This window comes from Schistocerca nitens, chromosome 1 (assembly GCF_023898315.1).
Source record: "Schistocerca nitens isolate TAMUIC-IGC-003100 chromosome 1, iqSchNite1.1, whole genome shotgun sequence".
Taxonomy (NCBI): domain Eukaryota; kingdom Metazoa; phylum Arthropoda; class Insecta; order Orthoptera; family Acrididae; genus Schistocerca; species Schistocerca nitens.
The window spans coordinates 986,510,794-986,582,882 of record NC_064614.1 but is presented as its reverse complement, the minus strand read 5'-3'; positions in this window follow the sequence as shown (position 1 = coordinate 986,582,882).

Genomic DNA, 72,089 nt, shown 5'->3' with positions numbered 1-72,089 from the left:
ATCTTTCACTCGGCGAGTGACATGAAATGTTGCCCTATCTTGTGTAAAAACAGTGGTTTCCATGCAGTTAGGCTGTTCCAAAGCGCCGGCTGCTGTGGCCGAGCGGTTCTAGGCGTTTCTGTCCGGAACCACGAGGGTGCTACGGTCGCAGATTCGAATCCTGCCTCGGGCATGGATGTGTGTGATGTCCTTAGGTTAGTTAGGCTTACGTAGTACTAAGTCTAGGGGACTGCTGACATCGGATGTTAAGTCCCATAGTGCTTAGAGTCATTTCAACCGATCTGTTCCAAAGCAGTAATCACATGCTGTACAAGGAGGTCTCGATAACGTGCAGACGGCACTGTACACACACCCTCTGGGTATATTCGTTTCAAAGAGGAACGGACCGATAGTAAAGATGCTTATGAATCCACGGGCAATGGCCTTGCCGCAGTGTAAACACCAGTTCCCGTCAGATCACCAAAGTTAAGTGCTGTCGGGCGTGGCCGGCACTTGGATTGTTGATCGTCCAGGCGGCCATGCGCTGTTGCCACTTTTCGGGGTGCACTCAGACACGTGATGCCAATTGAGGAGCTACTCCACCGAACAGTAGCGGCTCCTGTCACAGAAAACCATCAAAACGACCAGGAGAGCGGTTTGCTGACCACACGCTCCTCCTATCCACATCCTCAACTGAGGATGACACGGCGGTCGGACGGTCCCTATGGGCCACTTGTGGCCTGAAAACGGAGTGCTTATGAATCCACACCACACAGTTACAAACAGGGAGTGCACTGGGTTTTGGTGCACAACACGCAGTTTAACAGTACCCTAAAATCGGCTGTTCTGTGGGTTCACTACACACTGTAGTGTAAAATGTGTCTCGTCACTTCATGTAATATTGCTTGGATATATGTCATCAACTTCGAGCCGTATCAGAAACCGAAGAGCGAATTCAAAATGTTGCTGCAGAGCATGAAGTCTCATTTGCGGCACGGTCTTGGTCTCGTACGGGTACCAGAGTAAAATAAACCGAAAAGCGTTCCGTACTGCTGTCCATGGGATGGACATTCTGGTGACAGTGCACGAGCTATAGCACTATACAGGGCACATGCACCATGGTCAGTTACAGCAACTTCAGTAACTGCCACCAGGATAAGACGGCTTCCACATCCAGGTGCCAAGCCAAGCTCGACAGTGCTTTCTGACTTCATTATCTTCTTCTTTAAACCATTTAATGAGATCGGAGCTCTCCTCAGACGTCTCAGTCGGCGACACTCACTCTATGCAGCACTGTAGTTGCTGCCGTTTATATACAACAGTTTCACTAGCGGAGCACTGTCTCTTATCTCGATATACTGTTCACTCTCGTTATGGTTTGTCAGATGCCAATGTGGATGTTATACCGTCATACGAAGAGCGTACAGCACCAGACTTGCGCCTGGAGGCCAAGGCTGCAATTAATTCTTTTTCAGCGTAAATCGGTTCTGCATTAACATATTACAGCCAACGGTCTTGCGGGAATGGTAAAACCGGTTCCGGTCAGATCACCGAAGGCGCTGTCAGGCTGGAGTAGCACTTGGATGGATGACCATCCTGTCTGCCGAGCGCTGTTGGCAAGCGGGTGCACTCAGCCCTTGTGAGAGAAACTGAAGGGACAGCTGATTGAGAAGTAGCGGCTTCGGCCTAGTAAACTGACGTGCGGCTGCGAGAGCGGTGTGCTGACTGCATGCCCCTCCGTATCCGCATCCAGTGACGCCTGTGGGCTGAGGATGACAAGGCGACCGGTTGGTACCTCTGGGCCTTCCTAGTCTGTTAGGGCGGATTTTTTTTTACACATTACACACATCTATCAACCCACACTCTACCTTTGTGAATAGCCCCGCGTTAATTTTAACCAACCGGTACAAGAAACGATGCGAAGATGGGGGACACTGCCTTGAACAGGTCAGTTTAAAACAATTAAAAAAGATCAACAAATGGGAAGTAAGTCTACTTTGTGCACAGAAGGTTAACAGGGAGCGCCATGTGACAAGTATGTCCCGTTTTATATCCTTACCTTTCAATGTTGACCATATAACTTATTTTAATACTGATGGCAGTGATGCAGGATTGCTTATACAGTGACGGAAAAAAGATCGCAACACCAAAATGTAATTAATATACGGTACTGAAATTTCGTGAATACATTTGTCTACGTAACATATCTCAGTGATTAACATCTCAAGATCGCATGTTAATGTAAGCACGAGATAACCCATTGCAAATTTGAAACGCTGATACGTTAGTGACCGGTGTTATTACAGCGATGTTGAATGCGAGCATGCAAACGTGCTTGCAATGCATTTTACAGGTGCCAGATATCAGTTCGTAGTGTGGAGTTCCGTGCCTGTTGCAATCGGTCGGTCAGTACAAGGGCAGTTAATTCCGTTTGTAGATAACACTAGAGTTGTCGTCCAATGATGTCACATAAGCGCTCGATTGGAGATAGGTTTGGTTTGGTAGCAGCCCACGGCAACATGCTGACACTCTGTAGAGAAATGGTTCAAATGGCTCTGAGCACTATGGGACTCAACTGCTGAGGTCATTAGTCCCCTAGAACTTAGAACTAGTTAAACCTAACTAACCTAAGGACATCACAAACATCCATGCCCGAGGCAGGATTCGAACCTGCGACCGTAGCGGTCTTGCGGTTCCAGACTGCAGCGCCTTTAACCGCACGGCCACTTCGGCCGGCACTCTGTAGAGCATGTTGGGTTAGAACTGCTGTATATGGGTGAGCTTTGTCCAGTTGGAAAATATCAATAGAATGCTGTTCATTGATAGCATCACAACAGGTCGAATGACCAGACTGGTGTACTAATTAGCAGTCACGATGTGTGAGATAACCACGAGAGTGCTCCTACAGTTGTACGAAATCGCTTCTCAGACTATTGCTCGAGGCGTACGTGCAGTGTGCCTAGCACACACACAAGCTGGTTGCATACCCTCAAGTGACCCTTTCATCCATCACTGGCTCCCAGACAGAATCGGCTTTCACCAGAAAATATAACAGACCTCCATCTTGTCCTGCAGCTTGCTCTCGCTTAACACCACTGACGTCGCAAATGGCGATGGGTAGGAGTTAGTGGGATGCACACTGCACAGTGTCTGGCTCCGAGTTTTCCTTAAAGTAACCGATTTGTAACCGTTACTAGTGTCACTGTGGTGCCAACTGCTGCTCAAATTGCTGCTGCAGATGCAGTACGATGCGTCAGACCCATACCTGAACACGACGGTCTTCTCTCTGGGTAGTGCCACGTGGCTGTCCGAACCCGGTCTTCTTGCTATCGCACATTCTCGTGACCACGGCTCACGACAATCATGTACAGTGGCTACATTCCTGCCAAGTCTTTCCACAGTATCGTACAAGGAGCATCCAGCTGGTCGTAGATCTCTTACACGACGTCGCTCGAACTTAGCGAGGTGTTGATAATGGCGTCTTTGTCGCCTCAAAGGCACTCTGAATTAAGGGGCTCCGGAACTCCCTATACTTGCAATGTTAAAATAACGCTTATAAATTACATCTTTCCTCACAAAGTATTTGAGGTAGGAAGTTGAACTTTTTACAGATTATTTATTGGAATATGGGCTACAACTTAACACAGGGATTTTACAAAATTTTAGTTCAGTTATCAAAGATGATTTTTTTTCAATTGTAATGAAAATTCACAACATTTTTTTGCAATTTTTTATTTATATATTCAAAAATATACAGTTTTTTTGGAAAAAGGCTGTGTTAAATTATGCAGAAGGTACTGTGTAACATTTACTGAAAGTTTGAAACAAATATGTTTGGAAGATCCTTAGAAAACATGTAATTAGTATGAGAAAATAAAAGTTTTGGGAATCGAGCGACAAAGATTGGATTAACTTTTTAGTGCATTCCAGGTCCATAGGATGGATTATCTTCATCCTCTGCAAACTCCTCCTCCAGCTTCCTCTTGTTCCTCGTCCTGTTTACTCTTGCTTGTATTTCTAGACTCTTCACAGCCCTGTCTGCAGCCCGAAGGCGTTCCTTGTCTAAAGCAAGCATCGCTCGTACCATGTTAGAACCTATCTTCATTCCCATATTTCTAAATACCTTGCACCTTACAATGTTGCCATCATTGAAAGTCGCAACAGCCTCATACACACCAAAGTGAAGTGTTTCTATTCCAAGAAATACAGTCTTGGGGATTCTCGACCATATAACACTATTTACACTTTCATTGGGGTTTTGAGTTTTTCCGTGAATACACTTTTACAACAGTTCATGTACTGCTAAGTCTCTGAAAATAGGTTTTATCACCTCCATTATTGCATGAGGCAGACTATGCTTATGAGTGTACACTTCACCAGTTAGCAATCCTTTGTTATATTTTCACCAACTGTCTTCTTCTTTGGGACACAAGCTATGTTGGGGATTTTCATCGTCTTTATTGTTTACAGTAATAACACATACCTTTGGCTTTCCAACATTTCTCCTTTTCTTAAAAGCCTTCAGAGGATTTCTAATAACTTTACTTTTATTCATTATTATACTTCAACAAAACAGAGACTCAAGAAACAGAATTAATTACGAATATTTTCTAGATAACGACAGAGTAAATAAACATGAAAAAATCGACAATCACACCAGCGATATATATTGACCCATCACAGGTTAGCCACAACACATACTTTATCTCACGTCACTAAAATGTACCTGATGAACACGGACGTTAATAATAACACCATTTGACAGCAGTTTAACAGCGCCACAGTGGGTCACGCCCATGTAGACCACATTTCAAAAAAAATTTAAAAATAGTTGTAGTCTTCGGAATTGAATACATTATATATCTATTAAAAGGTAATAGTCTGCAGATTCAGAAAACGCAAAAAAGTAAAAATTGAACTTTTCATGATTTTGAGCCTTTCCGGAGCCCCTTAACATCAGCAAAGAAAACCTGATTTGCATCCTCATAGCGGCGTTACTAGCGCCATTCTTATGCGACTGGTGCAGAATTTGAACATATATCTTCTTTCAGTTGCAGAATCACGCCACTCAACCTTCGTTTATGTCGCACAGATCCTGCTTGGCATTGCGATTTTGTTTTCCTACAGTGCGTTTTATTTTGTGCTATTAAATAAACCACTGGAGTTGATCAGTAGTCCGAATCGGTAGTAAACAATTTTTTTCTCAGTATCTCTTGGCGGTTTTGGTGACGATATTCTAATACCTACGAGCTGTAAGGCATCCCAAAATGTGGTGCACTCCTCGATGTCCAGGCAAGCTTAATCAAACAGGTTTACTACTTAAGGATTTTCGGCATTCACAGCTTTATACAACAGATCGCTTAGCTCTAAATTTGACCATGTCAGGTGATATTGCGAGTATTTAACTGAGTTACAAATATGATCCTTTATCTTTTGGGCTCATATTAGCAGTATTTATGAAACGGTGAAGTTCGTTAAATACATACGTGCCTCTATGGAACTACTTCGTCAGTGCCCCAAAGGTGCAGTTGTATCATTTAGAAACTGGTGGTACACAGGTTGCTACCGTTTCCTTGACAGTAAACACCTGTACGTGGTAAAGGACACCAAAGGGATATTTCAAAGCGGAATTTATGTTTCTGGAGGCGAAATAAAAACTTTATAGTTTTCTGATGACACTAAAATAACGTAAAGATGGCAAAGGACATTGAGGATCTTGCAAAGAAATGGATAGTGTCTTATAAATAAATTATAATATGAAAGTTAAAAAAGTGAAACAAATGTAACGAAGTGACTGTTATTTGAATCGTGTGAGGCTGAGGGTATTATATTAGAATATGAAATACTAAAGGCATTAGATGAGATTTACTAACTGGGCAGCAAGATACCTGATGTAAAACGGACTGGGAATAGAAAGAAAAGCATTTCTCTAATTGAGAAATTTGTGCCCTGCGCATGTGATGTCTTTGGGCTTCTAATATTGAGTGTACACTGAAACGCCAAAGAAACTGGTGTAGGAATGCCTTTTCAATTTCAGAGATATGTAAACAGTCAGAATACGGCGCTAAAGTTGGTAACGCCTTTATAACACAATAAGTATCTGGCGGAGTTGTTAGACCGATTACTGCTGCTGCATTGGTAGATTATCGAGATTTATGTGCGTTTGAACGAAGTGATATAGTCGGCGCAGGAGCATTCGGACACATCATCTCAGAGGTAGCGATTAAGTGGGGATTTACCCGCACGACCATTTCACGAATACACAGTGAATATCAGGAATCCGGTAAAACATCAAATCTCCGAATTCGCTGCGGCCGGGAAAAGATACTGCCAGAACGGGACCAACGCCGACTGAAGAGAATGGTTCAATGTGACAGAAGTGCACCCCTTCCCAAATTGCTGCAGATTTCAATGATGGATCATCAGCAAGAGTCAGTGTGCGAACCACTCACCAAAGCATCATCGATATGGCCTTCGGAGCCGAAGACACACTCTGTGCCTTTGATGACCGCACTACACAAAGTTTTACGCCTCGACTAGGCCCGTCAACACAGTCATTGGACTGTTGGTGACTGCAAACTGGTTGCGTGGTCAGACGAGTCTCGCTTGAAACTATCCAGTATGTCCGCGGGGGAGGCACTGTAATAGCGTGGGGCGTCTGCAGTTGGAGTGATACATGATCACTGACACGTCTAGATAGGACTCTGACAGGTGACACGTACGTAGGCATCCTTTCTGATCACCTGCATCCATTCATGTCCATTGTGCATTCCGACGGACTTGGCTATTCCAGCAGGACCATGCGGCACCCCACATGTGCAAAATTGGTACAGAGTGTCTCCAGGAACACTCTTCAGAGTTTAAACATTTTCGCTGGCCAACAAACTCCCCACATATGAACATTATTGTATATATCTTTGATGCCTTGTAACGTGCTGTTCAGAAGAGATCCCCACCCCCATACGGATTTGTGGACAGCCCTGCAGGATTCGTGGTGTCTGTTCCCTTCAGCGCTACTTCAGACATTAGTCGAGTCCATGCCACGTCTGTTGAGACACTTCTGCGTCCTCGCTGGGGCCCTACGCTATGTTAGGTGGGAGCACCATTTCTTTAGGATGTTCTGTGTATCTGCCCTGTGATTGTCTCTATTCAGTTGCTGGGAGAGCAGAAGACGCTTGGCCGGTGGAGGGCTCCCTAGCGGCCGTGCCCGGTGAGACAAGGCCTTGCTCGGCTAGCGATGGTGAAGTCATTTACTGCGAGCAAGGGCAGTTTGAGGTCCATATTTATCGAGGACGTGTGATCGCTCTTTCTGGCCGAACGGAGCTGGAAGGCGGTGGCCCAGCTTGTGGAGTGTTATCACGCCATCAAGCCTGATAGAGTAAGCTGTCAGTTACTCAGCCGTCGAAGGAAATGCGAAAATGCCGCCCACAGATATTGTGGGCTATGGTGAGGCCTTTTAGTAACAGGAATTAACTGTGTTCTAAACCTTTGTTTGGATAATTTCATCCTGTTTCCCTTGCGACCTGCTTCTTAACTGGGTAATTGTTCCGTTCTGCTGTTGTGAGCCAAAGGCGCACATTTGACTTCTGTACGTGTGCTCGCGATTTGTAGCGAACGTGTATTAAATTTCGAAATGTTGTTGTCTACTTGCAACGTTACATAGCAGTGTGGCTGGCTTGCAGTGCGTACAAGAGGTGCTTTCCGTGATTTGGTTTTCGAGTTCAGCTATCCTGTTGCTTTCGTGTCACGTTTTCTCGTTTTATTTAAGGTGTTTTGTATCTTTTTAAAGCAGTGTTTAATTCACTTATTGTTTAGATAAACCGTAATCTACCTGCATTACTTGTTGTCTATTGTTTGGTTTTTAAGAAGTTAGAGTTTATTCAATGTTCATCAGTCTTTTGATGGGTTTGGTATTTCATTAAAATACTGTATGGGACTTCGTACTTGCGAAATTAGCTATATTTTTGTTAGTATACTGTTTCATAACATTGAGTAATTCTGCCTATATATGTATGTGTTGCAGGACAGATTAGCCATTACTCTTATACAATGTGTTTTGCATCATGAATCTCACTGTATGTCTTAGTCAATCTAGGGACACCCACCAAACGAGTTTTGTAATACGTCTATGGGAAAGGTATCCATTTGGGTAAAGCAGCTGGCCAGCTGGTAACATTAAGTCCGTATTTGTTGACATTGGCTCCTTTTGATGCTAGGCGCCTGCGTAATTATTTTTTTGTAATTCGTTTATTTGTCTTGCTGACCATTGGACCTTGTTCATAATTATTTTTTTGTAATTCGTTTATTTGCCTTGCTGACCATCGGACCTTGTTCATTATGTCTGTGTATTTGAATGGTTACTGCCATTGTCTGTTTATCTATTACTCCTGAGGTTAAACGTTTCCCTCAACTTTTTTAGTTATTTATTTATGTGTGGTTTGATATAAATAATTTCTTTTAAATTCACCGCCCCACCCCCCACCCCTCTATTTTACTAAATATAAACAACATTGCGTAGAGGCGACGTTTAGTGTACGTTCTGCCTACTTTTTGCTTGGTATTTGAGTCATAAAGTTCTCTGTACAATAACTTATGGGTTTCTGGTGTTTTAACCAAATTTTAGGTAAATCCTAAGGCACCTTCACCAATTGTAAAGCTTTTTGCACGGCCACTGATCGTTAATTTAGTTACCCCGTACATATTTTCTTTTTTTTTTTTAGGCAGCATTGAAATGTCTTGCTCATTAAATTTTAGTACTGAAAAATTTTGTGTTGAGTTCCTTAAAGTTAACATTTTTTGCGTTAGGCAGTAAGCTGTTTGTTAAATTTCTAAGTGTAATTATTTGTGCTATCAGTTAATGTTGTTGGCCGGTTACTCTTTGTCAACCAGATGGTTTACAACTGCTTAATACATTGAATTATTTTTGCTTTGCCGAGGAAGGCGATTGTCATCGGGTCTTAAGTTGCTTCCACAGTTGCTAAGATAATTATTTGGTTGACACTGACCTGTTACTTTTTGTCAACCTTTCGTATTACAACTGCTTCGTAACTTTGGCTTCATAGTGAAGACGTTTATCGTTGGGCCTTTAGTCGTTAGCGCAACTGCAAAGTATTATCAGCCGCTGTTTCTGAATAACCTGTCAATATATAAACTTCTATATTTTAATTGTAAAATGGCTAATTTTGTGGTGTTAGTAAATCATTATTCTAGTACACCTTATTTTTTATTCCCAAGTACATTTAGAGTCCCAAACCAGCTTCCTAATACGTCAGTAATACAAATTTCAGTATTAGGAAGTATTGTCTGATGGTGTCTGAGGTTTAGCCATGTATGGAAGTGACACATGGACGATAAACAGTTCAGACAAGAAGAGAATGGAAGTTTTTGTAGCCTGGTACCACAGGAGAATATTTTAAATTGCTTGGGTAGATTGGATAACTAATGATAAGGTAATGAATAGAATATGGGAGCAATTAATAGATGGTACATGTTGACTAAATGAAGGGAAAGTTTGTCACGACACATCCTGAGGCACTGATGAGGCAGGATTTGGGGCTAAAATTTTACAGGGAGACTGTAGCATTTGATTACAGCAAGCAGGTTCAAGTGGATGTAGGTTGCGGAAGTTGTGCACCAACTAAGAATTTTTCACTGATAGACTTGTGTGGAGACCTGCGTCAAACGAGCCACTGAACTGAAGGCGACGCCTAAAAGAACCTGTAAGTGATTTCCACCCAGCAAATGAGGAAATCATAAGAACTAACAACAGGTTGACAGAATTAAATTCTAGAATATACAACTTAATAGATAATTCAATTGGGAGAAATGTTTCACAGAAATACTCCAAAACCTACACAATTAATTATTTATTAACAATTAATAACACATATAAATTAATAACACACATCAAAGATTTGGGTACATCCTCAAACCAAGCAAAAATTTATAAGTCTAAAAGTATTTAATAGAAGTTACTTGTGGTACAAAGTAGATAACATCCAAGGAATGTGGTTGGAGGTGTTGGGTCTACTAACTACTGATCCTCAGTATATTTCAGCTTAGTGAAATTTACTCTAAGTAATGTACCCCTTCTGCAAAAACTAAGTCAGTGCACAAATTCAGTAGTAATGATAAGAACATTACACATAAGACTTAAAGCTCCTCGCTTTGGTGCAAGATTTGGTCGCTATTATTCAGGAACGCACGTTCTTAGTAACTTCCCAGGAATTTAAAATGTTAGGCCATAAAACGTCTTCCAGTTATCAAGTTTCTGGTTTTTCAAGATTTTCCTGAGTTGCTCAAGGAAACTTTCGCGATACTTTCCTTGAAATTCTGATGACCTAATGCCTAAATTTCTTTTTCATACTCGCGCAGTATGAGCATGTAGTCTGTTTCAAATGACTGCCTCTGCAACAGGACAGTTAATATGTCTCATTTTCCTTTTACTGACGTAGCAGCCGGTTACAGTTCTACATGTCAATGTTTCGATTTGGTTTTGTTGGTACTGGTGCTGCATAGCCTTTTGTTTACTTGTTTTTAATCGCTATAACTGAACTCTTGCTAAGTGTAGAATGCCTCTGCTAAAGATAGGTTATCGTTTTGTGGTGTCTCTGCAGTCTCGTTCTCTTGATTATTGAACTTCAATCTCTTTTACTATTCTGGATGTTTCAGTTCGTATTTTCCACAATGTTGTCAATCATCCCATCAGTAATAAACAGGTAAAATGCATCAATATCTTTTTCCATAATTTCAGCATTTGCTTTTGGACATGGCAAAACTTTTAAGACGTTATTGGCCTTGGTTTTCTAAGAAAAAGGATGCAGTTCACTTATCCAAATAGTTTCTTTATCCTTCCTTTAGTAAAATAGGTAATCATCGGTTTGTTGTCTCCCTTGGTGGTCATCTGTTTCCTCTATTGAATATTTGGAGTCACTGCTGTGGTTTTCTTCTTTAATAACTTCATCTTCCAACTCAGATTCACATGAATCTAACAATTCATCTATTTCTCCTTCTGAAAATTCTCGGAATAACTTCTCATAGCTGCGACCTAATGAAACACATGTTTTTGTAAAAGTAATATTTTGTAGCAAATCAATATCCAAGATTGTAACAAGTCATGAAAATTACATATGGGAACTCTGATTCGATTCGAATATTCATTATATACTAATATAAAAGAAAGATTGCTTTGAGGTGAAAGAAAAATACAAGTATAGAAAATAATTACATACAAGGTGTGTGGCTGCAAACACACCACAAATGCAGCACTCACGTTTCAAGCAACAGTAGCGACCAAACTGCTGAGAGCATGAATCATGCAGATGTACTAAGCAGTGACATCTGGTGAGATTAACAAATATGTATCAGGACGTGGATGCAACTGTAACGGTATCTGTGATACTAACAGAAAATATCTTGTGGCTAACTGCCACAGGTGCACCCAGTAAGGGTTAAAGAAAACATGTGGATTAAAGTTAGTCTTGACGGTAATTATAAATAAGTTGACCTAGTTTCGACATTAGTTGATGAATGCAGTAACACAAAACAAATAACTATAAAAATGAAGCCAGTAGAAGTTAATGAAAAGAACTATATGATAGGTGTTATTGTGCCTAATGGTAAGGCTGAATTGAAAAAAGGAGATAAAGTGAGAATCAGTAAACTTCAAGGACTTTTGAAAAAGGGTACTCTGCTAATTAGTCAACATAAATTTTTGAAACTGAAGATATTCATTCTAATCCAATCACGTGTCAATTGAAAGATATTGAACGAAATTTTTATGAGCAAGAGCTATAGCAAACAAATTGTCCAGATGGATATTTTGTTGAAAAAGTTTTGAGAAGGACAGAGATAAAGTGTACCTTAAATGGTTGAGATTTGATAATTCAGACACTAGAATGAGATTTTCATTCTGCAGCGGAGTGTGCGCAGATATGAAACTTCCTGGTAGATTAAAACTTTGTGCCAGACCGAGACTCGAACTCGGAACCTTTGCCTTTTGCAGGCAAGTTCTCTACCACCGGAGCTACCCAAGGGCGACTCACGCCCCGTCCTCACAGCTTTACCTCCGCGAGAACTTCGTCTTCTGCCTTCCCAACTTTACAGAAGCTCTCCTGTGAATCTGCCAGGAAGTTTCATTTCACATAGTAGTTAGGCAAATAAAGACAATGTCATACATTAATTCTGTCAGATGATCAGCGACAGCTAAAGCATTCTATGACTGTGTCAGCTTTTTCTTATTTTCTGCAAGCCTAATAAAAATTATTTGTTAAATAGAGCCATGTACTTCAGCTATCGTTTGTTCAAGATCATCTATGTTGAATATTTTCAAGTTATGAAAATTATCAATGAAATAGTTTCTAACAATAAAGAGGTGCTGGTGATAATTGATAAAGAGAATAATCCATAGTTTAAAAAAGAGATTGCAGAAATTTTAGAATATAAAGACACTGTAATTAGAAGTAATGCAAATGCTGATGATAAGAAAAAATATCCAGATATTTTGGGGGGCACCTCCACGGTGGGTCTAATTTACAACAAAAAACAGACAATATTTATCATTGAATCTGGTTTATATTCGTTGAATTTAAAGCCTAAAAAAGAAGAAGCAAACCAATTTAAGAATGGGTTACACATGATGTTTTACCATCAATTAGGAATCATGGTGAATATGAACTACAATCAACAATTGAAAACTTAGAAGATCAAATTGAAGATTTACAAACTGATAAAGAAATGGCTGTCTCTGTTCTGAGGAAAAGAAGAGAGGACATTCAAAACTTAAAAGTACAAATTAATGAGAAATATGAAATATTTAGAGAAATTATTTAGAGAAATATAACTATATGTAATTTCTACAACTGAAGATATTTATTTGAGACATGTTTTTCTTTTAATGTTGCTGTTTGAGGGCGTGGGTTCGAATCCCACTTCTGACACCAGTTGTGCATGTCAGGATGTGGCTGAGGTGGAAGTGGGGTCTAAACCAGAACAAGTGTTAATTTTTCAAATCCGGTTGGCAAACTGTCGCCCGTTTTATTAAGAAAACTTTTACTGATTGACCTAGCCGGGGTACATTATGTGAGTTTAGCCAGGGTACACTATGTGCGTTTAGCGGCCCTAAAGCGCAAACAGATTGAGCCGGGGCTCGAAAAGTGCGTGGAGACAACCGGCCAATGCATCTGATCTCGTCGGGGCCTGTCAGTAAAAGTGTGAATATGATTACTATGTTATTCTAATACAAAGAAGAAATTTACAAAGACAGTTTATATGGAATTATAGATAGGCATCCATAATGTGAAGAACTGATGAGGCTTGAGTACAATCCTGACTCCATAACTCTATATCAACGAATGAAAGAAAATTTGAGAATTGTCTGTCATCTCAACTATTTCAATATTTTAAATAGCTATACACAAGGACTATTAATTAATGATATTAATACGCTTGGTGCACTCTAAGACTGCTGTAGCTGTCGCTGGTTCATTGCATAAAATTAATAAAATATCGCAAGACACGCGAAGGGTTCTCTTGTATGCCCTTGCTTTTGTCTAAGAGCTGCAGAGGGTAAAAAACTACCCTCTGGAATTATATACAAAAAATGATAAAATATCATTTGGTGGTAAAACGATTTTCTATTCAAATAAAGAAACCCAAATGTTTCTAAACCACCTACGCAAATTTAATTCATAATTCCTTTTCATGAATGAATTCAAATACATTCAGCATAGATGATTCGACAACTGAAGATGTGCTTGTGCTAGCTGCCATGGTTCATTGGTAAAAACAGCCGATATTTTGTTAGCTCTTAAAGTGACCAAATTGGTCACCCTTAAACTTTTAGGGTTCTCAAATTGATCACCTTTTCAGAGGTGAATTCTTTCACCCCCGAAAAATTACTGACGTTACTGTGAATGATGTCATATCCTACAGCTAAGGAATCATCATTTTTAATTTCTGTAAATGGAATTTCATTTTCTGTGGGGACTATAACAAATTTTTTTTTGTTTTATATTAATTTTTCAGGCACTAATCATTTACTGCCTGGAAATACATATAAAAACATAAAATGTAGGTGGTAATCAACAACAGTACCATGTACTTTTCTTGTTTTCCTTTCTGGAGGCAGCGATTGACTGACAACTTATTTTCATTGATAAATATAGTTGTCTTTTCATTATATGTTAGACCCAATAATTCGCAAAGTCTCGATACATTCGATTTTTAAAAACCTGTTAAAAATGGTTTCTAATAAATATTGAGCCTAATGAGTCTGAATGTCAGTGAGTTGAAAGTTAGAGCAAAAGAATCAGGACTGGAAAATAGAGAACTTATTAATGTTATCAGAAGTAATAATATTAGCAATGAAGAGATTGTCATAGTTGTTGATTATTAGAAAAAGGAAAATCTATTTAGTGAACCTGATTGGAAACAATCGATTTCACTATATTTTTATTTACGTCAAAAGTTTATGAAAGAATTTCAAGCCCAATTAGATTGGGAATGTATTTCTGAAGATCAAATTCACACATTATCTGAAAATTTAATGAGAGAGCTTCAATACAAATTAAATTACAGAATTTTACCTTATACACAAAAAAGACTGAAAATTTAACAAGAGAATTCCAAGACAAATTAAAATGGGATGCTATATCAGGTGCACAAAGATTGTTTGACAATTTTATAATTGAATTTAAAGAGAAAGTTAATTGGGAAATAGTTTTAGAATGTCAACAATTAGCTCCATAATTCTTAAATAAAATCATTAAGCCTTATGAACTGAATGAGAAGTCTGAAGGTTGTGAATATTCTACATGCTTAGGTGATAAAAAATAATCAATTTATAAAAATAGGCTGTAATCAAATTTTCCATAAGGAGTATATTGATGAATGGATAAAGTAACAAGAAACTTGTCCATATTGTAGAAACCTATTAAAAAGAATGAGAACTAGATATAGATCATTTAAATTTTAAATACATACAAATGAAGATACTTCTACGAACATTGTTTCTGAAAATAGTAGTTGCCAATCAAAAGAAGAAAGAGGCCAAATATTAATTGGTTTTTGGTACTTGCATATTCCCTCAACAACTGAAATAACTCAATTGAATGATGATGCATTCAGAGATCCATTAGTGTTATTTCAAATATCACACAGTGTGGAAATAACTGCTGAGTTAGGTAAAGATGCTTTAAATTTTATGAATCGCCCTAGATGCAGTGTAGAAGATTCTTTTGGTAGTTACAGAACCAGTATTTATAAATGGAACAAACACAGTACAAAATGGTTGTATAAAAGCGCAAGTAATAAAGTATTAGACATAACACAGAAAGCATTTAACTTATGCCAAAAATTTAGCGATATTAAATTTCACCTCAATAACAATACCCTGATATTATAATTTCAAATAAAAGTCGATTACATAAAAATTAAATATATCGTCATTGTTGTCTGAAGGATCTAGATGGGAAAGGAAATATGTTAGGTCATATTTTTTTCCAAATAAGAATAATGATTCAGTGGAAATACATATGGATGATGATGAGTTATGTCACTTAGAAATTGACAAAACTATACCAAAACATCAGACAAATTTATTTGAAGTTTTAGTTCATGAAATTGGTCATCATTAGATTTATATAATTCAGCTGTTTACGAATGAACAATGTATTCATACTATAATGGTTCACATTTAGAATTATTTCAAGATGATACTGATGATTTCAAAGTTTGTATGTAAAAAAATAATAATACAATCAATTATACCAGTTAAGCTGTCATCAATACAACATTCTACACCAAATGAATGAATTAAGTCATTATGTAAAATTCGAAAGTTTGATCACTTCCTTTTTGTAAATGAGGTTTAATATATTTTTCATAAGAACTGGGTTTGAGTAGGTGATAATAAGCCACAATTGATAACCAGTTGGTTAACATTCTTAAATCATAATTTCGAAAATATAGATGGATATATCAAAGCCCAAGTAGCAAAGTTGAGTTATTTGTTGACAGTACGATATATATGACGAATTTACACACACTGTAATTAATTCTAAGTTATCAAAATCAATATCTAGTACAGGATTACGTAAATCCTTTTTATTAAAGGTTGTAGGTAGCACTTATTCAAGTGGAACATTTTCATTCTTTAATGAACTTTTATGTCGAATTACATAACCGTAATTTTACATAAGAATCACGAGGTGTTATAAATAGACAATTTCCTGGATTGTAAACCAAAATGAATCTGCATTTTGGTACATTAATGGACAGTTATACTTTTTTGTGAATAATACTTTCTATGAATATAATGAATTAATAAAAAAAGTTGTAAGGGCTGGCACAAGTGGTATGTATTTATTTGGTATTGATTGTAGGGAATTAGTTCCTCAGGTAATAAATACATTGAAAGACATATTAAAGAAATTAGTAAATTGTACTTCCTCTCAAACCTAATAAACATTTTTATATATAAATGGAACAGGTTCAAGAAGTACAGGGTTAAAAAACAAGTAGTGCAGTCTTCTGTGAAATCCAAATTTCGCAAAATTTTAATGTCAATTGATAATTTTTCATTACAGAAACACACAAAACATGTTTACAGAACAGTGTCTACACCATGTATAAGTAAATATTATGTACACAATTAGAATGAAACTCGAATTCCTTGTGTATGTGGAAAGAGTATTGCTAAGTATTATTACAAAGAACATTTATGGCGGATTCCGAGTGAAGAACATTCGAAAATATTATTATTGATGAATAATAATAAAGAACCAATTCACTCATCAACAGAAAAATCTAAAGGTTGTCAAGAGATTAAATATTTAAGTTGTCTTCATGTAAATCCTTCGCATAAAGATAAACTTAATAATAAATATACGAAGCATACTTTATAATACATGAAGCATAATGAATTAGAAGCATGTTGCACTTATTAATTAAATGTCTATTAAATAAGGATTCTCTCACTGATTAATTTCGAAACATTAATTTTTACAAATTTAATGAATTTTATTTCCTTTAAATAGACAGGCTAAATGGAGAGATTCAACTTAAAAATTATTGGACAGGCCAAAGGGAGAACTTCACAGTTGTTCAAGTTTGCAATTACTGTTAGAGAAGGAATTTGAGAGTGTATAGGAAATCAGGGAAAGCTGCCCTATTAGCACTCATTGTTAGACATTGCACCCTGAAAGTGGGCTCCTCTCAAGAACAAGCTTTCAAAAAAATTACCTTATCGTAACGATTACAATGATATGACATTTTACAAACTAAAGCAGATTAATCTTAGAATGAAATATTTCCATTTTCTACCTATGTGTTCACCAAACAGAAAACTGAAGATAAATCATTGAAATAAATATTTCCATTTTCTAACGATGTGTTTGCGAAACAGAAAACTGAAAATAAATCATTGAAAAATATTTCCATTTTCTATTGATATGTCTGCAAAACATAAAACTAAAAATAATGAAGAAAAACTATTCCCTTTTTACACTAATTTATTTGAGAAACCAAGGGACAGGAAAACAACTAGACATTACGTAGTTGATACTGCATTTGTAAACAGATTGCAAACAATAAATTTTGAAAATAGCAAAGACTCAGCTGAACTTAATCATTTCTTAACTGCAGTAAGACTAAATTTATGAAAATTGTGAAAGGCAATATAAGAATAAATCTCTGATTGAAGAAAAATTTAAGACTTTGTTGTGAGTATCAAATGGAAACAAATGGAAATATTTTAGAACATGGTTTTCAAACACAAAGCTTTACAATCAGAAATAATGGAGAATTGATTAAAAATTTTAAAAATGGTAAAGAATATATTTTATCAAGATTGGTTGATTTTCAATCACATAGGTCTGGATGGTCATTAAAAAGAATTATTCGTTTACAATTAGGAATTAATAGATATGTTCCACTGAAAAGATCATCTTACATGGTATTACCAGATCAAATAAAAAATAAAATATCATGTATTAATGTGAAAAATAATGATCAAAACTGTCTTCTGTTGCCCATAAAATCTGCAGTATATGCAGTATAGAAGAATTCAAAAAGAGCAAGAAAACATAAAAATGTTGGTTTTGATCTTGATGAGAAACTTGAAAATTTTTAATGTCCTGTAGTGGTAGATCATATTCATAAAATTGAGAGTAGAATTAATGTATCTATTAATGTCTATTCATTTGATGGAAAATAGCGAGTGTATCCCTTAAAAATTACTAAACTTAAGAAAGAGACACATTTAAACCTCGTTTATTTCAAGGAAGGAAGTAGTTCACACTATTGTTACATAAAATATTTATGTAAACTTGTTTCCAGTCAAATTAATAAAGACAAGGAGGCAAAATTTATTTGTAATTTATGTTTACTCCCTTTCACTAGCAAAAGAAAAATTACATACTCACACACCAAATTATTTGGATAACAAACCATTAAAAGTAGAAATGCCAGAAATAGATAATTTTAAAAATTATCAACATACACAAAAAATTCCTTTCGTTATTTATGCTGATTTTGAAAGTTTGCTATTGAAGATGGACAACTGTCAACCAAAGCCAGAAAATTCATATTCAATGAAATATCAGAAGCATGTACCAAGTGGGTTCTGTTACTATAACAAGTACATTAATGGGCATTTTAAAGATCCTGTTGTTTAGAGAGGACCAAACTGTCATAAGAAATTTACTGAATACATAGAAAAAGAGGTTGAAAAAGTGGCAGAATTTATTCTAAAAGTGAAGATATTAGTCCATTAACTGTTGGAGATTAATCAAGACATAATAAATGAGAAGTTTGTACACTGTGTGGATGTCATTATACAAGAAATAATAAAAAGGTTCGACATCATGATTATTTAACTGGAAAATATATAAATCCATTATGTAAGAAGTGTATTTTACAGCTAAAATATTTAGTTTTATATAAATTTATTTAGATAATTTATCTGGATATGGTTCTCATTTGTTTGTGAAAGAACTTGGGTATGATAAGAACCACATAGATTTAATATCCAACAATGAAGATAGATTACTAATTTTGGTAAAGTGACAGATTTATTGACACATTAAAATTTATGGCTTTTTCACTTGCCTAACTTTCATCAAATTTGAAGAGAGATCAATGAAAATTATTAATATGTTTTGCAAAGCAGAGTTATTCTATTTAGTGGTCAGTCAAGGTGTACATCCATATGATTACAAGTGTTTTTGGAATAAACTTGAAGATACACAATTTGCAGCAAAAGAAGAATTTAACAATAAACTGAATGACTGGGAAATAAGTGATGAAGATAACAATCACACAAAACTGGTTTGGAAAAAATTCCACATGATAAATCTTGGTGGATATCATGATTTGTATCTGAAAACTGATGTTTTGTTACTGGCTGATGTGTTTGAAACTTTTAGAAAAACTTGTATGCAAGCTTATGATTTAGATCCTGCTTGGTATTTTACAGCTACTGGTTTCTCTTGGGATGTGATACATAAAATGACTCAAAACCACTTGATTTGTTACATGATTATGATATGATTCTGATGACTGGAAAGGGAATAAAAGGAGGAATATCACAATGCTGCAAGACATATGTAAAGGCAAATAACAAATATCTGAGTGATTATGATGTGACTAAGATATCAAATTATTTAGCTTATTTAGATGTAGACAATTTATATGGTTGTGCTATGAGTCAATATTTACCAAATGGAGGATTTGAATTGGGTGACGCAGATTCTTTAGATTGTACAAAAATAAGTGAAATGTCAGATACTGCTAAAAATGGATATATTTTTGAATTAGATATAAAACATCTAATAGAACTTGCACCTGAAAATAAATTGTTTCTAACACTAAAGAAAGCAAGATGATAACTCCTCTGCTTGACAAGTTTAATTATGTAGTTCACTATAGAAACCTCAAACAGTATCTGTTTCTTTGGATGGACCTCACAAAAACTCACAGTCTTAAAATTTCAACAATCTGATTGGTTTCTAGAAATGTACAGACTTGAATACACATATGAGAACTAAAGCCAAAAATTATTTTGAAATATATTTCTACCAGTTGATGGACAATTCTATGTTTGGTAAGACAATAGAAAATGTAAGAATCAGAGGGGATATGAAATTAGTATCAAAGGGAGAAGAATGTGATAAATTAATAGCAAACCCAAGCTTTAAAGGAAGAACTATTTTTAATGAAAATCTTGTAGCTATTCATATCAACAAGACAAAAATCACATTTAATAAGCTCATCTACATCACAATGAGCATACTTGATATATCTTAAGAATTAATATATGATTTTCACTGTAGAATAATGAAACTGAAATATGGAGAAAATAGTGGTGTTATCAAGATACATATAGTTATATCTACAATGTACATACTGAAGATTTTTATGAAGACATGAAATCGATTACTTTGATTCAAGTAATTTTCCAGCAGATAATATTTGCGGAATTCCACAAGTAAACCAGAATGTTTAATGAAAAATGAAAGATGAATGTAACGGAAAAGTAGTGGAAGAATTTTATGGTTTGAGAGCAATAATATATGCTTATAAAGTTGGCGATAAAAGAGAGAAAAACCTAAAAAAAGTTAAGAAATGTGTCATTAAAAACTGAATAAGCTTGGTAGATTACAAAGATTTAATTACGTAGGCTTTCGCTGCCAGAGTCAGTCAACATAAAAGTTTTCTGTGTATGGCACCAGGTCATAATGCATCAAACTACTGCTGCTGGAGAAAAAACAAAGTTTTGGCCACGGCTGCAGCGGCCTTCTTCCGGGTCTAATGGTGCGTTCTAGCTATGCAGCATCCTTTATATTTTGTTGTTACTGTTCACTGCACATGCCGTTACGCAATAATTTTAAAAACTTAGTAGGTTTCATTGGTCATTTACGAAAGAAGGAGAGGGAACATTATTTTAATAGGTTATTGCGGTGGAGGGAGAACGTAACCTCTGTTGTCTGTTGGATCTTGAGTTACGTGCCATGATTGGTGGTCACCGTCGAATGAGAAGTTAGCTGCTGTTTACTAACTGCTGGACGTCGGCCGCGCGGCGGCAGTTACTCGCCAGAGTGCTGGTGCTTCGTGTTTACAGTGCGGTCTGTTGGGCTCTGATTGCTGGCAGACAAGATGGGGAAAGCCTGAGTCCATCCTACCTGTTCATGTTATTAAGGTGTTTAAGTATTTCGATGGCCTTTCTGACTTTGCGTTTCGTCATAACCGGCTGCTTGGCTGACACAAAGGCTTCGCTGAATTTTATTTTCTTATGTTCTGCCACTGCAAATTTGTTGTGTTGCTCTCGACGAATATAGCACTCGTGTTCCCGAATGCGCGCTGCTTTTGGCCTACCAGTCTCACCGATGTATGCCTCTCCACACTCGCATTCCACCATGTAAACGCCTACAGTGTGTAATGCACCCACCTTGTCCTTAGTGGAGCCTAGCGCGTCCTGGATCCTACGACCACTATAGAAGACAGGCTGCACCCCAACACGGACAAGGTTCAAATGGCTCTGAGCACTATGGGACTCAACTGCTGAGGTCATTAGTCCCCTAGAACTTAGAACTAGTTAAACCTAACTAACCTAAGGACATCACACACATCCATGCCCGAGGCAGGATTCGAACCTGCGACCGTAGCGGTCTCGCGGTTCCAGACTGCAGCGCCAGAACCGCGCGGCCACTTCGGCCGGCACGGACAAGGTGTTTGCCTGTTCGGTCAGTAACATTTTTTACATAAGGTGTGTGGACTCATGGTGGAGTGGAGCTACACAAGTTTCACGAATATTTGAACTATATGCACGGAAAAATACAGTTCACGCTCGAAGCAGGAAAGAATGGTGCTATTCCATTTCTAGACGTCAAAGTATAAAGGAGAACGGAGAGCACACTGGGGTACAGAGGATATCGCAAGCCTACACATACAGACACGTATCTCGATGCCCAATCCTACCACCAGCCAGCGCAGAAGAACTCTGTCATACGTTCTTCGGCAATCTGTGCGCTACTCCTAAGTGATGCTCAAAACATTGCACATGAGCTTAAAAGGTTACGCACAATGTTTCTACCTAATGGCTACAGCCGTAAGTCGATCCATACAGCCTTGTCGACGAACACAAGAAAGGTAAGCAAGAAATAGACAAACTGCAGCCAACAGTGCGCTTACCTTATGTGACAAATATTACTGATTGGATAGGCAAACACCTTCGCCACGTTGGCGTGCAGCATGTCTTCTATAGTGGTCGTAGGATCCAGGACGTGCTAGGCTTCATTAAGGACAAGGTGGATGCATTACACACTGCAGGCGTTTACATGGTGGAATGCGAGTGTGGAAAGGCATACATTGGTGAGACTGGTAGACCAATAGCAATGCGCATTCGAGGACACGAGCGCTATACTCGTCTAGGGCAACTCAATAAATCTGCAGTGGCAGAACATAAGAAAATAAAATTCAGCGAAGCCTTTGTGTCGGCCAAGCAGCCGGTTATGACGAAACGCAAAATCAGAGAGGCCATCGAAATATTTAAACACTCTAATAACATGAGCAGGAAGCATGGACTCAGGCTTGGCCCATCTTGTCTGCCAGCAGTCAGAGCCCAACAGACCGTACTCTAAATAAAAGGCACCAGCACTGACGGCGAGTAAAAAAATGGTTCAAATGGCTCTGAGCACTATGGGACTTAGCATCAGTCCCCTAGAACTTAGAACTACTTAAAGTTAACTAACTTAAGGACATGACAAACATCCATGCCCAAGGCAGGATTCGAACCTGCGACCGTAGCGGTCGCGCGGTTCCAGACTGTAGCGCCTAGAACCGCTCTGCCACTCCGGCCGGCTACCGGCTAGTAACTGCCGCTGCGCGGCCGACGTTCAGCAGTTGGCAAACATCGGCCAACTTCTCATTCGACGGTGACCACCAATCATAGCACATAATTCAAGACCCAATAGACAACAGAGGTTACGTTCTCCCTCCACTGCAATAACCTGTTAAAACGAAGTCCCCTCTCCTTCATCCTTAAGTGACCAATGAAACTAGCTTCCTTTTTAAAATTATGATTTAATGGCATGCGCATTGAACAGTAACAACAAAATGAGGGACACTGCATAGCTAGAATGCACCATTAGGCCCAGAAGAAGGCAGCTGCAACTATGGCCGAAACGTTGGTTTTCCTCCAGCAGCAGTTGTTTTATGCATTATTACGCAGTACCATACCCAGAAAACTTTTATGTCGATTACAAAGATTGTTTGTTTAACATTAGAGAACAGTATAGAAGAATTAATGTGATTCAAAGTGAAAAACATTAAATATACACAGTTGAAATAAACGAGAAAGCATTGAGCCTACACGATAAGAAAACATATGTTTTGAAAAATAAAGTATATACACTACCATATGGACATTAAAAATTATAAAAAAATTTTAATAAAATTTTATGTATGTAAATGGAGACTAATGAAGTATCTCAACAATGCAAGTGTCCCAAAAGAGATTAAATATCAAAATGAGCTAAAGTTAAACGTTTTATATAATGTGACGATGATGATGAAGTCCCATACTCCTTGACAGAGCGTAGGGGAATGATGCGGGAGATACGCACCGCTTACTAGGCAAGGTCCTAGTGGAGGTGGTTTGCCATTGCCTTCCTCCGACCGTAACGGGGATGAATGATGATGTAGAAGGCGACACAACAACACCCAGTCATCTCGAGGCAGGTGAAAATTCCTGACACAACCGGGAATAGAACCGGGACCCCGTGCTCGGGACACGAGAACGCTACTGTGAGACCACGAGCTGCGGACTTATATAATGTACTGGTTGTAAATGTTTAAATACTAGATATGGAGGGAAAAAAAACTTGTATAGAGCTTAATAATTGTTTTAATGTTTTTACCAGATAGATATTCTAAATTAATTACTGACTGGGATGTACAATTTTTTGGAAGTCGACAGATGAAATTGAGATATAAGGAGATGATGAAACTTAAAACAAAAAATATAATTAGTTTCATTATGTGGAATTCATTATGTGAAATTTTTTCTCTCAGAGCTACCAAAATTTCCATATAATCTACATTATCTTAGTTTAACATGGTCTTGAACCTTAATTCATTTATTCGTTTTCTTATGTGGACCAATTATTTTCTTATGTGCACCAATCGTTTCCTTAAATGCACGAATCATTTTTTTACTTGCATATTTTGTAAATAAAGATTAAAATTAATTTTTCTTTCATGCAGCTCTGTAAGTAATATATTTTTAAGTGAAAATGGGGTGAGTTTGACCTGAACTGTTGGAGTACAGTAGAAGGAAAAGGCGGGTTCTGGATAACGGGCTTAATTTCTGATGAACCCGGGGTGTGAGGTAGAAATTGAGCTAGTGAGCCTGAATCCGCCTTCTACTGCTTTCATTATCACATCGTTTGCACACTGACGTATGATGCAATTTATGATGGTCATAACTGGAGCATGTTTTGATAGCTTGTGGATTTCTCTGTTTTGTCCTCTAACCCAGTTGTGATACTTATTATCATTCATTCTTCTAGTATGAAGCAAGATTTTGCTATAATTTCTGTTCCCAAAAACTTGTAACGTTTCCTTCTGTATGATTTAAACTCCATAATTCGGCTCAGTACGTTAGCGTATGTCTGCTGCAGGTGTTGCACACCGACACATAGTCTGGTGGTTGCGTCTTTGACTAGTAATCAACAATCTTCCAGGCTTCCTGGTTCGAACCTAGCCACTGCTTAAATTATGAATAATAACCATCAGCAGTGCGACCGAATACTTCTGGCATTCGATGCCACCCTCATTCTGCAAATAGCCTTGTCAAAGAGGACAGTGGAGCGAACAGAGGTTCAGGGCACCCTCTTGACTTTTGGGTGGGAAACTGTTACCGACAAGCGGAAGAATCAGCACTGATCAATGGTATGAGAATTTAGAAGACAATGGAAACTTCTGCATTAAACACGTAAGGTCTATGTATAGGACATGTGGCCTGTAATTGCGAAAGTGCCACGACGATTTCTCTACTAGCAAAATATTCCGGGTTAGTTCCCCATTCGGATCTCCAGAGGAGACTGTCTAGGATTAGGTCATGAATGCTGAAAGTAATCCGTTAAACTTCGATTACACGATAAGACAGTCAAATCTAAAGGTAATAAAATCAACTAAATACCTAGCGGTTACGATTACAGACACATAGAAAATGTTGAGTTTTATTGGCAGGAGAGTTAGAAAATGTAACAGAACTACAAAGGACTCTGCCTACACTACGCTTATCCGTCCTCTTTTAGAATACTGCTGCACGGTGTAGGATCCGTACAAGATGGGATTGACGGAGTACATCGAAGAAGTTCAATGAATGGCAGCAGGATTTATATTAACGCGAAATAGGGAAGAGAGTTTCACTAAAATGATACAGGACTTGGAGTGGACGTCATTAAAACAAAGGCGTTTCTCGTTGCGGCGGAATCTTCTCACGAAATTTTAATCACCAACTTTCTCCTCCGAGTGCGAAAATATTTGGTTGACGCCGATCTACTTAGGGAGAAACGACCACCATAATAAAATAAGGTAAATCAGAGCTCGCACGGAAAGATGTAGGTGTTCATTTTTTGTGCGGGATATACGAGATTGTAGTAATAGAGAATTGTGAAGGTGGTTCGATGAACCCAGGCATTGAAATGTGATATGCAGAGTATCCATGCAGATATAGATGTATGAAAGACGGCGGAAGCGACCATTCTATGAGTCGAAGCGTGGAGTGTCAGAAGTCTGAATGTGGCAAGGAAGCTAGAATTTGAAAATTGAAACGCTAAGGCTCGATCTAAATCTAGTGGATGCAAGTGAGGTGAAATGGAAAGAAGACAAGGATTTCTGGTCAGACAAAGGGTAATGCCAACAGCAGCAGAAAAGGGTATGATATGAGGGGGATTCGTTATGACGGGGCAAGAAGGGCAGAGAGTGCCTGACTGTGAACAGTTCAGTGATAGGTTTCTGCTCAACGGTATCGACAGCAAACCAGCGCCGACTACAATAGTTCTACTAATTGCTATACGCACTGTATAAAACTCTCGCAGTGTGGTGTCCCTGGGCCACCTCTGACTTTGGCGTCCAAGCGTCCGCCACTTACTCTGACTGTCGACGATGAGTAGATAAAGCATTTGAGAATACTGGACAGGTAATTCAGCACGTAAAGGAAGATGTAAATCTAATAACAATGAGGGACTGGAATGCGGTTGTTACAGAAGGAGTAAAAGGTTTAAGGCCGTATGTGTGTTTTATTTTATGTACACTCCTGGAAATTGAAATAAGAACACCGTGAATTCATTGTCCCAGGAAGGGGAAACTTTATTGACACATTCCTGGGGTCAGATACATCACATGATCACACTGACAGAACCACAGGCACATAGACACAGGCAACAGAGCATGCACAATGTCGGCACTAGTACAGTGTATATCCACCTTTCGCAGCAATGCAGGCTGCTATTCTCCCATGGAGACGATCGTAGAGATGCTGGATGTAGTCCTGTGGAACGGCTTGCCATGCCATTTCCACCTGGCGCCTCAGTTGGACCAGCGTTCGTGCTGGACGTGCAGACCGCGTGAGACGACGCTTCATCCAGTCCCAAACATGCACAATGGGGGACAGATCCGGAGATCTTGCTGGCCAGGGTAGTTGACTTACACCTTCTAGAGCACGTTGGGTGGCACGGGATACATGCGGACGTGCATTGTCCTGTTGGAACAGCAAGTTCCCTTGCCGGTCTAGGAATGGTAGAACGATGGGTTCGATGACGGTTTGGATGTACCGTGCACTATTCAGTGTCCCCTCGACGATCACCAGTGGTGTACGGCCAGTGTAGGACATCGCTCCCCACACCATGATGCCGGGTGTTGGCCCTGTGTGCCTCGGTCGTATGCAGTCCTGATTGTGGTGCTCACCTGCACGGCGCCAAACACGCATACGACCATCATTGGCACCAAGGCAGAAACGACTCTCATCGCTGAAGACGACACGTCTCCATTCGTCCCTCCATTCACGCCTGTCGCGACACCACTGGAGGCGGGCTGCACGATGTTGGGGCGTGAGCGGAAGACGGCCTAACGGTGTGCGGGACCGTAGCCCAGCTTCATGGAGACGGTTGCGAATGGTCCTCGCCGATACCCCAGGAGCAACAGTGTCCCTAATTTGCTGGGGAGTGGCGGTGCGGTCCCCTACGGCACTGCGTAGGATCCTACGGTCTTGGCGTGCATCCGTGCGTCGCTGCGGTCCGGTCCCAGGTCGACGGGCACGTGCACCTTCCGCCGACCACTGGCGACAACATCGATGTACTGTGGAGACCTCACGCCCCACGTGTTGAGCAATTCGGCGGTACGTCCACCCGGCCTCCCGCATGCCCACTATACGCCCTTGCTCAAAGTCCGTCAGCTGCACATACGGTTCACGTCCACGCTGTCGCGGCATGCTACCAGTGTTAAAGACTGCGATGGAGCTCCGTATGCCACGGCAAACTGGCTGACACTGACGGCGGCGGTGCACAAATGCTGCGCAGCTAGCGCCATTCGACGGCCAACACCGCGGTTCCTGGTGTGTCCGCTGTGCCGTGCGTGTGATAATTGTTTGTACAGCCCTCTCGCAGTGTCCGGAGCAAGTATGGTGGGTCTGACACACCGGTGTCAACGTGTTCTTTTTTTCCATTTCCAGGAGTGTATTTATTTAACCCGATCTGACTAGTACCATCAGACCCTATCTCACATCAGTCCTGGATTGAACACATAGAGTACCAATTTTACTTCATAATTAACTTGATAAGACAGTAGAGAACACGTAGGGCATGGAAATCTCTGTCTTTGTCTGTACGCAGCCAGGAAAACTGCGTATGAGTTGGTGAAATACGGTCAAACAATCGAATATTACAGATATAAAAACTCAGGCAGTCATAACGAGTACCAGGGCCATGAGCTTTCCTGAGAAAAACTTTGCAGATTAACATCGCTGCAATCAAGAATTATTGCAAGTATAAATGTTTGTTTATTTTTCAGGTCAAGAGAGAAGTATTGGTAGATGGAATGAGAGAGGAAGAAGACTGAGTTTTGCAATAAATTTCGGCTATTAATAACAAATAATTATTAATGAATCACAAAAGAAATTATACGCTGAAAACAGGGAAGATATTAGTTGGAATAGATCGTGATCATACAGAAATTACGGAATCGGATATTAGATAGTAAGATGTACCCAGTAGCCGATACATCCACAACTTAGTAATGACCGAACTGTCCTTTTCAGAAAATCGTACGAAAGAATCAGTGTGGAAGGTAGTGGGCTGCTGGAGTATGGATGAGACAGTTTTGATGCTCGCTAAAAATGTGGTTCTGTGATAAGGATTACCACTGTAGGCAGCTCATTTGAAGAGGGGTGGACATCTCTAACTGGAATAACCATAGATATTGGAAAGACAAAGGTATTACGAAAGTATCTGTGAAGGAACTGTGGATAACAAAAGAAATACTTCAGTAGATGACGAAAGAAGGAAGCATAAAAATCTTCAGGAAAAGTAACCAGTAACACAGTATATAAATGCCTTAGGAATTAAATAAATACAAAGTCCATAGAAGCTAAGTCCAAATGGCACAACGAAAAACGCGAGGGAATTGAAAAAAGAAATGATAGCAGGAAGCACTGTCTCAGCTTACGGGAGAGTCAAAATAACATTCGGTGAAATTCCAAGCAAGGGAGGCTACATGAAGTGCGTTATGGGAATTCCAGTGTTAAACAGGGATGTAATGTAGTCTCTCGCACCCACTGTTACATCTGTACATCGAAGAAACAAGGACGTAAATAAAAGAGAGATCCAAAAGTGGATTTAAATTTCACAGGGGTAAGAAATCAATTATAATATCTGCTGATAGGATCGCTGTCCTCGGTGAATACGAAGAATGCACGGGATCTGTTGAATCTAATGAACAGTATAATGAGTACAGGTTATGGACAGAGAGTAAATCGAAGAAAGGCATACATAACTAGAAGTATCAGAAAAGAGAATAGCGAAAGACTATCACTAAGTTGAGCAATTCTGCTCCATTTATATACATACTCCGCAAGCCATCGTACGGTGCGTGGCGGAGGGCACCCTTTACCACAACAAGTCTTTTCCTTTCAAGTTACACTCGCAGATAGAGCGAGGGAAAAACGACTGTCTATATGCCTTCATATGAGCTCTAATTTTTCGTATCTTATCTTCGTGGTCACTACGCAAAATGTGTATGGGCAGGAGCATCATCTTTCTGCGGTCAGCTTCAAATGACGCTTCTCTAAACTGTCTCAGTAGTATTTTCGAAATGAATGTCTTCTTCCCTCCAGGGATTCCCACTTGAGCTCCCGAAGCATATCCGTAACAATGTATGCTGATCGAACCTACTGGTAACAAATCTAGCAGCTGGCCTCTGCATTGCTTCGATGCATTCTTTCAGCCTGACCTGTAACAGATCCCAAGAACTCGAGCAGTAGTCAAGAACAGATCGCAGTAGCGTCCTATATGCGGTCACCTTTAAGATGAACCACACTTTCCCAAAGTACTTCCAATAAACCGAAGGCGACCGTTCACTTTCCCTACCGCAATTCTCACATGCTCGGTCCATTTGATATCGCTTCGGAACGTTACGCGCAGATATGTAAATGTCGTGGCTGTGTCAAACAGACGCTACTAATCCTGTATCGCCGGCCGCGGTGGTCTCGCGGTGCTAGGCGCGCAGTCCGGAATCGTGCGACTGCTACGGTCGCAGGTTCGAATCCTGCCTCGGGCATGGATGTGTGTGATGTCCTTAGGTTAGTTAGGTTTAAGTAGTTCTAAGTTCTAGGGGACTAATGACCACAGCAGTTGAGTCCCATAGTGCTCAGAGCCATTTTTTTAATCCTGTATCTGAACATTACAAGTTTGTTTTTCCTCCTCATCCGCATTAACTTACAGGGTGACAATTATTGAATTATGTAAAGAAAACGTAAATTAGTTACAAACTACGGCGTGCACATACTTTATTCAACATGTCAGCTCACTACAGATATTCTGATTTAGGTTATAATACAGGGTGATTCAAAAAGAATACCACAACTTTAGGAATTTAAAACTCTGCAACGACAAAAGGCAGAGCTAAGCACTATCTGTCGGCGAATTAAGGGAGCTATAAAGTTTCATTTAGTTGTACATTTGTTCGCTTGAGGCGCTGTTGACTAGGCGTCAGCGTCAGTTGATGCTAAGATGGCGACCGCTCAACAGAAAGCTTTTTGTGTTATTGAGTACGGCAGAAGTGAATTTACGACAGTTGTTCAGCGTGCATTTCGAACGAAGTATGGTGTTAAACCTCCTGATAGGTGGTGTATTAAACGTTGGTATAAACAGTTTACAGAGGATGGGTGTTTGTGCAAAGGGAAAAGTTCTGGACGGCCGAGAACGAGTGATGAAAATGTAGCACGCATCCAGCAAGCATTTGTTCGCAGCCCAGGAAAATCGACTCGCAGAGCTAGCAGAGAGCTGAAAATTCCACAATGAACTGTATGGAGAGTCCTACGAAAAAGGTTAGTTATGAAACCTTATCATCTGAAATTGGTTCAAGCACTGTTTGCAGCTGATAAGATTAAAAGAATCGATTTCTGTGATTTTATCCTTGCTCAAATGGAAACAGATGAATCTTTCGTTTCAAAGATTGTGTTTAGTGATGAAGCAACTTTCCACACTAACGGGAAAGTCAACCGTCACAATGTCTGTATATGGGGCACTGAGAATCCGCGGGAAACAACTCAGTATGAACGTGACTCGCCTAAGGTGAACGTTTTCTGTGCCATTTCAGCCAATAAAGTTTTTGGTCCCTTTTTCTTCGAAGGTGCTACTGTAACTGGACTACAGTATCTGGAGATGTTATAGAATTGGCTTTTCCCTCAGCTCGAACAAGAAGCACAACAATTCATATTTCAACAAGATGGAGCGCCACCACATTGGCACTTATCTGTCCGTGACTACCTGAACGTCAACTACCCGAGGCGATGGATCGGCCGCCAGGCAGCCCGTGACAGAGCACTTCATCACTGGCCTCCAAGAAGCCCTGATCTTATGGGGGTATGTTAAGGATATGGTGTTTCGACTACCTCTCCCAGCCACCATTGATGATTTGAAACGAGAAATAACAGCAGCTATCCAAACTGTTACGCCTGATATGCTACAGAGAGTGTGGAACGAGTTGGAGTATGGGGTTGATATTGCTCGAGTGTCTGGAGGGGGCCATATTGAACATCTCTGAACTTTTTAAATACTCTTTGTAATGATGTATAACAGAAGGTTATATTATGTTTCTTTCATTAAATACACATTTTTAAAGTTGTGGTATTCTTTTTGAATCACCCTGTACTTTCGGTATGCCTGCCGTCATTGACGATAATGTGACGCAGACAAATAGCGAAATTCTACGTGACCCGCTGATGTGTCGGAACATGGATGCTGTCGAACACCTCCTGAATGGCTGATTTCAGTTCAGCAATGGTTTTTGGGTTATTGCTGTACACTTTCTCTTTAATATAGCCCCACAAAAAGGAGTCGCATGTGTTCAGATCCGGTGAATATGGTGGCCAATAGAGGTCCATGTCAGTGGCCTCTTAGTACTCCAGACCCAAAATGCGGTCCTGAAAGTGCGCCTCCAGGACATGAAACACTCTCCCGGTTAGATGTGGTAGAGCTCCGTCTTTGCATAAAACATGTCTTGACGAAATCAGGGTCACTTTCGATAATGGGGATAAAACCATTGCATGGGGGCTTAATTAATATATAATGAAAATAATTTTTAATTTTTTGATTTAGTAGCTGTCTGTCCGATTACGAAGTCTCGTAAACGGTTGGCCCTGACTAGTATTATTACGCAATCTGACTGCATGAAACAACAACAAAGGATGAAATGGAAATTTTCATTAACACAATTAATTAATTAAGTCCCCAGAAACTATAAAACCTACGAAACCAAAGCACAAGTATAACTGTTCTGTGTGTGGAAGTATGATTCAACGTACGCATCTGGCACGGTTCTTCTTCAAAAACACAAGAAATTTTAAATATCATTTATACTGAATTAATTAAAGAAAATAGAAATACCATAATTACTCAAAAAAAAAACAGAATTACACTCTAATCCAAGAACACAAGCCAGATGCTTTGTTGACTGAACCTGTAATGACACATTATTTAAGACACTGAAATAATGAAAAGAAACACAGAATATTTTACCTTCATATATATTGACGAAAAGCACTCTGATCATTACAGTATTTCCATTCGAACCATCGGCTGTCTATCCCATCAAACAACTGCATAAAACATGGAACAAGCACTCCTTACTACAACATCTCGACAAGCACACTCCACCACGACCTCTCGACAGGAACTGACTACTACGAGTCCTCGACAAGCACTGACTACTAAGACATCTCAATAATCACTGCCAGTGGAGGCGGCGGAACAATACTCTCTAGCGCGATCTCTGGCGCTGTGGCTCAGTGTAGCCACCTTTCACCATCTTCGAAATCTTCAGGTACCGCTCGATAGCCACCACACCATCAAGGAATATTGCACCGATTATTCCGTGACTGGATGATGCACATCCCAAATTACCCATTGAAGGTGAAGAGACTTCCTGATCGCGAAATAAGGATTCTCAGTCCCCTAAATGCCCCAATTTTGCTTGCTGACGAAACCATCCAAACGAAAGTGGGCTTCGTGGCTAAACTAAACAATGCATGCGCATACTAATTCCCAGCATGCCCCATGGCCGACCATGCAGTTTGAATGACCTAACGCAAACCGTTCAGAGTTATGATGATTTTTATTTCATATGGTTCAATAATTGTAACCCTGTAAATTTTTCTACCTTGGAATCAAAATGACCCATGACGGACGATTATATTTTCTGCGTAAGGTTTCAAGCGTCGAAGCAATAAACAAGATAAAATATTTTAGGTTGTAACTAATGGTATGTTCTTATAATTTCTGAACTCTTCCCTGTTTCTTTGTTATGTTTTGTGGTCTATTAATGATTCTTTCCATTCCCTTTCTCTGTTACAGTTTTTCAGATTATCTTTAGCAGATGAAACCAATATCTAAGGAGTGATCCTGCTCCATATCTAAGAATCACACGTGGAATGCTGTTACTCACAAATTTTTCTTGGCGTTTCTTATGAGTCTGATATTTCAATAACCTTCTCTTCTCTAGCTTTTGGAATTATGTGATTATTGCGCGTACAGCTGGAAATTGCCATTGATGATCCTGCATCATATGAATTCAGTAGCCTGTCAAAATATTCTTTACCTGTTGATAAAATTTTGCTCTGTTCGAGAATCATATTGCCTTCCTTGTCTTTCGTTATTTTACATACATAACTGAATCCTCTTTAATTTTGTTAACTCTGTCATCCTTTTTCGGAATGTTATTATCTTGATGACAATCGTGAATAGATTGAACATTTCGTTTTACTTATCATTTCTTTTCCTTGCGGATTATTCCTGCTGTTCAACAAGTTCGATTTTGTAATTATTATTGGCTTATAACCATTTCCTGCGCGACTTCATAACTTTGATGAAGAATGTTATGAAGCTTAAAGCAAACTACTCGTCCCTGCTTTTATTTACGCTCAGAAGGTTATAACTTGGGTTTTGAGGATTACTGCTTTTATTCTATTCCAACAGTCATTACTGGTTGTTTCATAATTACCTCTCATCATGCGTTAAACTGCAAATAGATTGTAAACTTTAACTTTGTAAATTTTGTATTTTAGCATTTCTTACGCTCAGATCAAATTTTTCAGGTCAAATGTGGTCATGTTTGCAGGTCTGATTCTTGTAACAGTTGCTGCCTTCTACTTGATTTTCATTGTACTTATTACTAGATTGTGGTCTGATTCCATTTGCAGTCCTCGGATCGATCGTACATTATCAATTGCCTACCTGTGTCTGTTATGTATGAAAACATGGTGAATGTGATTTACGGCTTGTTACTTGAATTCGTGGTTTACTCCTGTCATATTTATGTTTGAAGCTATTGTTACTAACAGTCACGTTCATGTGTCGAAATTTATGAGTCTACTGGCATTGTCATTAGATTTCACCTATAAACTTTCATTCCAAGTACCATGTTGGAAAACATTCCCTTTTCGTATTTTTGCATTAAAATCCCCCATTACTAGTTCGCCAACATGTTTTTGTATTTTGTTACATAGGACTGAGGACTTTTCGCAGAAGTTATCCTTTACTAGAGTATCGTCGGCATTAATTGATGCATAACCGTTTATTAGTAACAAACTATTTGTGTATCACTATAAGACAGAACAATGTTTCAGTTGCTCAAAGGATATTTCTTTGAACAGAAAAAAGTCTGGTATGCAGAAAGCTGCCCCCAAAATTCATGGAAATGGCATTCCTTACCACAATGCTGCTGTATATTTATCTCTATCTTCCACATTGATGCCCAACGGTGTTGTATTCTGCTGTTCTTACATGGTAAATGTCTACTAGGTTACTGAGATTTCTGTGGGGTTCTGTCTTACTCAGGTTCCACACATTCAATGTTCCGATTCTGATGTCCACTTTACAGCTCAACGACATCTTTTGTGGTCCGTATTTTATCCGAGGCAAATGTGCCATAATCTTAAGCCTGAAATTTCCCGTAACCCGGCGACGCGTCCCTTGTACAACACCGAACCTGGAGGACTGGGTCTACTTCTGTTGAGGCCTCCCTCCCTCAGCTATTGTAGATTCCTCTCCTCGCCACAGATGCAGCAGTGTGGGTTTTGATCTAATACGAGTACTTTATTTCCTCCGAACCTATCATATGATGGACATTCCCCTGCATTGCTATTGCAGCTTTGTATTTTGTATATGCTCACCATCGACCATCGTCACTAATTTTACTGCCCAAATATTAAAATTCAACCATTACTTTTCATGTGTCATTCTGTAATGGAATCTAAGTATAGCCTGATTTATTTCGATTGTAAGTTTCCTTTCATTTTACGTCTATGGTCACAAACGTTTTGTTAACATATTACCGGTTTCGGTCTTTAATGGCCATCAACAGATCTATTTCATAAGAACAAAGTCCTAATATACTGCAGCGATAGTGGCATCGTCAAATGTGATGGCCATTAAAGACCGAGACCGGCAATCTGTTAACAAAACGTTTGTGACCACAGACGTAAAGTTAAAGTAAACTTATTACATTTACGGGTCACTGTTTTCTCACGACGATGTCACAGCTTGTAATTCGATTATATTCTACGATCTTTGTTTTAAATTTGTTAATATTCATCTTCTAATCTTAACAGTGGTGATATGCTACAACGGAATCTCAATTACTCCCTGAATTACTCCCTTTCAATTATTTCTTCCCTTTCGTATGTTTCTGTACCTATAGCTGCCCTCTGCTGTTTCTAAATATCGGAGACAACCCTACGCTCCTTGTATTTTATACCTGTACATTCAGTATTTAGAGAGACTTTATCCCAGTCAAAACTGTGAAAGGCTGATTCCATATATGCAAAAGAGAATAAGTGTTAGTATCACTATTGCCTCGAGAATTTCTACGTTTCTCCAGAACCATAACTGATCGTCCTCGAGGTCGACCTCTTCCATTTTCCATTCTCCCTTCTGGTGATATTGTAACCTCCTACGTTAGACGTAGCCACGATTCTTTTGCTCTGTATTCGTTTCCTTCGATTTTTCATTGCAGAGTCCAGTCTCGAACCAGTATCCGCAGACGAGGAGTCGTAACAAGTAGAGTAGTTCCTCGTGCAGTGCGGCGCCTGCGTGGGCAGCTTCGCTAAGACGGCTGCCGGAAGAGGGCAGGCATATCCGGCCGCTGCGACAAAGGCCACGAGTCCGTCGCAAGAAGCCACGCGGGGCCGGCGCGCACAATGGACAAGTTCTGACAGCGGCGCCGGGCCGCAAAAACAGCCGCCGGCGCACAATGGACGGCGAGCGGCGCCCGCTGTACGTTCCGCCACGGCCGCGGCCGCCTCTCCCCACGTCAGCCGGCGGACAGTGCCCGCCGCACCACGCAGGGGCCGACGGCGGCGGCGGCGGCGGCGGCGGCAGCGACCGAGGCGACGCGGCGACTTTTTGCCGCCCCCGCGTCTCTGCTGGCACTGAGCGGAAAAGCCAGCCGCATTACTCCTGCCCACATCCCGTGCTGTTGTCTCACGCCTCGGCAGACTGTGTGGCTGACGGGGTACCACATAAGCTCCGGCGAGCCTGCCACTGCCGCAGATCGGTATCCGCACGCAAACACTAGCGCCTCCCATGACAATATCTACACACCACGACAGCCGGGCGAAGGATATCGATCCCTTCTGAACACATCTGCAGTGTTATTCGTAGGATTGAAATCACTCGAATGGGAGACAGAACTATGTGTCTCGTCCAGGGACTTTCAGGCACTGCGTGACCTAGTTATAGGGCAGTGGAGCCATCCCAGTACTCACTTAAAACAGGATGTCAGAACGAGGAGACACTTTTGTATCCCGCCTGGAAGGCGACGCGTGGGTCTGCTCCTGAAAACTGAAAAGTTGGCCGAATGATGAAAGTAAGTAGGAGCAGGAAAAGGTGAAAATCTCTCGGTACAGGTGAATTATAGATGTTTACTATAGGCAAAAACAAGTTACTAATGGTTACATAACTCTGCAATGATGAGCAAAGCCTTGGACCCGTCGTAAGTTGTACATAGTCTCAATAGCAAGCCAACACCCTCTGAGGTTGAAGCGATGTTTCCAGGCCGTCTGCTTGTTAGGGTACTGGTGTGTAATATCTGTGTTGTTCTGTGAAGGGCGACAATGCCCAGTGGCGCAGAGAGTCGCAAGCAGAGGCAGTTGTTGAGAGGCTGCGGAAGGTGTAGGCTGCGTGAGCCAAAGGCGGTTGCGTAGCGAAGGATTTATCTCTATGTTTAATAGTATTGGCACACAGTTTGAATAATAGTGTGTTTATGTTTGTGCAGGGTGATAAAGCAAATAAATTAAATTTTACCAGTTCTTAATGCGTCTCCATCAGTTAGTACCACACCATTGCATTTAACAATGAACGAAGTCTCGATATATACGGTCAACTACAACAAGAGGATTGTAACATTCTAGTGATTAATTAAACATATAATCTCTAACCAGACGGGAGCTTATATGTTCTTAATGAAATGGGGTGAATCTGGAGCGACGCTCGTAGAGCTCCACAGCGCTGGCTAGAGGGCACTGTCGACGGTGTCTCGTAGTGCCAACTTGTGAATATGCACCTATGCCGTGGCATCGTAACTATCGATACCACACACACCTCGACGCTGAAGGTCCCCTGTCATAGCCTTTGCTTCATTTTGCTCAGTAGAGTTTGCGAGAGAAAGCTTTCCTTAAATAAAATTAACCGCATATCCAGATAGGAGTAATGTTTGCTCTAGGAAGTGCGCACACAGTCACGTCCCAGAAGAAATTTGTCGCTCAGTAATCACATTCAGCCTCTACGTTCTTTTCCTTCTTGTTGTTGTTGTTGTTCTTCTTCTTCTTCTGGATTATCCATCGATGGCGCCGCTTCTCCGCCCTCAGTCGTAACCTTCATCTGTCTTAGCTTTCCTCAACATTCAGATTCCTTCCATCGATTGCCTCCTCCACATCTTTCTGCCATTAGCGTGGTGGGAGACCCCTCTTCTTACACTAGTACGCTGAGATGATATCCGTCGTAGTATCCTATTTAACATCCTATCTTCATTCATCCTATTGACATGGCCGAACCACATTAACTGTTTTGTAGGATGGCGTCGCAGATAACCCAGCCCATTTTCATTCTTTGTCCATTAACGTCCTTTCTTATCCTACCCGTCCTTTCACAGCATGAGATTAGGCACAGGTAAATCATTTCAGTGGCAGTCAGTTTATTGTTATTTCTTTTGCTGAAGTCCCTGGTTACTGCTCAGTACAAAACTTCACTTTGGACTATACACTTAGACATTCTCTTCTCTGTTATTCTTATTGTTTTGTTCCAGAGAACAGAATTCATTGCCATTGTTGCAGATCGTCCTTTGGTTGATTTGTCGATTTGATGGGAGGGGATCAAACAGCGAAATGATCGGTTCCATCGGATTAGGGAAGGATGGGGAAGGAAGTCGTCCGTGTTCTTTCAAAGGAACCACCCCGGCATTCGCCTGAAGCGATTTAGGGAAATCAGGAAAAACCAAAATCAGGATGCCGGACGCGGGTTTGAATCGTTGTCCTCCCGACTGCGAGTCCTGTGCGCTAACCACTGCGCCACCTCGCTCTGTAATTCGTCCGTTATTAATTCCAATTTCTTGTGATTTGTTTTTTAAATAATACCCCAATATATCTTGCCATTTCCTCACCTACAATTACTTCTCCATTTACCTCCAAATTGCTTACTTCTGTCGTTCTAACAACAAGTACTCACACTTCTTCGCGTTCATCTTCAGGTCAGATTTATAACATTTATTTTTAAGCTTTCTTATCATATAGCTCAGATTATCTTCACCTGCCAGTACTGACTGGTCATATGCAAAATGCAGGCTAAATATCTTGCTGTCCTCTACCGCCATCCACATAACCTGACAGCTTTTACGCCAAGCCTGCAACGTTGCTCCTAAATACAATTTAAAGAGGGTCGGTGGCAACACACGTCCCTGCGGCTTATTCCTCTCTATCCTTTGTAAGTAGGCTGTTTAGGTTTTTATATTGGTAACGCCACGTAGCGCTCTGTATGAAAATCACTGGCTGTGCTGTATGCAGTCTGTGGCTGGGTGGCATTGTTGTAATATTCGCTATTGTGGTGTTGGGCTGTTGGCTGTTAACAGCGTGTAGCGTTGCGCAGTTGGAGGTGAGCTGCCAGCAGTGGTGGATGTGGGGAAGTGAGATGGCGGATTTTTGAGAGCGGATGATCTGGACGTGTGTCCATCAGAAACAGTACATTTGTAAGAATGGATATAATGAACTGCTATATATATTATGACTTTTGAGCACTATTAAGGTAAATACATTGTTCTCTATCAAAATCTTTCATTTGCTAACTATGCATATCAGTAGTTAGTGCCTTCAGTAGTTTGAATCTTTTATTTAGCTGGCAGTAGAGGCGCTCGCTGTATTGCAGTAGTTCGAGTAACGAAGATTTTTGTTAGGTAAGTGATTTGTGAAAGGTATAGGTTAATGTGAGTCAGGGCCATTCTTTTGTAGGGATTATTGAAAGTCAGATTGCGTTGCGCTAAAAAAATATTGTGTCTCAGTTTAGTGTTGATCAGAATAGGTAAAAAGAGTAATGTCTGATTACGTTCAGTTTTGCTCAGCTGTTTGAAAAATCAAATAACGTAAGGGATTTACCTGCACAGTAATTCACTAATTTTTCTAAGGGGACGTTACATAATGTCGACCCTTAGCCGAGGATGCCTTACTGGAATCTTCTGATTTTATCTTGTAGTTTGTGTAATTAGTGTAGCTTTTGTTTATTGCTAGCGCTTAATTGTAGAGAGAATCTCCTTTGTAGTTGCAGTCTTTCATTGTTGTACAGTAAAACAGTTGTGGCATGAATGTAGATTTGCACCAAGTATTTCGCAGCTGCGCTTGCAATTAACTAGGTATTATTTTCCGTGCTATGTTAATGTGTTCTCTTATTTTTGCTCTTCAAATTGTGCTTTTCTGTGTTATCGTGTGAAATATTGTGACAATAATGGCGTGTGAAAAACCTAACACTAGGCTCCAAAGTAAACTGAGAAATAATAGTGACGACGAACCCACTGCAGTCCTTGTAGAGATAATGGTATTGGTGGGTCATCAAAGGTGCAGACCCACTGCAGACCTTGTAGAAATAATGGTATTGGTGGGTCATCAAAGGTGGAGACCCACTGTAGTCCTTGTAGAGACGGCCAGCAGCCATCTGTTGCGACTGTGCAGGTGTACACCGAAAGTCTTGCAGACAATACAGCAAATCCATAAACCACCACTTGTGCACTCACAAAGTTTTTGGAATTGTCCTTAGAACCAGCAATTCTGTTAACCAGTCCCTTGCTGAATTATCAACACACGTGTGAGCACTAACAGTCCTCTTTCTTTTTCACATATTGTGCATATACTATGACCAACAGAAATGTGTGCAGTGAAATGAATGCTTACAAGTTACTTAATTTGATGAACTGGTGTCAATTACAATTTTATAACATAAGAATACAATAACAAAGGTACAAAATACATCATTAAAGAACATAACAATACAGACAACATTTGTAGTAATACGGGCTTTACAAAAGAATAGAAATAAACATATACATCAGTGTTACAGGAATTATGACATAAGTAAATATATAAAATAATGAGAAAGGTTTTCGAAACATTAATTTCACACATAAGCATTGAAACAGAACAGAATTAATAATGTCTATAAACATCTTTACAAAGAAAATAACATATTATTAATGCAAAGTATATTTGAGAATAACAGTATTCCTCATCATAGTGAGTGTAGCTTAGTACTAGAAAAATTCTACAACATAAATCTTATTAGCTAAAGACATAAAGACAGGAAAAACACAAATACACAAGGGTACAATAATGTAGTAGGGACGTGTTTCAATTTTGATTCATATGCGCCTTTCTTCCTACTAAAGTGGAATATTCTCTGTGACGTCACCAGATCTCCCCACCTCATTTCTCTCTCTACGAATCATGCACGACACGCAGTATAGTTATACACAGTTACACTCTTAGAGACGCGCCATCACTACCTGCGCACAACTTCAACAAGCGTAACTGTCTCGGACGCTAACCGCTCATTTCCTGTTTGGCAGGAACTTCAGAGAACGCTTTCGGAGATGTGCTGTAACGTTCACCGTAAACCTCGGGCTGTCATTACACTTTGCTGTTGTCAGAAACATACTCCTATATGTAGGTCTTGAATGAAGCTTTCTTTTCTTAGTTTTTAGAAATAAGACTGTCGAGAACGCCTTATGACGTGACAAAGTTTCATCGCACAGTGCATCGAGTGGCACGGGGGGGGGGGGGGGGGGGGGATGGTTGGAAGGGGTGCTGGCACGGCAGCTAGAAGCTGTTACAATAAGACCGAGGCGTCCTAGGCCAGCCGAGAGGCACCAGACGGAAATGTTAAATGTTGGTCCGATTGTTGTCAGATTAAAGAGTATGGCAAGAGGCTTGTCCTCATGTGGCTACTTCTGTCAGTGGAAAAACAAATGAATATATTTAAATTTAAAAATCTAGTTAATTTATCAAAGAAAGACAGCTACACCTAACATCAATGTGGTGTCTGCTAGGACACTGTAATGCACACCACAAATTGTTGGTAGAATATATGTTACATAATTTATTACGCTATTTTGAGCCAAATCATGTTTCAGTAATTAAAATCTCCTTTAGTTCAAATTTATTGTACTAGAAAAAAGTGGAAGTAAATTGCATTAGAAAGAAGTGCCACTTCGTGAAAAAAAATTTTTGGCATACATAAAAATTTAATCAAATTGTGCAATAGTGCTGCTTATAATTTATTGTGTGCAAACTTCCATCACACAGCTTTCTGCAACATTCTGAACTAATCATGACAAAACATCTGTAATTATACTTAGCTGGCCTAAAGGAGACAGACATTTTGATTTTGTACTGGGGAAAATTCTCGGTCGGGTAACAAAAACGTTATGTGATTGCGCATAAGCCGGCTTGACGTTGGAGAAGGCGTAGCCAATAGATTTTCGGTGTGTAACTGTGCACAGCGTCGACCGCGCAGGTCGTCCTGGCCATGCTGTGCTGGGTCTCGTGCAACGGAGCATGTGCTGCCAAGCGATCCATATGACAAATCTGGTTACTGTCGAGGCTGCCGGAATAGAATTCAATTTGGAGAAAGTGTCTCAACATTAATTTCCTAGCATCACTCAACCCTATTATTTACCAGTACCTTCAGGCACTTCCGGACATTAGAGAAATTGTAATAATGTCATGGGACTTCAACTACGGTAGGTAATACCAACAACGACAGGGAAGGACTTGAAGCTCTCCCGAGGACGCGACTTACATCCCCTTCTACGCTCAGAACAGGCCAGATGTAGTCTGTCCAAGGGCCTTAAGTGGCGGGCAGCCACCACATTCTGACAGGACATGAATTCAAACTATGACCTTGTTGTCCTGGAAAAAAGTGGGAGCATGTCGAAAACGATATTTGAGTTGCGAACAACACCTGTAAGAAATTCCGCCTTTTCGAAATATAAGACAGATGGACACGGCGACCTTGTATTTGGCACACATTATCTCGACGTGCTCGAGAAACAAGCACCAGCCCGAACGCGGAAGCCGGTGTTAGAAAATTTGGAGCCCGACTATCGCAAAGCGGGGCGTGAGGTAGGAATGGCATTCATGTTGCGATACGAGGGTCCATCGTTTTCTCAGGCGAAATAAAGACCAGATGAAACAGAATAGCAGAAGCCTACTGCCAGGTAGGCAAGCCACTACGAGGAGAAAACTGGCTCTTTTGACGAAGTCAAAATTGATGCACTGGCTACATCGTTAGTCTCAGTTCCGAACTCACGTCATCAATGACGATGTGAGAGAAAGGTAAGCGGTAACGGTTACTAAAGAGTTGCCCAGGGTGGCGCAGGTGCGAGAAAACAGGTGATAACGGTTACCGGACGAGTGGCTCAGGTGTGAGAAAACAGGCCAGAAACAGAGTTTACTCCAGTTTCCGAGTATGCCTACATCAGACATTAATGGAACAGTAAATCTCCAAATCCTGCCAACATTCGTGTGTCATACGAACAGCCCGAAGCTGTACCAAAGCCAGTGCCAGATAAGTCCCTGTCAAAAGTGCAGACACAGAGGATGCACGAAAACACACTCTAAAAAGATTAAAGAATTAACTGGGAAATGTACATGTGTTCTCCTACGCTCATGCTCTTGTCTTCTCTCTGCGAGAAGAAGCCTTTCCCATGGCCCGAGACTGTAAACGCACGCTGTGGTCACTGTGACATTTTGTCCAAGTAGCATAATAAAGAAGTGACTGTCACCGAACAAGCGTCCCATGGATGTGTCAACATTGTGCTTGATCCACACAGCTGCCACCTATACAGTTAGCCCATGCTCAAAAATGAAATTTTTTCTGCAACTACCCTAGGGTGTTATAGGAGCGGGTGCTGCAGCAGATATAGTTGAGCCGTGGAAAAAATTGCTGTTTCGAAGCGCGTACCGCAGCGCGTTGTGTGAAGCAGTCGCCCTCCGTTTTTGGCGGTGGCGCCGCTGTGGCAATCGCAGCATTGGTGTCTCCCTCTCGTGGAAAAAGGGAAAGGTTGCCTGTTCACGTGCATTTAAGAGGCGCTATGAGCTCACCAGAGGCGGTCGGTCAGCCGTAGTGAGTCTGGGTTAGTCGCGCGTCACCAGTTGCTGGTCTGTCTCTCGCTCGCATTTGTGCGGCAGCTAGTGTCTGTCTGTCGTCGGAGTGCTGGTATGTCTGTCGTTTGGATCAAACTTTAAAAACCGGCAAATGAGAGTCTTGCCACTCCGCTAGTAACAGAACTCAGCTAGCGGTCGCCTGGTCGGGGCTGAGTTCCTGCATCTCAGTCTGCGCGTTAGGCCGCCAAGTCTGCTCGAGTTGCTCGGGCAACGGTCATTGGCGGTTGGATCGATGTGTTGATCGGTCGCGCACTGAGACACAACATGACTTGTCCGCCTTGAGCGTCGGCGCATGTGAGGTCGCCACGTGAGTCCAGGTGGCCGCGCCGTATAGCGAGGGGTAGTGGCTTCGCGGTCGACACGAGAGCAGCAGGAGTCAACCCAGGACATCGGGCTGGCCGGTGCGAGCTGCGACGCCGTGAGACGGGAGGTCGGCGCGCCTTCCTGCGTCCGTTGAAGCGGCTTGCAGCGGACGGTTCGGGAGAGCGTTGGGGGTGCTGCGCCAGGTCTTCATCAGAAATCGCAGTTTATTAGAAAAAATGGCTCTGAGCACTATGGGACTTAACATTTGAGGTCATCAGTCCCCTAGAACTTAGAACTACTTAACCTAACTAACCTACGGACATCACACACATCCACGCCCGAGGCATGATTCGAACCTGCGACCGTAGAAGTCGCGCGGTTCCGGACTGAGGCGCCTAGAACCGGTCGGCCACCGCGGCCGGCAGTTTATTAGAAGTTAAGTGATTGGAGATACGTTGTTTCATTTACTTGTTAAATTCTACTTGTTTTCTTGGTGAGGTCACCAACCGCTTTGTTTTGAGGTCGTCCCACCATTCTTCTCCGTTAGCCCACCCGCGGAAAGGTGGGTATTTATGATTTGGGTGGTCCGCTTTTCCCTTGTGGAGTAGGGTTAGAGCAACCTTCGGTTCGGGTTGTTCAGTAATCGCCTTGTGAATCTGCTATACGTTAATAGCTGCCTCTGTCATGTTTGTCGGATTCGGTGTTAACGAATTTATTGTTTGAAGTCTAACGGCCGAATTCCTGAAATATCTTTTTATCTTGCCCATCATCTTGAGAGGCGGTATATGTGTAATGTGGAGCATGTTTGTACATTTTATGTAAGACTGCATTTCATGGGTTTTTATTTAAAATGGTCGTTTCAGTATATAAAGTTGCCACCCTTCCACCGTAAGAGTTTTTTCTTTTTTTAAATCAAATTGCACCTTCGGTGGCAAGTTTACTTTTTAAATGTTAGTAAACTGTACCATTTCCATCCCTCCTACGGGGTACATAATTTATGTGCTTGTGTGAGTTCTTAGTTTAAAGTTATCTGGTGTGTTGCAGGTTTGCATCAGTGTAGTCTTTCAGAGATTGTTGTGAGCGGTCGTGACTACGGCCGTGTCAAAAGGCAGCGGCAAGGTTCTCAGCCCGAAAGCTCATACTGTCAATATTTGTTCTTTCTGCCTCTGAATAAAATTGTAACTTGATATTTTGAGGGTGCTTTCTTATTATAATTTTAAATCTGTTTTAAAAAAGCTATTTTAGAAACAAAATTTCCATTTGTTGAAAGAAATTTAATTTGCTTTCATCAGTTACCCACTGGCAACTACTCCCACGCTAACATAGTGTGATTAAATGTGTTAATGTCCTTGATGAATCGGTAGGAAATAATGTAAATTCTTAAGAAAAGGTTTTGAAAGTAAATTCATGGTTTAATAGTGTTTGGCTGAAGGTTTGCGATTTGTGCCAGTTGCTGCCAACTGAGGACTGGAATGAAACTGTTCAAAGTATTTGATACAATAGTCAGTGAACTCTGAAACAGATCTCACGTGTAACAACTCATTTCATTTCACTTTAATTTACCGCTGGGACGCCTTGAAAAAGAGACCTACATTTGATTTTAAAAAATGTTCGCCAGATTTTGGTGCCGAGTATAGGGTGCATAAAAAAGGAATTTACAACTTCGAAAACTCATACTTATTCATTCACTTAACCTATAGACAAAATTTTGGTGTCAGTCTATAAAAAAAACACATCAAGTTTTTTAGGATATACCTAAACAGCTTGAAGGTGACTTCCATTGGTTATGTGGCACACATCCCATCTGATTTCTTCCCAAACTCAGTGCAGAATGTTAGGATGTCAGGCGTGAATTGTTGTTTCAGGTATAATCCAGCTCTGAGCTCTGGTAGAGAAGTCGGTAAGGTTTGCCGTAGCAAGGTACCAAACACAGAGTCATGTATCAGGTCCAGCGAATGTGGGAGCCATGCAATTGGCGCACGTCGGCCTTTTGACTCACGTGGAGAGAGAACTTTAAGAAAATTGAAGATACTAAGTACGTAAGTCGTATGAACAAGTTTCTTCCAATTTTCAGAATTGTTAAGTTATTTTTGATACAACCTGTACAGCAGAAATGTCGATACTGCTGAGATAGTTAACGGAATAGTGTCTTCCAATTTTGAGCATAAAGACCTGAAGAAAAGCATTGGCACAGCTTCGCATTTGAATACTTTGAAGTTTTTTTTTGTTTTCTTCTAAGTATGTGTTACGATATGCTTGTCAAAACATCGAAGTAACTAAGAGGATTTTTTATGACAATAACAGTGACTGCAGCAAATTAAAGACGATAAAAACTGCTTAAGCTCGAGTTTAGTTGAAGCACACTGTCAAACTCATATGTCTTGTCAATATAATACGATGTAGGTTCTGAATTTGACTTTAATGGCGTAATCAATGATCCTACTTCGGTTAAGCGTAGTGGAAAGTATTATATCCTAACTCAGTTCTTGAGTAGGAATTTGTTCTCGACACTTAATTATAGCTCTTTCCGTTTTATTTCGAATTAATAATGTATGTACATTAATAATGTATGAGAAGGAAATAAAAACTGATCTTTATTGTACGTTGTAAATGTAGTAGCTGTCATAAACAATAAGGTATACATTTGGTTTTAGTTTCAGTTTTTTTTTTAATGTATACAATACGCAATTTGTTTACTATAACGCTGCATCTCATTTTTTGTGCAGTATTATTGATTTACGTCGTTCGCGTAGGTAGTATTATTCAACGAGGCCACATTTTTATTAAGCCTACCTTACAAATTGCAAACGTTCCTAAAATGCGCAAGGAGGAGCTGGGTGGCGGGAGGGGGGTCGGGGGCAAGGCTATGATTTCCAAGTTCAGCCAAGGGTGCAAGGCCATCTCGGTACGGCTCTGCCTACAGCACCCTCTGCCGTCTTATACCTCACCAACATCAGCAATCGGTATCTCTCCTCAACCTACAGGTACTTCCTTGGAGATTAGAAAATTGCTTATTTTATAAATCTATCGAAATCCATCATTTCCCAGAGCTACAGACACATCCACTACTGTGCTTTCTTGGGAAAGTGATAGAGTTTTACGGCCTTACCGAATTCTTTCAAGACGACGCTATTGTCACTCCTGGGCATTTAGGATTCCGTTCAGATCACAGCACAATGCCCTGAACACCTGTGCAGAAGGAGGGATAGGAAACGCAGTAGAGGAGCAGTCTTTATTGTCATCGAGAAAATATTCGACATAGTCTAGAACGATAGCGTGATTTGCAACGTGTGCCAGTAACATTTCCACGATATATGATACATATTCCTGGATAGTGCCAAGCAGAGAGGCAATACTCTCTGAAATGCGGTGAACATGTTTGCGATCAAAAGAGCCGAGGGTGGCGTTCGTCAGGGCTCTGTGTGACAGTGCTCACCGCACGTCTCTACACCAACGACAACCCGAAGTTGGCGGACGGAGAAATTTCACTGCCTGCCGTGCCGACGATACAGTGTTCAGAAGCAGCAGTAGCCTCAGTTTCATCTCCAAAGCGCTTCAGGAACACGTGGACGCTATTGTCAATTGGTGTCATTACTAAGTGGTGAAATGTGCCGGAAGTAAAAATAATGTCAGTGAAGTTGACATATAACATCAGATTCTTTGACCAGCAATTCTAAGTTGCCGGCAGACATTTAGAGCGACCCTATGATGTACACGGGCCATCACATTAATATGACCAGCTGCTAAAAACCTGCATAATCACCTTTTGCAGTGCAGAAGTGCAGGAAGACAATAAGTGATGTTCTGGAGGATACCGATAGGGATGTGGAGCCATGTCGACTCCATTGGCGTTGCCAACTGCGCTGGAATCCACGGTTGAGGAACTATGTCACCAACAGCACGATAAAGGTGGTCCCGCAGATTCTCGATTGAGTTTAAATCCGGGTGGTTTGATGGCCACGGGGGTACGGTAAACTTACCCTGGTGTTCTTTGAACCACGCATGTTCTGTGCGACTGTGTGGCACGTTGCTTTGTTCTGCTGGTAGATGCCAGAGTGCTGAGGAAACGCAAACTGCATGTAGGGGTGGTCATGGTCCCCAAGGATAGAAGCATACTTGTGTTGATCCACTGTGGCTTCCAGTATTACGAGATCACCCACGGAACGCCACGAAAACATCTCACAGGTCGTAACGCTTCCGATGATTGTTGTAGTGCCGTACACGCCAACGACCTTCTGTCCGATGAAACATAAAATGTGATTCATCTGAAAAGACCATCTGTCACCACTCCATTTGCGATATTGGCGTGCAAATTCGAGCCTTCTTTGCGAAAAACAGTAGTCAGCATGTGTGCGTCAACCAGGAGCCTGCTGCGGAGGCCCATACGCACCAACGTTTGCTGAGAAGACATTATTGATATCCCCTCAGTTCATCTGGTCCGTCACTTGTTGAACAGCTGTAGGTCTATTCGCCGGTACACATCTCCGCAGCCGTCGTTCACCGCCGTAACCTACGACCCCTGGTGCACCACTGTTGCGTCGCCCCAGTTTTGGATAGCGCCTTGTGCCATGCACGGTATATTTTAGTCACGGCAGCAAGCGAACAGTTTTCAAATTTAAGCGTTTCGGAAATGCTTCATGCCCTTTTGGACGTCAGATAAGTCGCCCAGTTTCCGCATTACGACCGAGACTGTACTGTCTTCCGCTTTATATAGTCTCCACTGCTAGTGCTGCCACAAGCCATCTGTGAGTGGGCATTGCGCACTGACGTAGACCGTGGGTTGTTGTCACATTAATGTGTCTGTATAGTGTACGAGTATTTACATCTCCAGCACGATAGCCACCTTACGTTTTGATAGGAAATATCAAGAGCCCGAAGTTAATAATGCATTGTCTTCTGTCATATGTATCAGTTTCTAAAGGGTACTGGACTTCCAATACAAACTAAACTGAAGTTTAACAGTCAGGTCATATTCTCCATGATGAGGGGGAGATGTGGTCCATGGCGACAAACGCACATCTGAAGATTATTTGCATTACAGCAGACGCTAACCAGTGCACAAAAGACACACAAATTAGTGATCTGTTAAACGAACCTTACATCTACACTTATATTAAAAGAGGTTAGATCCTGTGTACAATAGGGCTTCCCCTTCGCTCCACGAATTAATTCCTTTGTTATATACATAATACTCCGACGCTATTAACAAAAGATGAATTTCCACTCTCAATAAATAATGTAGGATTAAACAGTTTATACAATATTTACACAATACAATCATACATAGACTCTAACATATACACTATGTGATCAAAAGTATGCGGACACCACAAAAAAATACGTATTTCATACTAGGTGCATTGTGCTGGCATCTACTGCCATGTACTCCATGTCAGCAACCTCAGTAGTCATTAGACATCGTGAGAAAGCAGAATGGGGCGTTCCGCGGAACTCACTGACTTCGAGCGTGGTCAAGTCATTGCAATTCATTGGGTGTCGCTTCTATCATACGTACGTACGCGGGATTTCCTCGCTCCTAAACATCCCTAGGTTCACTGTTTCCGATATGATAGTAAAGTGGAAACGTGAAAAAAAAGGTACAGTACAAAAGCGTACAGACCGACCTCGTCTGTTGATTGACACAAACCGCCGACAGTCGAAGAGGGTTATATGTGATCTCTATCCAGACCGTCACACAGGAATTCCAAACTGCATCAGGATCCACTGCAACTACTATGACATTTAGGTGGGAGGTGAGAAAAATTGGATTTCATGCTCGAGCGGCTGCTCATTAGCCACACATCACGCCGGTAAATGCCAAACGACGCCTCGTTTGGTGGAAGGAGCATAAACATTGAACGATTGTGTGGAGTGACGAATCACGATACACAGTGTGGCGATCCGATGGCAGAGTGTGGGTATGGCGAATGCCCGATGAACGTCATCTGCCAGCGTGTGTACTGCCAACAGTAAAATTCGAAGGCGGTGTTGTTATGGTGTGGTCGTGTTTTTCATGGATAGGGCTTAACGCCCCTTGTTGTTTTGCGTGGCGCTATCACAGCACAGGCCTACACTGATGTTTTAAACACCTTCTTGCTCCCCACCGTTGAAGAGCAATTCGAGGATGGCGATTGCATCTTTCAATACGATCGAGAAACTATTCATAATACACGGCCGGTGGCGGAGTGGTTACACGACAGTAACATCCCTGTAATGGACTGGCCTGCACAGAGTACTGACCAGAATCACATAGAACACCTTTGGGATGTTTTGGAACGCCGACTTCATGCCAGGCCCCACCGACCGACTCGATACCTCTCCTCAGTGCAGCACTCCGTGAAGAATGGGCTGCCATTCCCCAAGAAACCTTCCAGCTCCTGATTGAACGTATGCCAGCTGGGGTGGAAGCTGTCATCAATGCTAACGGTAGGCCAACACCATACTGAATTCCAGTATTACCGATGGAGGGCGCCACGGACTTGTAAGTCATTTTCAGCCAGGTGTCCGGATACTTTGATGACATAGTGTTGATCACATAAAACTTCCACCTTCCAAATTCATTAAGTCAAGCTAGAAGTCTGACGATCATTAGCTTGGCGCTTTCTGGCAAAAAAAGACAAGCGATTGTGAGAAAAGAAGAGATAGTTTTCCACTACGCCAGAAGCTGGTACTGCGTTATTATGCGCGGCGGATAGGTCGCACCCTTCTGTTGAGACTAATTATTCGCAAGCGCTCCCTCGTCATCAATGAAAGTTTCGCTGTTGAGTCACAGTTTGGACTTCGTTCGATGGTTCTTTTGACTTTACAGATTTCTCGAAAGTGTCTCTGAGAACTTACATTATTGGAGTGTTAGAGCCACATTAGGTACTTGGGTCTGTTTGGGGATTGACTGACAGTCGGCACTTACCTTTAATTGCGGGTGGTGGTTCCGTCTGCACTTGTAATTTTTTATCCTTTTTTTTATTTTTTGAGTAGCCACAGCTGCGACTTAATAACTTAGTAATGTAACGGAGAATTGTATTTTTTCTTCATTTGTCGCATGCTGATTTAATTGAAGCATCAAAGAGCAATGAAGTTGCACGTCAACGCAAACAATGAAGTGGTCACATGTCAACATGTCAATTGAATGAAGGATGATAAGAATATTCTACTCCGTGGCGAAATGTATATTATGTTACAGAGTTTAGCAATATGAAGATTTATACTGGCAGGAAGAAGCTTGAAGTTGGACAATTAACGGTACTAAGATGCTTCAGTTACTGAGAGCCCTATCCATGAAAAAACGCTTCGGATCTGAGTCCCACTTCTGTAGAGAGTGTTACTTTTTGTGGTGAACGCCTAATTGTTGAACGTCAGGTGTCACTTGGTACCTTCGTAACAGTAGGCCTACCTATGACGCGGAAGTGTTTATATTACTTTTCATGGGAAGATGTTAGTATCTCTGGCATATCGTGCTCGCCTTCCAACAGAGCAAACATTCAAAGGAAACTGCGATCAATGAGGCCTTTTGAGATTCGCGGGAAGTATTACCTACCAGCATTTTGTAGACGTGCTTTATCGCCCGTTCATCAAAAATGGCTCTGAGCACTATGGGACTCAACTGCTGTGGTCATAAGTCCCCTAGAACTTAGAACTACTTAAACCTAACTAACCTAAGGACATCACACACATCCATGCCCGAGGCACGATTCGAACCTGCGACCGTAGCGGTCGTGCGGTTCCAGACTGTAGCGCCTTTAACCACTCGGCCACTTCGGCCGGCGCCCGTTCATCACCCCGGCTTAGGAGGAGAGACGGATTTCACATTTCAGCGTAAATAAAGAGGTTTACCCAATTCTATGTTTTAAATTCGTGTCTGGAACCGCAAGACCGCTACGGTCGCAGGTTCGAATCCTGCCTAGGGCATGGATGTTTGTGATGTCCTTAGGTTAGTTAGGTTTAACTAGTTCTAAGTTCTAGGGGACTAATGACCTCAGCAGTTGAGTCCCATAGTGCTCAGAGCCATTTGAACCATTTTTTTAAATTCGTGATTTACAGTATTTTACTCAAGCTCTGCAAATATGCTACAGCTTAAACTGATGGGTCTAAGTAAGGGAATTCCATCGGCTGCACTATGTTATTCCCTGAATATTCCCTCGCTATTCGTGTACCTACGCAATCAGTGTATGACGCAGAATCACATGCGGTCTTTAGGGCAGTGAAGCAGATGAGGTATATTAAGGTCACCTACATCCTCACCTGCTACGGTCGCAGGTTCGAATCCTGCCTCGGGCATGGATGTGTGTGCTGTCCTTAGGTTAGTTAGGTTTAAGTAGTTCTACGTTCTAGGGGACTGATGACCACAGATGTTAAGTCCCATAGTGCTCAGAGCCATTTTGAACATCCTCACCTGTACTGTCTCGCGTCCGTCGGCCGTCTTAATTTAATATATTGTTATTGTTATTATTATTTTTTTGATTGTTGCCGACTTACGTGGTGGACCTTAATAAAAATGATATTTCATTTAATTTTGATTTTACGATTAAATGCTTTCCTGAAGTTCTCCTTTTTAACAATATTCATCTTAAATTATTTGTTACGTTAATGAATGTTAGACTTGCTGAATCTTAAAACATGAGCATATAAGTTGTACAATGTAATAAATTTTTCATATTAATTTCCTCGGCTAGTCAGTTCACCTTAAAGCAAGAAATCTTTAGTTATTAATTAAAATTGCGACCCACACACGCGCGAGAGTATTTTTCTTACCCCCGTTAACCATTGTATTGTAGTCAGAGTCCTGGCTCTGGGTCTCGGCTATGGTACTGAAAATAAGAATCTTAAAGCTACGTATTTTCTGCAACGTCGGGCGGCTGTGGAGAAAAATTAATATCATGTTAATAGCGGGCGAGTTTTCCGCTTCCGTTAATTTTTCATAAGTTAATATCGCCACGTAATGGCGTCGTTGGCTGCATCGGCCGCTGCGATTGTTGAACTGTAAATTACTTGAATGCAGGTTAATTCAAGGAAGGCGGACATGAAATCGGGATCACCTCTTACAAATTAAAAGTGCACAATAATATTAAATCGGTATATTATATGCTTAACTCATACAAATATGCTTACATTTGCCAGCACTCGCAAGATGTCCGTCTGTACACACTCAAGACAAGAGAGGAAGTGAAGTCGACTAAAAAAATTAACAAAAGAGCGTATCTTGTCTCTTTAGATCATTTTGTCATAAATTATTTCTTTGCATTGCATTTCTTTGCATTTCTCGACAGAGAAATTATTGTTTTACGGCCACATGATAAAAATATATTATTCAATTTTTGAATGTCTGTTCTTTATAAATATTGTTTTTTAAGTCTTCGTAATATAGCACTGGGGACACTATATTGCCCCCCGAAATGTTTAGGTCATAAAAAATTTACGTGTTTTTTGACATAAATATTTCCTCTTTCATGTCCACAGTGTCCACACGCAGATTTTTCTTTCACAGTTTACATATGTCACCTCGTATGTTGTAATTACTGAGGTGTGTTGCACACAAAGTGTAATACAGATGAAGTTATCTACATAACAATATAATATACAATTGGTCACGTATACAGTCATGTACAAAAGGACATAGAATACAATTAATTTCATTTTGGCTGCTTCTTTTTAGGTTTGCAACTTTTGCGGTGTTCTGAGGTATACAAGCACGAGTTAGTCCGGAATATTTGAAGTCCCAGGGGTGTCAACTGTTCGCTCCCCATTTGGCGTGGCCGTAGGGAAACCTGGGGAAAACCTCGGCGGAGCGACAGACTAACTGCTTGGGTCACTTCCACTTATATGTTTCTGGGATGTCATTGGAGTACAAGATGTACATACATTACAAATTTTTTTTTGTTGCACTATGCAAAGAAATTAGGTCATTATAACAATTGATTGCGGTGTCGTTGATGATCTACGCCGCGACGTTTAGCTCGCGACGGCGTCGGTTGGTGTGTTCGGTGCTCGGCGTTCGTGGCGGCTGGGGAGAGGTCAACGCCCGCTCGACGCCAGCGTGTCTCTCGCCGTCGCGGAACGTCAGAATCAGCTGATCGGCTGCACGGTTGGCGATGCGCTTCTGTCTCGCCCGGGCGTGGCGGAGTGGAATGATATTCGCCCCCCGCGCTTGTTGGCAGTAGTCAGCTCTGTTACGCATCTCCGACGTAGTACATGAAACATACACACAACCAACGTAATATTTGTTTCCCGCTGCAGATGGTTACGCTGGCGGGAAAGAAGCATTTATTAGTGCGGCAGTTGTTGTTAAGTTTTCGCCAGTTTCCGAGTGTCAAGCTAGCACTGTCTTGCAGAATACATGACATGGATCTTCTCCCGTGAATGAAGTTTTGATGCACCACTGTTTCCATTACACGTCAGTTTTTGTCTTGATAAAATTATTTATGTTTTCGCCGCACTCGCAGGCACTGGTGAGTGTCCCAGTACGAGCTTAGCACAAACATTCGCCGTTTCTACGGTCGCTGTTTTGCAACAGTCCACGCATCGCATTCCAATCTCGCATTATTGTGCTCACTGAAACTACAGTCTGTCCCAAAAATATTGACTGTGGGTTCACTTCACGTTAACAGTTCACTTTTATAAGCAAATTCACAGTTTTTCGTGCGTAATATTGGCGTTTGGCGTCTTCACCGCTGTTGAACGTTCAATACTAGCACTTCACTGTCCGTATCACACTTTCACCTTCACAGTTTTTCACACTGCTTAAAGTAACTGTTTCGATTAGTTGGTGGTGGTGGTGGTGGTTAGTGTTTAACGTTCCGTCGACAACGAGGTCATTAGAGACGGAGCGCAAGCTCGGGTTAGGGAAGGATTGGGAAGGAAATCGGCCGTGCCCTTTCAAAGGAACCATCCCGGCATTTGCCTGAAACGATTTAGGGAAGTCACGGAAAACCTAAATCAGGATGGCTGGAGACGGGATTGAACCGTCGTCCTCCCGAATGCGAGTCCAGTGTGCTAACCACTGCGCCACTTCGCTCGGTTTCGATTAGTTCACAAACACTAATGTATTTCATTCGGTCTGAACTGGATTTTGGCTCGTGCTGGATTTTACCAGTCTCTCGCACTAATTATCTCTTTTCATTTTCCACTTAGAGTCGTACTTGCCTTCAGATTTTTTGACTATACAATTGTATTTCCGTCTCATCTGAGGTAAGTCCCCATGTCATGTCTGCCCACTCATTGCGTACTTGCCCTCCAGAGCCAGGCTCGACTTTACAAAACTTTGCCTCTCGCATTATTGTACACATTTTATAATCTAGGCCTAGCGTGCAAGTTCCTAGATTAGTGTTAGATTTGTGACTTTTGTTTACACGATAAATTCGTGCAAATCTCTGCCTTAGCAGATGGCAATATATTTCAACAGCGCTTAGCGGTAGTCGCGTTTACTGATTTGCTTTGTACCTTATCCACGACACATGAGGTACCTTGGGTGATGTACACCCTGCACTCATGTTGTTTAGTAAATTATGATTGAGCATATTTCATGATCGGTATAGACATAAATACATGGAACAACATATACACTATAATATTGAATTTCATAAGTTGCATTACTACTACGGTTCAAAAATATTCATGACACACTAATGAAAAATTCTTTCATTACATGCTGTTGAATTTTTTTATATATCTTTAAAGCATTTTTAAAAATGAAATTTGTAAATTATTCTTAAACCTACGTTCATTTTTTCATTCAAAATGCAATTGCTTAAAAATACTGTTATTCCTTAACATCTACAAAATTGAATCGCACTAATCTTGTGCGCCTCATTGTCTTTAAATGCTACACTAAAATCTGAACATTTACACACAGAGAAAAATACAAACTTAACCTACTACACACAAATGTAAACGTTGCTCTACTGAGCGAACTTCTTTAAGTCTTTGTAAGTATTTTCTTGTTTCTTTCGTAAATGCCTCCTTCTTTGACCACGGGATGGTGTAGTTTGCGTGAGAGAAAGTATCGTGAGGTACCACTTTGATGTTATAGGTGTAGCCCTCGATAACACCGGGTTTTTCCGAAAACACATTCTCATAATCTGTAAGTAGTTGTGTCAGTTCGTTTTGTTGTGCTTCAGTCAAATGTTCCGACTCCCTGACTTTCATGGCTATCAGTTTCCTTTTTTCCTCTTTGTCTTCAGTAATAAATTCTTTATAACATGCTTGTCTTGTATTTAAGTCAGAATATAAATTCATTACCTGTATTCCTTCGAATCTCGACTGAAAGTTCCAGCAATATTTACCGTGCACTTCCCGTGTCCTCAACAATGGCAAAATTACCCGTCTACCCTCATTCATAAGGCTTACTTCCCCGCACCAGAGGTCGATTTTTGCGTCCCTCTGGCGTAAAAATTCCATCCCCAGGATGCAAGCAACACCTAATCCTTTAACTACTAGGAACGAGCTTTTCATTGCTTCATTTCCTACCGTAAACTCAACTTGCTCCTGGTGCTTTATGATATGAGATTGTGCACCTATTGCACCTGTCACCCGACAATTCTTCACTGGCAATACTGGTATTCTATTATTTTGACTCAAGTACTTGTAAAAATCTGCTTGCAATATAGCCTGCACAACACTTTTGTAGGTTCGGTTACATTTATTCGGTATGTCTACAAGTTCCTTTTCTATTTTTGTTCCTTCATTGTATCTCAGCATACAAAGTTTATGGCTGTCATCCGCGAATGTGCCCTCACTACACCATCCTGCAGCCAACAACGGAGAGCGTATTGTGGCTGTCTGTAGTTTAACGGATGAGCATTAGTGGGTTGACAGTTGTCTGTCACTTCCACTAACCTCACACTGTGGTTCTGGTTGTTGTTGTTGTTGCTACTGTTGGGTTGGCCGCCCTGCCTCGCCGATGGCGGATTTTGATATTGTATATGGCTCTGGTTTTGCGGTGGTCGGTTGTAACTTCCTGACATGCTCTGTGATGGACCTGGGTTGGCGTTCCATTGTAGCGCTGTGTTTTGTTGCCACTGTGGTGTCGGTTCATTACAACGACGCCACTGGTTTCGGTTGTTCCGCCATTGTTGATTGCCGTTACCATTATATCCATTACTCATGCGTCCATCATGATGTCTCTTTCGATTTTGACGATTATAACCGTTGCTGTTATAACCATTGCCATTGTTTGTGCCTCGATTCTGTTGCCGGTGCTCTTGCCTATTCCCGTTACCATTTGGTACTAACAAGGGAACCTCCCCATCGCACCCCCCTCAGATTTAGTTATAAGTTGGCACAGGGATAGGCCTTGAAAAACTGAACACAGATCAATAGAGAAAACAGGAAGAAGTTGTGTGGAACTATGAAAAAAATAAGCAAAATATACAAACCGAGTAGTCCATGGGCAAGGTAGGCAACATCAAGGACAGTGTCAGCTTACGAGCGCCGTGGTCCCGTGGTTAGCGTGAGCAGCTGCGGAACAAGAGATCCTTGGTTCAAATCTTCTCTCGAGTGAAAAGTTTAAGTTTTTATTTTCAGATAATTATCTAAGTTCAGGCACTCACACACAATCAACTTCGCTCTCCAAAATTCCAGGACATGTTCAGATTTGCTTGGACATATACAGGATTTGACGGTCTACGCGTGGAAACATTTGAAAACGTAAAAAACAAATGTTTTGACAGAGCACAGGGAAAACTGTGCGATTGTGAAACTGTTGCATTCATTTGTTGCAGTTTATGTGACAAACTCTTATGTTTTCATCACCTTTTTGGGAGTGATTATCACATCCACAAGAAAACCTAAATCGGGCAAGGTAGAAGAATCTTTTTACCCATTCGCCAAGTGTGCAAGTTAGGTGGGTCGACAACATATTCCTGTCATGTGACGCACATGCCGTCACCAGTGTCGTAAAGAATATATCAGACGTGTTTTCCTGTGGAGGAATCGGTTGACCTGTGACCTTGCGATCAAATGTTTTCGGTTCCCATTGAAGAGGCACATCCTTTCGTCTACTAATCGCACGGTTTTGCGGTGCGGTCGCAAAGCACAGACACTAAACTTATTACAGTGAACAGAGACGTCAATGAATGAACGGACAGATCGTAACTTTGCGAAAATAAAGAAAGTAAAATCTTCAGTTGAGGGAGGACTCGAACCAAGGACCTCTCGTTCTGCAGTTGCCAACTCTAACCACGGGACCACTGTGCTCATTAGCTAACATTGTTCTTGATGTTGCATATCTGGCACATGGACTACTCAGTTTGTATATTTTGCTTATTTTTTCATAGTTCCACCCAACTTCTTCCTGTTTTCTCGATTGATCTGTGTTCAGTTTTTCAAGGCCTATCCACTGCGTCAATTTATAACTAAATCTGAGGGGGGTGCGATGGGGAGGTTCCCTTGTAAGTTACTACCGTTACTGTGGCTGCTATTGTAATCGGCTTTTTGTTGATTACAGCCTGCATGGTTCCACTTGTTTTCGGTTTTCATATCTTCGATCAATAAGTCAACAGAATCCACTATTTCCATGAATTATTCTATATCGTATTCCGGCACATTGATGAAATATTTTTTAATTTCACTGGGCAACTTCATTTTTATCAATCTGATTATGTCACGATCGGACATGGGCTCATCCCAGTACCCGGTTTTGTTTATATACTTTTCGAAATATTTGCGTAACGTTCCCATCTTAGGATTGTACATTTCTGGACTGTACAACTCCTTTCGTAGTCTTTCTTGGACGCTATCGGACCAGAATTTTTGCAAGAATGCACCTTCAAACTGTTGCATCGTTAGACATTTTTCGGACACGTCGGTGGCCCACAGTGCCGCGTCACCTTGAATAAAGGAAACCACGAACTGTATTCTTTGTCTTTCCGTACATGTCCTGGGAAACAGGTTCCTGAAGCTCTTAATAAATACAACAGGGTGGACATGTCGTTTTTCGCTATTGAAGGGTTGGAATGTCCTGTGTTTTATTACATTGTCCTCTTTTTTGCACATCTGATTGCTACATTCTGTGACATTCATTACTTGGTGATGTGCGCTGCACAGTATCGCATGTTGTTCGTGCTCATTATTCGCATTAGGTTGCGGTTGCGCACTCGCACCCTGCCTACCGTCAGCTTTATTATAGTAATCAGTACGCGGAGTCGGATTTATGATCTGTCCTTCACTGTTTACATTGCTTTCCAACGCAGACAGTCTCCGCGCGACGTCCTGTTGCCAATTTGGCAACTCCGCAGTCACGCGGGATTTGATCTGTGTTATTTCGGCATGTAGTGCAGCAGCGCTAGCGTCAATATTTACACTCTCGGCCGCAGTCGCTTGTTCTACAGCTGTTTTTACGTCGCTTTCAATCTTTGCAGATATCTCGCGATCCTTTACTTCTAGCCATTCATTTAATTCTTTTTCTACTTTTTGAGCTTGCACTTCCAAATATGCGTCAATACTTTTCCACATTATCTACGCGGTTGGTTAAAGTCTGGACATTATCTTCAAGCCTAGCCTGCGATATCTGTAATTTTTGCATTTCGCCGGCTAAGCTTTGCACAAGATCGGGTATTTCTTTGCACGCGTCCCGCATCTCGGCAAGTTCGCTTTGGATACTGTCTAGTTTTGCTTCACTGCGCTGCTCTTGCTCAATGAGCTTTTGCGTTAATTTTTTCTCCTGCTCATGCAGCATCTGAGCCAGTTTTTCGTCTCTTTGTTTTTCCCTCTGTTCTAACATTCTTTCTTTTTCCCTATCTCTTTCTTCTAACCTGCGCAGAAATTCTGCAAATGGGTCTGCAATCGGTGAGTATACTGGTGCCTCGCTTAATCTAGCACTCGATTGGCCCCCCTGCCCAGGCACTGGAGTTGTTACTCTATTCCCATTCTGCTGTGGAGCGTCATTCACCGTCCACAGATCCTCGCCCCCCGCTCCGGAAATTGTTATCCGAAGCGTTGGCTTGGGATTCGTTTGCGTATTGCAAATGACCCTCACTTACCATATTAACAAAATTTTGTTCGTCTGGTACGGATGCTTTAGCTTGTCCTACCTTACCCATAATAAATTCACTTTAAGCCACTGACGAATCTTTAACACTGATACACACACGAATAATTATCCCCTACAAAAATAAACACATAAATACACAAAACACCGAAGGTATCTCATATGCACATGGGTTCGATATTCCGCACAGAGCTACTCAGGATGCTTGCACAATAGTTCTTACCTTACTTATTTTTCTTTCTCGCAATCCTTTTTCTTTTCTACACTTTTTCCTCTCCAGATCTCCTCAGGGTGTGGTTTTGTTGTCGTACATGTAAAAGAATTCATATAAGCATTAATATTTTACAACAATTAGACACATACATAATTACATTCATTACAATAGAATCAGATTTAGTAAATTTCACATTTTCTTTAATCGGGCCCCAAAGTTGCGGCGCCAATCTCACGTCCGTCGGCCGTCGTAATTTAATATATTGTTATTATTATTATTTTTTGATTGTTGCCGACTTACGTGGTGGGCTTTAATAAAAATGATATTTCATTTAATTTTGATTTTACGATTAAATGCTTTCCTGAAGTTCTCCTTTTTAACAATATTCATCTTAAATTATTTGTTACGTTAATGAATGTTAGACTCGCTGAATCTTAAAACATGAGCATATAAGTTGTACAATGTAATAAATTTTTCATATTAATTTCCTCGGCTAGTCAGTTCACCTTAAAGCAAGAAATCTTTAGTTATTAATTAAAATTGCGGCCCACACACGCGCGAGAGTATTTTTCTTACCTCCGTTAACCATTGTATTGTAGTCAGAGTCCTGGCTCTGGGTCTCGGCTATGGTACTGAAAATAAGAATCTTAAAGCTACGTATTTTCTGCAACGTCGGGCGGCTGTGGAGAAAAATTAATATTATGTTAATAGCGGGCGAGTTTTCCGCTTCCGCTAATTTTTCATAAGTTAATATCGCCACGTAATGGCGTCGTTGGCTGCATCGGCCGCTGCGATTGTTGAACTGTAAATTACTTGAATGCAGGTTAATTCAAGGAAGGCTGACATGAAATCGGGATCACCTCTTACAAATTAAAAGTGCACAATAATATTAAATCGGTGTATTATATGCTTAACTCCTACAAATATGCTTACATTTGCCAGCACTCGCAAGATGTCCGTCTGTACACACTCAAGACAAGAGAGGAAGTGAAGTCGACTAAAAAAATTAACAAAAGAGCGTATCTTGTCTCTTTAGATCATTTTGTCATAAATTATTTCTTTGCATTGCATTTCTTTGCATTTCTCGACAGAGAAATTATTGTTTTACGGCCACATGATAAAAATATATTATTCAATTTTTGAATGTCTGTTCTTTATAAATATTGTTTTTTAAGTCTTCGTAATATAGCACTGGGGACGCTATAACTGACTCCCTAATTGCCCTTAGGCTATCCAGGTGAAACCTATAGGGATGCATAACACTCATCCATGTTTCATTGTAATCGGATTTACGGTATACGAATACACAGAAGACTAACACACAAACATTCATTTTCATATATTAAATTTTATTCCAGGCACATAATATTGATGATTTTAGCGTAGTAAGGATACAGATAGGCGGCCTTTACGTATAGTGCTTTCAAGGGAGGTAGTATAACGTCCTGTCGTGAGCGTGATCGTTAGAGAAGGGGTACAGGACTGGATTACGAAAGGATGTGGATGGAAATCGGCAGTACACTTTTCGAAGGAGCTATTCCAACATTTGCATACAGCAGTTTAGGAAAATCACGGAAAACCGTAAATCATCTTCCGAATGCGAGTCCAGTTTGCTGATCACTACGGAACCTCGCTCGGTCGTGTTTTGGGTACTTAATGTGTAGCTATGTAACTCACTTGCGTATGTTGTAACCATAGGCACAGGAAGGTTCACGAGAGCAAAGACAGAAATGGTGTCAAAGAGGCGTGTAGGTTTTTCCTTCAGTTTCAGGGGATATAAATGGGCCGATCCACCTCAAAGCCAATTCGACCTCTCCATATGAAGGACCAACCACGACGAGGCACCGAAGTTTTCTGGCGGCTGTCACCCCAGCCGAGGAAGATATTACGGACGACACTTCCCCGGGGCAACCGCCAAGAGAAATTCCGGAAATGTTATTCGGGGCGTCCTGTTTATATCGGAGCCCGCGGAGCGGAAGTAATCCGCAGATCGCCTGCTGGCGCCAGAAGTTGGCGCAGGCGTACGTCAGCACGGCACAGCCAGGACAACCCTGGCGCTCTATTAGCGATATGAGCTGCGCGGCGCAGGTCTCCAAAGGTCGCGTCACGCGGCGGGCGGTCTGTGTTTCCAAGTTGGTCAGTCTGTGTGTGCGCGCTGTCTCCGTCCTGAATAAAAGGGAGATGTGTAGCGCAGAGAACTCACGCTCTTCCCGAAAAAAAATTTCTTACATGAAAGGTTGCCACTCTAATTTATAAGCCTTTGGATTGTACGATGCCACTGTCATGAAACTACCCGAAAAATAAAATAAGAGTGCGATGAACTTTTGCAGGCGAGTTCTAGCATTACTTAAATAGGACAGAACTTCAAAAAGTAAGTTACATATTAGCACAGGTGAAGTATCTCTGAATGCTGCACTACAGTTCAAAGTGACACGGGGACATGACACTATTCTCAGCACAGCAAGACAACAGTGGCAAAGTTTTACCTGAAGTTCAATTATAGGGCGACAGAAATCCGCTATATCGTCACGGAGCCAGCCGAGAACCGTTAGCTTAACTTCCTGATCGTTGGGAAATCTGTTTTCCACCGCATGTTCTTTCAGCTTGCCGAAAAGATGGAAATCGCAGGTCCAAGATTTGGACTTTCCGACCAGCATCTCTCAGGCCTGTGAGGGTCTGAACAAATTGTTGGCACCGTTTCTCTACGGCTGGACGTGGTATTTCATTTGGTCTGCCGCCAGAATTTTGCGGTGAATCTGTCCGTAATTTAGCTCTGTTTCCACAAGAACCGCACTGCCCCACGCAGTTCAACTTTGGGGTACGTTCCCAGTTGGCGGACATCGTCATTTCCATTCTGTGATGGAACTCTTATCCTAACCGAAGTAGGACTGTCTCTGCAAGAAACCCAGAACATGTACTCTCTTCTGATAATCACGCAGTATGGTTGCGCAATCGCCTTAGCGTAGGCGACAAGTGTAACTTACTTTCTGAAGCTCCTCCGTATAAATAGGTATATTGCACAACGTGTCGTTTTTCATTTGCCTCCATATTATCTGGTACAGGTAGAGCGAAAAAATTAACTGGCATTGTTTGCTGCTAGTCTTCTGCTTAACGTAACTGAAATGTTACACAGCATATATGACAAATTAAGGGCGACGAAAAGTTTAAAGTACTGGTGCTTGACTAAGGAAAATCTCCTCTTCACTGACGAGTGCAGCATTTTTCTGAGGTTTGTTGATCGTCGTAGAAGAGTGTGGAGGTGACCGGCTACCAATGCACGTCTCATATACAAACTTTCACGGGTTTATTAGCGAGGTGGGTCAGTTATGTAAGGATTAAATTTTGTAACTTTTCATATTTAACTGAAATCAATGGATAAATTTAAAATAGTCTACTGGCAGCATTAAACGCTGTGTAAAATATGGAGGTAGTATAAGTCAAAATAATGGTGTAGGATAGCCGTATGGTGCGCTGCTTAAATAAAGTGAAAGAGAGGTTAATGGCCGGCCGAAGTGGCCGTGCGGTTAAAGGCGCTGCAGTCTGGAACCGCAAGACCGCTACGGTCGCAGGTTCGAATCCTGCCTCGGGCATGGATGTTTGTGATGTCTTTAGGTTGGTTAGGTTTAACTAGTTCTAAGTTCTAGGGGACTAATGACCTCAGCAGTTGAGTCCCATAGTGCTCAGAGCCATTTGAACCATTTTTTAGAGGTTAATGTTTTGATATTAGTGGAAATAATGAGATAGGGATTAACATTAGTTGCCCCATGCGTTATTGCAAATTTTATTATTATTTACAATAATATGCAACAATTCCAGCATGTGTCATGTTCACATTAGTAAATTTGTTTTCCAGTGTTTGAAAGTCGTAGAAGAGAGTGAGAAGTTTAGTGGCACAGCGGTCCGTCACGTCACCCACTTTACAAGCTGCTTAAAGAATGCACCATCCTGGCCGAAATTTTTTTCGTAAGAAACCAGTTATTCAATACTCTTTTTATGAAAGTAAAAGGCTACGTGTAGCCATTCGAGTAGTGGAAGTGAAAATAAACCGGTATCCTCTCATTAGTTCAGTTGAACATCCTATGTCTTCAATCGTGAATAGGACAATACGAACTGTGTGCATTGTTCCGTTCGCGAACATGCATCGAGGAATCATTTGAAGCTTAGAATATGGAGGCGTTGTCTACATAAAGTAGGGTTATCAGCGCGATAAGTTGCCCGCTGAATCGGCGAGCAGTCCTGACACCTCATTTAGGTTTTAAATCGTTGTCGCGAGACAAGAAACGTTGAACAACTGCATTGTATTGTGGGCCGAGCCTAATACACAGGTTAGGGCTTCCTACGGACTGTGGTTCGCAGGTAAGGAGACGAGAATACAACGGAATTAGATGATGCCTTAATGGAGGTAGCCAGGACAACTGTAGCAAGTACTAAACTTTACCCACATGATCAGTTTCGAATGTAGGGCTCCAAAACAACACTAACTACGCCCATCCCGTCACCCCATCCCGGCGCCGTTGTCTGTGAACACCGTGTTTAAAGAATACATGAAACGGTAAGGGATAAATGATGATAGCTCCTATTCACCGACGAGTGCAGCATTTTTCTGAGGTATGTTGATCGTCGTAGAAGAGTGTGGAGGTGACCGGCTACCTATGCACGTCTCATATATAAACTTTCACGGATTTATTAGTGAGGTGGGTCAGTTATGTTTTTCATGGTATCAAGAACAAATATCAGACACCTCGCACAGCTGTCTAGGGTAGTTAGTGCCTTGTACAGCATCAAGTCAAAATGCTACAATCTGTTATTGAGGTCTAAAGTAAAAGTTTCGCCAATGGGTTTGTGTTTCACGACGATAGAGCACAAGCTCAGCGCGCCCACCTGGTGAACACCTTCTTCCAGGATTCCCGCTTCCAGCAATCGGGAGTCAACGGACTGTGATAGTGTGCCTTATCGGCCATTCTTAGAACCAGCTGAAATTTGCAGTGCGTCGTCAAAGCAAGTCTCCTCATAGACTGGATGATCCTCAGATACTTGATAATCTCAGAATGTTCACCTTAATGTAAAGAGACAAGCTTGAACAGCAAAAGTCTCAAGAACATTCTTGACACCGTCACACGAAGTATGCAAGTGCGTTCAACGCACGGGGCGGAGTAAGTCCCAGCATAAGATTTTGCTTTCTCAAATGGGCAGAGATGTACATGTACGAACAGACTGCCTTCGCTTTGGGTTACTGTTTCGTTCTAATTTCAAAGAAAATGTTTGTGTAGCTCTTCTTGCATTCCCTTGTGGCCTTGCTCCCAACCCCACACGTGGTCCCACATATGCTTGTGGAGAAAAACAGATGTTTTGAACAATTCAGTTACACTCAGTATTTAATACACGGCAACACAAGCCAAATTCCTGTTATTTCTCATCGTACAGCCAGTAAGCAGCAAAGAAGCACCAACACGAAGCACTCTGTTATATCTAAGCTCTCGCCGGCCGCGGTGGTTTAGCGGTTCTAGGCGCTCAGTCAGCAACCGCGCGACTGCTACGGTCGCAGGTTCGAATCCTGCCTCGGACGTGGATGTGTGTGATGTCCTTAGGTTAGTTAGGTTTAAGTAGTTCTAAGTTCTAGGGGACTTATGACCACAGATGTTGAGTTCCATAGTGCTCAGAGCCATTTGAGCCATCTACGCTCTCCACTAGTGTTAGGAGGCATTCGGTTCTAGTGGGCTCTCCGCATAAAAGTAATATGAATACTATCAGACTCCCAATGCACCTATTTTCAGACGATTTGCTAATTTTTAATTGCGTTTTCCTTGCAGCGGTCGGACAGGAGTAGCTAACAGTTAACAGAGACAACCCGCTTCATAACAAACCTGGCCGCATTGACTAAAACGAAAACGGGCCCCTTTTCTTTACGAATATCATCTTCAATTTTAAATAAGACAGGTTGCTTTGGAACGGTAACAGTTTGTACCGATTACTTCGTTTCATGAGTTCGTAAGCAACAGACTTCCTTCATATTAGCAGGTGAATTTAGTTCCACTTTAACATTGGCGTTTGGCATTTCTGTATTGATTTTCCAAATTAAACTATCACTTTACTGTGATACAAATTAAACTATCACTTTATCAGTTTACTGAAATAAGTGTACGAATAATAAATAACTCGCTAATGGTTATCTCTGAGAATGACGATACCGATCCGCTCGCTGATTTCGTGTGCAACTACCTTCTAATGTCCATGCATTCGACGAAAAACTTCAACTACACTTTATCAATATCTGCTCTCTGTTCACATATTTCTTGGCGCGACTCGCCTGCATACGACCGTTTCACGCGAAACCTGAACAACTCTGTCCTCGCCTTTCCTACTACAGGGCAGCGCTTGGGCGTTGTTTAACACAAAAGCAAGTCAATAAGATCTTCCGCGTAAAGGCGTGCTCACCTCCTTTTGTTTCAGAGAGCCAGTGACGCGTAATTGATATGAATGACTACGTGATACTAGAATCCTTAGCTGTACCCCATACAGCTTTTAAGTTGTTCTAAATGCTAACGCTTAGTGAAGAACCGTTATACACGGTGTTTCACGTACGACTCAAGCCTATGTCCGGCGTTTTCAGGGAACAAATCCCACCGTGGGCAGGGAAAGAGAGGATCGAATAACATACTCTGTCCCGTTTATCGATCTGTGGTTGTTAGCATAACAGTTTTCGCCGAAAGAAAAACGTAATAGGAGCAGCCTTGCAAAGACGACCATGAAACCCGTGGCGCCGTTTAACACTTCCGATTCGCTTGTCAGTGACTGTAGTACAGCTACCATCACCAAACATACCAGTTAGTCCACTACTGGCCATTAAAATTGTTAAAGCAGGAAGATGGCGTGCTACAGACGTGGAATTTAACCGACAAAGATGAGCTTTTCAGAGCATTCACACAAGGTTGGCGCCGGTGGCGACACCTACAACGTGCTGACATGAGGAAAGTTTCCAACCGACTTCTCATACACAAACAGCAGTTGACCGGCGATGCCTGGTGAAACGTTGTTGTGATGCCTCGTGTAAGAAGGAGAAATGCGTTCCATCACGTTTCCGACTTTGATAAAGGTTGGATTGTAGCCCCCCCCCCCCCCCCCAAGGCTAAATACTGGCTTTAGGTATAGTTTTTAAGAGTTCCTCCTGTTGTCATAGGTAGCTTCATATATAAGTTTCTTTACTAGCTTAAGCAACCGTGTGCGGTTATTTTTAGGTTTCTTCTCCTATTTAGCTCGTCTTTTGTTCTATCCATTTCATTTTTTGATTTACGTTGATCCACGGTTGGGAATATATGGGCTATTTAGCCCCGACCCATGCATAAACTTTCTCGTATTCTTATGCGCATGCGCATTCAAGTAACTTCCCTTGTCTTGCGCATGTGCATAGATAGCGGGTAGGCTTGTAAGTGAGCGACCGTTTGTAGCTGCAGTTTAGCGGGTCATGGCCCATCGAACATAGGCTGGTGTGAGGTGGAGCGTACACCATTAAGTTAAGTAGTGGTTCTGACTTTGTACATATGTACTGTTTGTGTTTTCCTTTTCTTTTTCGTTTATAAATGTATAGATATGGTGTTCTTTTAATCATTGACAAAGGTCTTCTTAGACACTTGTGGGTTTCATTGTTGTTCTGAAGACGGTGTAGTTATCTGCGCCGAAACCTGGGGTAACACTTTACACTAGGTGCTTTTTTCGCAATCGAGGCGGGTTTTTAGTTTCTTAATATGTCAAGATTGTGTACATGGAGAACCCGCGTACATGCACCATATTATCCGAGAGAAGCAGCTGTGTCGGAGAAAGCTGGTCAGCGCTCTCGACATGCCAGATGGTCGCCTATTGACGCCCCAGAATGAAATAGGCCTTAGTGGATCACTACAAACAGCAGCATCAGAGGACCAGAAAATGGCAGTAACGACTGGTACCCTCCTTTCGTTAGCGGAGATACTCACAGCGACAGTTACGGCTAATGACGTCGCTGATGCTCTGAATAAGGGTGCGGCGAACAAAGCCCCAGGTCCCTACGAGTTTCCGCTACAGTTTTACCGAACATTCCATAACATCATGGCTTCAAGCTGGACTGCAATGTATGAAGAACTGATGAAACCTGACCTTCCCCTCCCACCCGAATTAGTAGAATGGGTGCTTATCCCGGTCCGCAAGCCGCCGGGAGGACAGGGGAATTGGACATTATTGGCCATCGACCAATTCTGATTTCAAGCTTTTTACTCGGATTCTTGTTGCTCGCCTTCGGCGCGTCATCCCTCAAGTCATCTCTCTGGATCAAACGTGCTTCGGTGGTGACAGCAACATTCAGACGGCACTCAGCGATTATCGTGGCGTCGCTGCCATGCCCATGACCTGTCGCAGTCGCGGTGCCTTACTGCCAGTGGACGCCTTTCAAGGAGTGAGTCATCACTTTCTAGAAAACGTACTCCTCAAAGATGTCCCATGTCGATGCTTCTTTTCTGCATCGTCCTCGAGCCACTTTTACACGGTTTGAAGAGCCGGTTGACCGGGTATCAATGAGGGAGCATACTTTCATCTTCCGCGCATATGCAGATGACATGGTGTCCTTCCTTCTATCGGAGGATGAAGTGCGAGAGGCACTGGCATGGATCAACCAGTACGGTACTGCTGCGGGTAGGCGTGTGAACCTGACGAAATTTAGTGCTATGTTCGTTGGTAGAGGTCTTCCAGCAGGGAGTGTAGCTCCACTGCCATTAATGGACAAACTTTAATGTTTGGGGATCACCTTCACGCGTGATATACCGCTATCTACACGAACGTTCGTGGCAACTTGCTAAAAGCATTGGATATGTTACAATCGGTGGATTTTAACACTCACCTGGATTCGCGACTACCCCATTTTATCGATGCCAAAGGCAATGACACACAGAATGCTGGCGGCGTTCAGCTACTTTGTATGCGCAGGTCCTATCTTCAAAGTCCGCTACGACACGCTGACACTTCCTCTTCGAGATGGCGGCCTCGGCCTTGTCAACGTCCAAGCGAGAGCGGCTGCCCTTTATGTAAGTACGATGTTTAAATCGTCGTACCGCCGCCGAACCGGATTATTGGGAAGCCTGGTTAACGAACTGGCCCCTCCCTCTCGAGTGTCACCCGTTGCAATAGCCCACATGTCTTCCTCCCTCTCACATGTCATTACCTTCTCATCGAATACAGTTATGTTCATGCCGACTTTCCTAGTACAGGGAACCCTACGGCAAGTGATGTATACCGCCTAATGATGAGAATCATACTTGGAATGTTGTGAAAAGGCTATGTCCTACGACCGCATTCCCGTCGTTTGGCTTTGTGTGCACCATGCTCTCCTCAACACGAACGCTCGTTAAATACATGACACAACTTCGTCTACAAGCCATAAAAACGACAGATTCGCCGCTCTGCCCTCGTTGTCACACGCTTGATAAGGACGAACATCGATTGATGCGTGGATCTTCTGCAGAGGTGCGGCAGCTGATTCAGAAGATGCTTGCCTTTCTTCTACGAGTACATACGGCTTCCCATTCCATTAGACCGAAATCACTTCTGTTCCCAGATGAGACTTATTTCTCACGTACGAAGAGCAACGTTATGTATAAAATGCCTCTCGATCTCTTATTTGCTCCATGAGGGCGATAAGAGTGTTCCTGATTTTTGGACGTTCCTGCAAGATCACTTTACTTTTCTCATGCCGTCTTTTTCGGTAGTGCCTTCTTCGATCCCCCCTGCAGCTGGGATATCCCAGGTGTGAGAAGGTGATTTCAGTGTGATGGTGTAATACCAGGATTCGGTCCAATGTCCGAGCAAAATGGAATATTCATCGTGAAGACGTGCCTGGAACACACCTGTCTGCCTTAGGATTCTGAGTGCGCCCCACCCACAAGTTGGCGGGGCGCGAATGCCATTTGGTTTGTTCTGCCAGAAGGGTCTTTTCTTTAATCCTGTTTACTTTTTTTGTTATTTATACTGATTACACATCATTAGTTTTCGCCTGGAGGGCGTCCTATGTGATCTAAACAAATAACAAAAAAATAAAATGAAAATAAAATAAATTTTTAAAAACTTTGGTATGATAAATGAGCTGAAAAAAACTGATGTTGAAAAAGTATACTTATTTACGTTTTGGAAATCCAATTTTGAAAAAAAAGATGCCTAGTAAGGAGGAGATCCTGGGTTCTAGCTCCGGTCCGACACACACACATTTTCACTTGGTCACTGTCGATTCCACATAAGGGAACGATACAGCTGATACTACCAATTCCTTCCCCTTCTTTTCCTTCCCCCCCCCCCCTCCTCCACTCTCAATTTATATAATATGTGATTTTCTGTTGGCCACTGCCCGAAACGGTATTAAATAACGTATGAGTGTAGTAATGTAAAGCTGAAACAGTACTATTAAATTTTTGTTAAAAAATGAAAAAGTATATCATTACGTTGATGAGAAAGAAAAAAAGAAAAGTTCACTGCCCAGGACAAATTTTCGACTTTCGCCAAATGTCTCAGACTGCATTTCAAATGTTTTATTCAACGGCAGCTATATGCTCAGCTTTTCATCTGTTATTACTGCGAGACTCTTTGCTACAGTTGATATTTGTCTCATTTATGATTAAGAATGGTAGAGACTCCCAATACTTCGGGCTTATGAGCCTAGAATGACCAACGAAGACCGACAGAGTGTTGGATGGTGTTCGCCCAGTATACTGTTTTAGTGAGTTGGTTATCTTATTGTGGAACACATATCCTAATGTCTTCGACAGTGTTGGAGGAATGCAAACGGTTGGGTAACCAGAGGGTGCCTGTAACGACATACATTTTACGTAGTGACTTAACTAAACCTTATTTTAAAGCCTTAGGAAAAACACTTGTGGTTAAGGAGCGGTTGAAAATATCCGTTATAGTGGACCGTAATGAGGCAATAATAAGTATAATGTTTTCGACTTTGTTGTCGCCTTGTGCAATACATTGTGATCTGATACCCATGTTGTCTTTATTGTTTGTATTGCAAGTAACATGCTGTGGACAGAGAACTTCGCGAAGCTACTGCCGTTTATCGCCTTGTAATAAGTGATAAGTCCCTGTTTCGTTTGCGGTTATGGAATCGGCAGTCTCCTGTTTCCAACGTAATTTTCGCCTTTAGAAATAGTGACCAAGGGACTACTAACATTTCCATAGAAGCATTTGAAGCCGGTACAATAGTCGCTATGTCTACATTTTCTCCATCAGTAGAATTCCTGGGGCCTTTAATCGAGGTATTTGAATTTCCAGCGTGTTTTTACGCCTCGCAATGCACAAAATTCTAACTAAACCACATTCATCCACCAGTACTCATCTATATATCAATGTTTACAATGGAAAAATTGAGCGACATCTTAAGATGTTTCACTGCCGACTAATTATCGCGCCATATCGACTAGCTGAATTTCGTGACAGCGCGTTATAGAGATGTTAATGCTCAATTGTGGTACTTCTTTGCAGCAGTTATTATAAGATTAATTAAATTAAGGCTGTTGTACTTCGATTAGTCAATGGATATACCCCATTTTAGATTGCAAACGTTGCTAGTGGTTCCAATGCCGATGACTTCCTATTTCTGCCCACAAGTACCACCAGCAGCCACACCGTACAGACGAACGCCCCTTCAGCAAATGAGAAGAAATATAACACAATATGCTACTTTAAATTAGTGCCTGACATTTGTTGATCATTATCTAAATCTTGCAGGAGTAAGCTTTTGTTCAGTGTATTTTTTTGTGCAGCTGCTTTATTACATAAAAGTAGCCATATGTAGTTTATGAATATGTGCGGACCTAATAATGTGGAAACTAGGAAGGTGACACTTCCAGGACGGAATTATCAGCATGAATATTCTTCTTAACGTACACGTAGCATTAGCCATTCAGTCGATCTGCAGCTTCATTTGGCGTTACTGTAGGTTATTGGTATTGGCCGGAGTTTGTTGACATGTACTCTTCCTGTCCTTATAAGCTATGCATTTTTCAGAAGGACTAAAATTCCGAATATTCTGTCAATAGAAATGTCAATTTAATTTTGATATATTCTTCGTAAAGGTACCGTACTTTATTTAAGTTATCAGAGATTTTATTTCGCTTCTTACC